Source organism: Phoenix dactylifera, chromosome 12 (assembly GCF_051530095.1).
Source record: "Phoenix dactylifera cultivar Ajwa chromosome 12, Ajwa_hap1_PhDact_Kaust_v1.1, whole genome shotgun sequence".
In the NCBI taxonomy this organism is placed as follows: Eukaryota; Viridiplantae; Streptophyta; class Magnoliopsida; order Arecales; family Arecaceae; genus Phoenix; species Phoenix dactylifera.
Window position 1 is genome coordinate 22,221,032 of NC_143201.1, and position 65,968 is coordinate 22,286,999.

The 65,968-nt window shown below is 39.5% G+C and overlaps 6 protein-coding genes across 23 annotated transcripts; 3 read left to right on the forward strand and 3 right to left on the reverse strand.

The window, feature by feature from the left end:
* Positions 1 to 5,040: 5,040 nt before the first annotated feature.
* LOC103719563 (transcription factor MYB78-like) lies at positions 5,041 to 7,534 on the reverse strand. Its single transcript, XM_017845827.5, has 3 exons — positions 6,310 to 7,534; positions 6,037 to 6,166; positions 5,041 to 5,808 (listed from the first exon to the last, which is right to left on the reverse strand). Exons 1-3 carry the CDS (start codon positions 6,449 to 6,451, stop codon positions 5,178 to 5,180), a joined length of 903 nt encoding a protein of 300 aa, XP_017701316.2. The 5' UTR covers positions 6,452 to 7,534; the 3' UTR covers positions 5,041 to 5,177.
* A 5,710-nt stretch (positions 7,535 to 13,244) lies between these two features.
* Positions 13,245 to 29,073, forward strand: LOC103719564 (uncharacterized). Of its 13 annotated transcripts, XR_016398049.1 has the most exons (9): positions 13,245 to 13,501; positions 15,517 to 15,578; positions 15,673 to 15,721; positions 21,845 to 21,886; positions 23,227 to 24,533; positions 25,013 to 25,109; positions 25,493 to 25,572; positions 27,230 to 27,368; positions 28,463 to 29,073. XR_016398049.1 is itself a non-coding variant. In XM_089926580.1 (7 exons), the coding sequence occupies exons 5-7, from the start codon at positions 25,087 to 25,089 to the stop codon at positions 28,616 to 28,618; spliced, it is 318 nt and encodes a 105-aa protein (XP_089782706.1). In that variant the 5' UTR covers positions 13,245 to 13,501; positions 15,517 to 15,578; positions 15,673 to 15,721; positions 23,227 to 24,533; positions 25,013 to 25,086; the 3' UTR covers positions 28,619 to 29,073. The 13 variants fall into 13 exon arrangements, 8 of the variants coding, with proteins under 8 accessions (XP_089782706.1, XP_088565233.2, XP_089782708.1 ...); XR_016398048.1 differs by lacking the exon at positions 21,845 to 21,886 and having other exon boundaries at positions 13,247 to 13,501; XR_015972245.2 differs by lacking the exons at positions 21,845 to 21,886; positions 23,227 to 24,533 and adding an exon at positions 24,826 to 24,911 and having other exon boundaries at positions 13,254 to 13,501.
* Positions 29,074 to 32,879: 3,806 nt separating this feature from the next.
* On the forward strand, positions 32,880 to 35,761 carry LOC103719578 (transcription factor BEE 2-like). 2 transcript variants are annotated; one of them, XR_016397947.1, is made up of 6 exons: positions 32,880 to 33,810; positions 33,931 to 34,050; positions 34,257 to 34,322; positions 34,424 to 34,492; positions 34,582 to 34,760; positions 35,523 to 35,760. XR_016397947.1 is itself a non-coding variant. In XM_008808896.5 (6 exons), the coding sequence occupies exons 1-6, from the start codon at positions 33,421 to 33,423 to the stop codon at positions 35,613 to 35,615; spliced, it is 816 nt and encodes a 271-aa protein (XP_008807118.3). In that variant the 5' UTR covers positions 32,881 to 33,420; the 3' UTR covers positions 35,616 to 35,761. The 2 variants fall into 2 exon arrangements, 1 of the variants encoding a protein (XP_008807118.3); XM_008808896.5 differs by having other exon boundaries at positions 32,881 to 33,810; positions 34,582 to 34,659; positions 35,523 to 35,761.
* Positions 35,762 to 42,009: 6,248 nt separating this feature from the next.
* Positions 42,010 to 45,025, forward strand: LOC103719579 (uncharacterized). The gene is made up of 4 exons (XM_008808897.5): positions 42,010 to 42,802; positions 42,890 to 43,163; positions 43,238 to 43,437; positions 44,378 to 45,025. The coding sequence occupies exons 1-4, from the start codon at positions 42,417 to 42,419 to the stop codon at positions 44,670 to 44,672; spliced, it is 1,155 nt and encodes a 384-aa protein (XP_008807119.4). The 5' UTR covers positions 42,010 to 42,416; the 3' UTR covers positions 44,673 to 45,025.
* Positions 45,026 to 45,034: 9 nt separating this feature from the next.
* Positions 45,035 to 52,759, reverse strand: LOC103719565 (protein MAO HUZI 4, chloroplastic-like). 2 transcript variants are annotated; one of them, XM_008808872.6, is made up of 6 exons: positions 51,796 to 52,759; positions 51,379 to 51,586; positions 45,956 to 46,056; positions 45,690 to 45,818; positions 45,523 to 45,611; positions 45,035 to 45,319 (listed from the first exon to the last, which is right to left on the reverse strand). In XM_008808872.6, the coding sequence occupies exons 1-6, from the start codon at positions 51,904 to 51,906 to the stop codon at positions 45,181 to 45,183; spliced, it is 777 nt and encodes a 258-aa protein (XP_008807094.3). In that variant the 5' UTR covers positions 51,907 to 52,759; the 3' UTR covers positions 45,035 to 45,180. The 2 variants fall into 2 exon arrangements, with proteins under 2 accessions (XP_008807094.3, XP_008807096.1); XM_008808874.6 differs by having other exon boundaries at positions 51,701 to 52,754.
* Positions 52,760 to 53,680: 921 nt separating this feature from the next.
* On the reverse strand, positions 53,681 to 61,241 carry LOC103719566 (uncharacterized). Of its 4 annotated transcripts, none has more exons than XM_088709117.1 (11): positions 60,631 to 61,241; positions 60,397 to 60,534; positions 58,066 to 58,254; positions 56,089 to 56,226; positions 55,860 to 55,981; positions 55,645 to 55,777; positions 55,430 to 55,559; positions 55,243 to 55,322; positions 54,994 to 55,128; positions 54,565 to 54,797; positions 53,681 to 53,974 (listed from the first exon to the last, which is right to left on the reverse strand). In XM_088709117.1, the coding sequence occupies exons 1-11, from the start codon at positions 61,111 to 61,113 to the stop codon at positions 53,968 to 53,970; spliced, it is 1,788 nt and encodes a 595-aa protein (XP_088565243.1). In that variant the 5' UTR covers positions 61,114 to 61,241; the 3' UTR covers positions 53,681 to 53,967. The 4 variants fall into 4 exon arrangements, with proteins under 4 accessions (XP_088565243.1, XP_088565241.1, XP_088565240.1 ...); XM_088709115.1 differs by having other exon boundaries at positions 53,681 to 54,215; XM_088709114.2 differs by lacking the exon at positions 53,681 to 53,974 and adding an exon at positions 53,986 to 54,125.
* Between the last annotated feature and the right edge of the window lie 4,727 nt (positions 61,242 to 65,968).

Sequence of the window (65,968 nt, forward strand, 5' to 3'; positions counted from 1 at the left end):
TAAATAATATTTTTTTGACTAATTTTTGTCCATAAGATTCCGAGTTGTTACGTGATCATCGCAGCTGGCCGGATATAATGATGGCTATAATAGACTTGAATTTACCATAGTTGTTACAAAATTGCCTTCAATCAAGGGCTGATGTGGATTGATTAGATCCACAATTTCGCCAACCATCAACTGAGTCACCTAGTGAAGGACTCTCTCTCTCTCTCTCTCTGTGCAACTAGAATTGCATCTCTCTCTCTCTCTCTCTCTCTCTCTCTCTCTCTCTCTCTCGGACTATGTCGTATATATGGGACCCATGAAATAGACTTGACATAACGTAGGAGGACCAGGGGGGGCTTCCCTATAATTTGATCACGTTGCTGTGTCATGCATTTCAACCGATGTAGTGACGGTCAAATTCTTTTTGTATGCTTTCCTGGAGAAAACTCTACCCAATCCTAGAGATGGTATAACCAGTCAATGCTTCGCAACTCCAAACAACTTCTGTTTGTCATGCTCTGCCCATATCATTATCCATCGCAAGAAGAAATTGTGTGTATTGCTTTCATGCATTGCATTTCTTCTATTCCATTCATTCTGTCAAATAATTTTGGTTTTCTCCATGCGCTGAATCTAATTTCCAAAGTTCTTGCGTCCAGATTTTTAGGATAGCTAGGTGCTGAACAACCACAAGATCCCTTGCTATATAACCAAAGGAATCGAAATATATGACGTGAGCTTAGAGCTATGCACTTCAATACATTAATATGTTTTCTACAAATTCTGTACCATAAATTGGCATGACATATTATTGGCAAGAAGACGGTCAAGTTTACTGCAATGGATATTTCTTACGTTTCTGTCCAGGGGAAAAAGATGTTTCAGATGACGTGGGGGGCTATTTGTTGTCAATGAGGTCCTTGACGTGGTAAAATTGCTGGTATGGATTTTTCTTTGACATAATTATTATATTTCTTTTGTTTTATTCTTGCTTTGTTGGTCGTACACATGGAATTTTTCTCATTTTCCATGTATATATCGACCTTCACGTTTGAAAATTTTCTGTACTTTATTTCTTAATATTTTCTTAGATTTCTTTGACAAAAATATGACTGAAGAAAGCGTTATCCATCTCAATTCTAGATGGCGACAACAATAATAGATTAGGCTAGGCCTATCTTCTAGATTGACCGTCATGGTATCGGATTTTTATAAATTATTTTTATCTAACCTTCAACCAAATGACAATATCGCTTGAGTTTGGAGGATTGGTGATCATCCCAGAGTTACTTATTTATATGAAAAGTAGTTTAGTATTGGTATGTACATATATTTTACATCAACGAGGGCTTCGCATATCGAGCTATCATGCCTTATTCCCTCATGTTGAGGAGCCTATTCTTCATGTTGAAGAGCTATCGAATCCACCATCTACTGGCATCAAATCCCATTCTTTTTTATAAGATTATTGGCATTTGATGAGCACATTACTTCCTATTGAGTTTTCTCATGTACAGAAGAGTTATAGTACATCTAATTGGATGACATCTTATGTGGCTAGTCGCATATCAGCACTATATTGTTTGATTTTTCAAATATTTTTTTTTGTTTAAATGTTAAATATTTTGTTAGTAAACTCCCACAGATATATTTATCCTCATGTGATTTAATTTATCCGATCTAATTAAAAAAAAATCCGACTTTCTTGACAGTATGAGGATATAACCCTCTCGCACTTAAATTAATGCTTGGGATGGTGATTCATATTAATTGGACCTCCAACCGGTCCTTTCTGCCAACTACTCTACTAGTAAGTGGCCGCCCATGGAGCTACCACTGAAATTTAAGTCGTTGCGGGCTACGATTACTTGCCGACCTGGTTTTCATTTTGAAAATAGCCGTTGGGGAACTGCATCTATTTTAGATAAATGACGTAAGAACTACGTAGGTCAAACATTCGAGGAAGTCCCTACCTAATAGTTGAAACATTTTCCAAATAAAAGACGGTTGCAGCAGTTTAGCTACACTTGCTTCCATTTTCTTCTTCTTCCTTTTTTTTTTGGAATAAACATTAATAGATTAATTAAAGCAAGTAAGAAGTGTAAGGAATAGGGGAGACCCTTAAAACTTCATGATATTCACCATGAGAAGAAATTTTATTCATAAATTTAAGAAAATACATTGTTAGATTCGTAGGTATGGCTTCCCCTATTTATAAGGATATCAAAACAACTTTAAATCAATAAAGACGCTAATGAAACACTTCCCAACCAATACTATACCATTTATGACTTCTAAATCAACCTAAAAACTATATAAAAAACTTTCCTGAAATATATACTATAAAACTTGTAGGACTCGAAGTTAGCTTTGAAACAAGTAATGTCTCCTAGACATGTGTAACTCATGTTATGACTTTGGAATGTAGCTTGTTCGCAAGACCCAAAAATTAATTGAAAACCTAATTTGGAAATAGGAATCATGATTTGCATCAGTCCCTTCTCATTGAAAATAACTCATCCTCGAGTTCTGAGTTCAAGAATTTAGCTAGACTCTCTAAAATCCAGGCTCACTAAAAATAATATATTACACTAACGAAATAAAAATTCTATGTCCTTTCATGCAACATCTTACTCCTTGCCATGATCAAAGGGATCGATGAAAGTATCTTGATGCATGTCTGACTACATACAACTTTTATTAATCATTCTTTTAAACTATCATGGGGAATACACCACCTACTCCAAGCTTTATGCTTTCATATGTGCTGCATGGCAAATTTCTTGTTGAAAGTCAAAAGTTACTTGCAATAACCAAGTATGCGAGCTTTTTGCGAGGAACATCGCAAGGGAATCTTCACAATTGTATTGCATTGCCAAAGATTTCGGTGAGATGTTTTAAATGATGGTTCTTCAACCTATGAGCTACATGATTTTTCTTCCATCATTTTTATATTTTTTTCCAACTTGAGATGCTTCAACCTGATTAAGTGCAATAGGATGGACATTGCAATTCACACGATTGTTTTCTTACATGTCGAATCTGTTGAAATTGGAGGAGTTGCCGGTGCACATTTCTTCCTCTTTTCTTTTATTCATGATAAAATATTCATCAATCTTTGATCCAAGAATTAATTCTATTCCATCTTTATAAAATACATAACATTTCCTTTGTAATATTGTTTCAAAATTGGCCTTCTTCCATATTGCCATGGTTTTCTTGATAAATAGAAAACAGGAATTCATATCCACAACAAAATACAAGATTTTCTCAAAATATTTATTGTCTTTAGAAAAAGAATCTTTGCAACAATTTATGAACTTAAACTTACGATCTTCTTTGAATACTGATGTCCTGTAAGGATTTGCATATGGCTTTACCATCAACTTTAACTTGCTGACGATATATTGCGATACAAAATTTTTGAAGTATCTTATGTTGATGATCATATTATAGGACTGATCTCTTGATGTATATGTGGTTTGAAATATCTAAAAATCATTTCTCTCCTATTCAAATGATTGCTTGTAAGGAAACTTGAGCTCATAAAGAGTACGCTAATTGCGTTCCACTAGAGTGTTACGAGGTTCTAAGAGTCCCATATTGCTCCAAACGATTAGCTAAGTTTGCAACAATAAGTTGGAGTTGCACCAACTCCTCATGACATGCAACCCAGGGCCGACCCAACCCTTAGGCGACTGAGACGGTCGCCTAAAGCCCTAGCCCAAAGAAAGCCCACTACGGGGAAGGCCTCAAAGACAAAACAGAAAGAAAAAAAAGGTCTTCCTTAGTAAGTTCGTCTTAAACCAGACCACTGCAGAAAAAACTTCAAAGATAAAATGAAAAAAAAGGCCTCTTTTAATGAGTTCGCCTTAAGCCCCCAAATGCATTGAGCCACTCCTGAATTACAACCTATGAGGCGACGTGGTGGTTTTGTCACCTCTACTTCCTCTTTCATTGGCGTTGATGGTCTCCGATAGCAAACAATACAAATAAGAAAAGTAGAGGGATAGGAGGAGACCGTACTTCTACGGAATCCATTGCGAAAAGAAATTTTGTTCCCAAATTAGAAAAAATATATTATTAAATTGGCAGGTATAGCTTTTTCATAGAAAACTATTTAAACAACTTCTAAATCAACTAGGGCACCAAGCACTTCCCAAGTGATGCTATACCTCTCAGAACTTTTAAATTAACCCAAAAACTACATCAGAACTTTTCTAAAAATAACAGAAACTCAATACTAGAAAGTTAGCATTAGCTTCGAAACAAGCGCTCTTACATTGAAAATCAACATGTGTAACTCATGTTATGTCTTGACTCAAATGTTAATAAAAATCCTAATTTTAGTAGGAATATTAATTTGTATCACGGACGTAATAACCTTAATTCAATAAAATTGGCTAGATGAGCGGAATTCGGGGATGTTTCTTTTAGTTCGGTTTGCAGTGGATCTGATATGTAGCTTAAATCATTTACCCTGCACACCAACACAAGTGGCATGCCCTGTATGACGCGTGGGATTCACGGGGAGACGCCATTACTATAGACGGCTGTCGGCAATCCCGAGGGCGAATGGAAATAAGAAGTGCGATCCATCGCACTCTTGATAAGATTGTTCGATCACAGAGCCAGCATCATCTCCCTTCCTTGGCCATCACACCTTGAGTTGTGCCATGCTGTGATGCCATGCGACTTTGTGGGGACACTTCCTGGAGAGGAAGCCCAGAGATACAGTTTGCTTGAAAGCCTTGCTTCCAAGAATCAGATAAGAGGACTTGGTGGTTTCTTTTTGAGTGCTGGAAGCTAGCTTTTGTATCCTCGAAGCCAAATGAATGGGAGACGATGGGTGGGTGGGGGTGGGGGTGGGGTTTGAAGATGGCGTAAAGACCGAAGTTGGTCCACCTCCAATTAAACCCCTCACCTCAACTCAATTCAAAGTGAAGCGACCACACTCGTGATTCCCTTGGCTGGCATGAGAGCCCAAGTCAAGGATCCCATCCATTCCTTTCTATTCCCCACAGCCTCCATCACCTTCTCAAAACCTTTCACTTGGAGAAAAGAGCTACTCTCATTCACATCCCAAAACATACACGCATACACAGTAATCCAACTTACACACGCAATGGTCTCTCTTTGTAATACCTCTACAAGAGTTATCACCACAAGGAACCTAGATTCCACCTCTCTCATGTTGCTTTCTTACATACATACCATAACTCATCCATATTCCACAAGCCATCACCAATGCTGTCGACGCAATTATTGGTAGCCATAGTGTAATCCGAGACTGAAGAGCCAAGCTGTGACGATGGCGCAGGGGCTAGATCTACAGTGTCTAAACCGTAGCCACTGTGATCAATGCAGTGGCCGCTCATGAATGGATTGAAGGTGAAGCCGTTGCAGCTGTTGGCAGGGCTGGATGACAAGTACGGGAGCTGGGGGAGAGTCATCGAGCCCGAGGAGGTGCTCGGGCTGTGATTCTCCGAGCCCGATGGCTCGTAGGAGCTGCAATTCTCGAATGGGTATTGCATGGCTGGATTCGAGAACTGCTGGGGAGGCCGGCCGTCATGTGGGGTTTGGTCGATCATACCGGCGGCGGCGGCGGTGGCGTTGGAGTCTATGAGTGATGGCATGGATTGAGATGAGCCCATCTTCTCGAGCAACCTCGGCATCCAGGAGCACCGGATTGCGTCCCGGAACATGGCGCTGTTGGCATCGATCTTGAGCTGCCTTGCTTGCTTCTGCACCCGGGTCCTCCAGTAGTTCTTTATCTCGTTGTCGGTCCTCCCTGGTAGATGTTGTGCAATCCTAGACCACCTATATCCGAGAAAACCCCACAAGTTGAAAGTTTGAATAAAGACTGCAAAAATGTTATCGATTATAGCAGAGAATCATCTCTGATACCTGCTGATGTTTTGAATGAGTACTATTCTACAACATGTGACATGAGAAACTTCGCCGGAGAAATACTAATTTACCACATGAAAGAAGACCGGAAACTGGAGAATTGTTATAAGCAAGTTGGTGAGAAAAATGAGCAGGTACCGGTTTCCCCACTTGGAATGGAGTTCAAGGATCAAGAACTGCTCCTCTGGGGAGAGGTTGCCGCGCTTTATATCTGGTTTTAAGTAATTCAGCCACCTAAGCCTGCAACTCTTACCTGTTCTCTTCAAGCCTATAGATATACAAACATAAACTATATAGATTAGTAATCAATCAGTACAACGCAACTGTGACTTTTATTAGGGGTAAGGAAAGCTTGCTAACAAGAATAAAAGAGAGAGAACTTGCTAACTATGCGTAGGTTTAGATGATTACCTGAGCACTTAGCGAGGAGATTCCACCTGCCTTCGCCATGACAAGCAATGTAGTGGATGAGGAGGGTGTCCTCCTCGAGAGTCCAAGGCCCCCTCCTCAGCTCCATCTCCTCATTTTTGTTGGAACCCCTCTTTTCAGACATTGTTGCCACCCCTCCCCGAAGGATCTCTAGGAGAAGCTACAAAGTCCCATGTTATATAGACCATTCCAAGAAGAGCCAAAGCCTACCACTAATGGGGTATGGATTTTTGAAAAAACGCAGCACCCTAAAGGTGAACTCTATAGTTTTCCTTTATTTAAAGAGTTGAAGCAATCATAAAGGAATTTTTGGAGGTGATCCACTCCTACTCATAGACTTGGGGCTTCTAGTGGGAAAAAAAAGGAAGGGAAAAGCCGAGTTTCATTGGGAATGAGTCAATCATTCAAGCTTCTCTGGAGCTTTTGGAAAGTTTTTCTGGATTCTTTTCTACATGAAACGTGTTTGACTGACCAATATATCACACAGCAGCTTATATTATTAGACTTAGAGATTTAGAGAGAGAGAGAGAGAGAGAGAAGAGGAAGTGGGAACTATCTGGTTTGCCTAATCAAGCGGCCTTTCAGCTGCTGGAATTTCGAGAACATCCTCTCTTTAGGCTTCATCTTTCAAAGGACGTCTGCCTCACAAGCAAAAAAACAAGAGCACCTTTTCTCCATGCACTCTAGTTTGCTTAAAAGCCAAATTAAGCATCCATGTAAGAGATGGTCCTGAGGTGTGAACATAAAATTTAGTCTGTTAATTATTATGATATTCCTCACCTTTTCTCCATGCACTCCAATTATTATTATTTTTTTTTTGATTGAAGGGGAGCTGAAGTCATTCAATTTACCAAGGGAAAAAAATTATGTAAGTCAGCAGTCGTGTTGAGTTATGTACAGAAGGACAAGTTAAAGAGAACAAAAAGTACAAAAAAACAAGGGAGGAGGGACGTTTGAGTACCTACTTACTTAGCTTAAATGTGGATGTAACACCGAGAGGCAGGGGAGATCAACCATGAAGACGGGAAGACTGATGTGCCACATGATGCATGGTGATCATCAGCAGAGAAAGATCTGAGGTCTAAATATATAGAACAAACCAGTCATTATACAAGGAGATTCCCGACGAAGCACCAGAAAAAAAAGGCAGAGGTAGCTCTCTTTAAGAAAATTTTGGAGTTGAGCTCCTTCTGTATGGACCAAGATATTCCCGTGGGCTGCCTCCCCCTTTTCCCCCTAATTTTAACCTCACATACAACTGCTGTTCCATTTCAATCATTTTCTCAAAAATAAATGCACAACAAGCAGAAATCCAACTTCCACTGTCTTTCCCTATTTCTTCAACTCCGGGATTTGTTTTATTATTCATGCTAATTCAATTTCCATTACAATCTCTATAACTATAAAATTTAATCATCCAACATCAATGAAAAAATTGTTGAGTGTCAGTCACTCTATTAAACAAAGAAAAATTAGTTTTTAAGCCTGTAATATCGTGAATGGAAAATAAATAAATTAAGCATTGGAGATGCCATCTATAAGTTGGAAACTTGCCTAGCAAAATATTTGGTATCACACCTGCATGGTAGCACACTATAGGCTTGAATGCTCCAAAAACTGAACAAATCTTAACATTTTGCTCCATCACCATGAAGGCACCTGCAATACATACATACATACATACATATACATACACGCATATGCATACACTCTTAAACATGATTTGGAGGTTATGGTCTTCCCCTTGAATGCATTCGAGGCACTTGTCATCATAGACCGTCCAAAAATCATGTTGATGTTGTTTTTTCATCAATGTTTAGTTTTTCATGGACCACATGCATTACATTGCTACGATCCATACAGCAAAAATATATTATGTTGAACATAGCATCCCACAAAATAATGTACCTATGTGCAACCTATAGTTATAGAATAAGATGCATGGCTCCTTTAGGTAGTACTTATCTTACTCGCCACCATGATAATCCTAGATTACAACTGCCACCATGATTAGTCCAATGGCAATCTGCCTTGTTATTAGGATTAGACCTTTTCCACGGATAGTGATGATGATCATCGATCACTGATATATCCTTTCTCATTATTGCAATAACTGGCATCATCTGAACTGAGTTCCAGGATACACAAGGCTCTTGCGACTCTTTTCTAGTCCTTTTAGATAGTCTACTTCAGCATTTCGATAAAACATTCATGCAATAAATTATCATGAATTCCTAGCCTGCACCCGTCGGTGCTGCCCATCAAAAAGTAGGCGACTAACGGAACCTCAAGCATCCTATACCACAATAATATGAACTCCAGATAAGATTGGACATTAATGTTGTCAGAAAGCAAGAAAAAATCACCAGCAAAATGAGCTCGGATTACAGAAAAAAAAAATATAAAAAAGACTCCGTTCTTCTTTTTATCGAAAACAACTATCAAATTTCTCATGAGCTGGTGGTGCTGCATCACACCATTTATATAGGATCTTTATATCAAGGTTTCTTGACTGGTAGAAAACCCTATGAGAGAATAGTGAGGACAATCACACTGAATTTTATGAGGTAATATATAGTAAGAACAATCACCTTCTCCGGGGATTCTTTAAGGATAACAGTTAACAGTCAAATACACAGTATGGTATGTGCTGCGGCCATTCGACTAGTCACAGATCATTGTCCATCCTTGGAGTGGACCCTTTGCTTGTAACATCCAAATCAACTGTAGAAGACGAAGGTACCCCCAGGTGAGGACAGTATGATCCCCTATACACAGCATCACATTCCCGACCAATAATGTGATCGAACTCTGCCATTTCTACTGCCAGATTCTCCCGGTGTAGCTAAAGTTGACATCACTTTGCTGTTTCATCCGTGGCCCTTTAATCAATAGTTGTCTTATTAAAAAGAGAACGCAATTGGGTGGGGAGTGCTTGCTTGGTAGTTGCTCAGACCAAGTTGGATGCATGCCACTCTCAAGTCTAGGGTTATGGTTGAATATTTGAGTGATGGGAGAAAGGGAAGCACGCTTCTGTGGACTTGGGACGCTGCTGAGGAGAAGAATCCCACAACAGATGAGCCATCTGCCAATTTACCAAGTCCTTTAATTAATTGGAAGCAGTGAAATAGAAGAAAGTAGGTCTTCATGTGCCAATAGGATGGTGCTGAATGGACATTAACTAAATGAATTGGAGGGGGTTTCTTTTTTTCCAAATAAAAGCTAGTCTTTTTTTTTTCTGACAAAAGACTTGAAGCACAGATTGTTCTGGTTCGATGATGCCTAATTGGATGCAGTTCTATCCAACCACCTGGTTGGCAGGTGGCGACAACACTTGGAAGTTTCCAATTTGGGGTGTCGCCTATCCAACGAATCCGGCAAAAATTATCATCGATCATCTCATGACTCCAAGGACGGAAAACGATCGCCATGATCGCTCCTTTTCTTTCCCTTCCTTTTTTTTTTTCCTTCACCGATCTTTTTTTTCACCTAGCTAGTGGACCTTATAGTCTAAACCTACTCCTAGGGTTAGCTCGATCCTAAGCGATGACATGGACAACAATGCATGCCAATGATGATGGCCATAATACTTATGACGATGCGGGTGAGGATTGCATAGCGTCATTGGTTGAACCAAGCTTGCGGGGGAGGGGGGCTTCGATGGTGGACGGACGTCACGTTGCGTTTCCTGTGCATGGTGGCCTCCCTTTACATCGCCAAGTTGTGGTTTCTGCCCACGGCTTTAGGAAATTATTGGCGACCTCTGAAAGCATTGCATGCAGGAATATTGAATCCATTCAAGGCTAAAATAAAGAGGGGACACTTTTTTTTTGGATGTAAATGGAGACTCTGGGGTCAGAAGCCTCAGAAGTCACCAGATTTATTAGAAGTAAACGAAAGAGTGCAACCAAGAGGGGATACTTAGGAGAGCTAAGCAGTACAATTTTGCTCCCTAACGGAATGATAATAGAGTATCAACTTTACTTAATGGAGACCATTAGTTTAAGTTCCACTAGTTTTACTGGATCTGTTAACTCTTTTTAAATAGACCAGCTTTTGAACTAGAAGTCTGGAAGGAACGAGAGAAAAGAAGAGAGGAGTAAATTTCTTTTCTGATACCTAGGCTAGAATCTTCGCCATAGGCTTAAGTTGGCATTCGTAACCATCTTTTTTATCCATAACATTTTAATAATCGCCAGATCTATAATTTCATATTAGTTTTAGTGGTCCTGCCATCCAATTGGTAAATGCGACCACCGCCCGTGAGAAAAAAAAATTGATTTGCTTAAGGTCATTTAGATGCTTCTTTTGATATTAAGGCTGTAATCATCAGTCAACAACACATGGGACCTTGATGCTTGTTGTATGCCATCTCCTCTATAGGGTTTAGGGGATAATGGTCCATGATACTACTTGATTATGTTGTTCCTAAGCCAATGACCCGATGTACCGAACCCAGAGTTTGCCGATCTCGAAATGCGATTACAAGAAGCATGGAAGATATGGATCTTAATTAGAACGATAATATTGCAGATTTACAACATTCGCACAAGGTGTTTGAATTGCTAAGGGAAAAAAACTAAAAAGAAAATTGGGTGCTTTAAACCAGGTTGGTGGCCGCTATACTATTAAATATTGAGAGCAACCATCGTATGTTGAAAATTAAGTTAGGCAGGAAGAATAGAGGTTTTCTCAGTATTAGCTAGCTGTTCTAATGACCTTTCTTTATTTGTTAATTCGTAATAATCAAGCAAATTGTACGCCATAAACAATTCAGAATAAGCCAATCGTATATGATAAAAGTAAATCCTACACATGGAGTAAAGAAAGAGATTTTAGTTTGCGAGAAATCATATATAATTCATCAAAGGCAATGTAATAAAGTTTCTCTAGGAAAATTATATAATATGCATCGATGAAATCACTTTGCTAAAAAATGTCGATGACATGTCGCATTTGTTATGAGGCTGCAGTGATCAGTAGATGCTGTTGTTTGATACAATTGTTTTATGAGTGAATTGATAGGTTTAGTTGTCGAAATCGATCATTAGTCCTCAGCTACCAGTGCAACCTAGGGTTGTCAAGAAATGCGTCTTGGACTGGAGATTGAGCAATCAAGAATATATATTCCATGTCGATGCCACTTTGGTCTTAAAGGATGCCACTTTGGTCTTAAAGGCACAGGCTCAAGGTTAGAGAATGAAAGGTGGACTTGATGTTCAAAATTTAGAAGATGAATGCCACATTATAATATTGGATACTTAACACGCGAACCGAGCTAGCCGGGACTGTCACTAGCAGCCTTTAATGAAGTCACTAAAAAGGGACGGTCAAGGTAGATTACGGCAAAGACTTTTTTGTCCTGCTTGACTTTAACATAACTGGGTGATGGTTTAGATCGCTTCACTCAAGACGCTAGCAATAATTATTCTAGAAGAGTAGGTGGCGGAGCATGCGGTCTCACTGAGTATTCTTTAGTTACCACTCGTAATTATTGATATTTAACCTATCATAATCTATTCAACATTGGCTTTTTCTAGAAGTATAATAGAATGCACCTTTAAAGTCATCAACTACCCTAAGCTTACGCAGACCAGTATACCCTCCTGATTTCCTTATCTTGATAATTTATTGCATACACAACCTGCCCCACCTTGTATGCAGCTGATTCTTAAATCTTATTCATCAAGCATGCATCTTGGTGCACCATTATAGAAACCAGTGGTTGTAATTGTCTGCACACATGGCCACACTGATGCATACAGTATAGGCAATAATTTCTCCATCATCTTTAGTAATTTTTTTATATTGCTTGCCCTCTGGACTCGGACCATCAGTTGATTAAATGGTAACAATGGGAATGATAGCTAATGGACGTGGACATAGCTCTTGCACCCACTTAAACGATTTACTGGCCCAAGCCAACTTTGCGATGATTTTAATTGACACAAGTATGTAACCTGAGCTCAACATTTAATTATGTAACCCTAGAAAGCAAAGAGATAAGTAACGGAATCTAAAATAAATAATTATATATTATTGCATGTGGCTTCATCTACTTGAGAATGCTATTTCCCACAAGTGCATGAAGGCTAATTTTCTATTTAACATCAAATTTGTTGTACGCATTGCTTTTGAAACATTCCTTCTTTCTTTCCATTCTCATGTTTGAGTATTAAGCATCTATAATGCCACCGAGCTAGCTGAGTCATTGGAGGGCTCGACAATCGACTCTTCGGACCGTAGAAATTGTCATATAGTCACAATGTGCCTTCAAGGTGGTGACATAGTGATCGATGCACTCAGGTGGCAACATCTTCGACATTGAACGTTTTTGAGATGATGCTGAAAAGAAAAGATCGTACTCGCACCTTCGCAACAACAAAGATAAAAAAGTTCATTTATTGGAGAGTATCTGGTTGGAGATTTTTTGATGTCTAAGTTAAATAGACTCTTAGAAAATAGTAAAGTCAACAACTTAGTTAGCTCGACATCACGATCGAATCGATTTCTAGCGGCAAGAGACAACATCAAAAAAGAAAAGAAAAGTATTAAGCATTGATGCCAAAGCATAAATAGATAAAAAAGGCTAAATATAGATACGATCCACGAGAGATTCGATCTCCACCAGGCGCATGTCCACCGCAACCGAGTCAACCCATGGTTTTATCACAGCCGCCCACTCGCCTTTTTATCCTGTGGAAGGCTGATGGTGGGGGCAGCATGCAAGTGATTTGGATGTTCCACACCCAACGGACTGGGATCCACAATAATGACAACTGTTTAGGCGAATCACGTGTCTTCCTCTAGGGTCTATGAAACTTGGGACATCGCACGTGAGGCAGGGCCGCGGTGCACTTCACTCCACCTATCCTTCCGGCTAAACAATAAAAAGACTAAAATAACCCTCTCTGCCCGTACCCGCTGAAGGAAGGGCAGTCTCGTCTTCTCCACCGGCTACCCTCGGGCCAAAGCATGGAGGTCATCTTCCAGAAGGGCCTCTCGGCGGCGGCGGCGACGGCGGAGGAAGGGCGACGCCCCCTTCCGCCTCTGGTGCTCGTCCACATGTGTTCGTCCACGGGAGGTTCCACTTGGCTTGGCGCTGGGCCGAGCACTGATTCCCCTTCTTCTCCCGCGCCGGCTTCGCGGCTACGCCCTTAACCTCTTGGGCCAGGTCTAACCCCATTCGATCCATTTTATCACTCATTTGTTTGTTTATTTGTCTTTCCGTTATGCACATATAATTTGGATACGAACATGATGCTTTTATGGATTAGTTTTTGTCCGGAAATTTGCCCGTTAAATGTTCGAGGAATTTACTGCTTCTCTGAGAAGAGAAAGTGGCGATGCTAAGTAGGCGACAATGCCGAGTGCTGGGTAGGATCAAGTGAGACAATTTTTTTTGTCGGATATATGGACTTTGTTAAGGAGGAACTTTGTGGCCAAGAAGGCTTGGTTTTCATTAGCTATGATATCAGGTTTATATACACTTTATATGAGATCAATATAGGGATTGTACAAGATTTGGTCGATGATATGATACATATAAACAAAATCTACATAAATAGGTACAATCTTGGGCTAGAAGCTTGTGATAAAATTTGATTAAGGAATGGAATGTGTCTGGTTGCATAGCTGGCCATATCAAGAAATGATTTTCATCACATGGGATTGTATAGCAGGTTATATCTAGCGAATCTGGTTGCATGATCAACCGAGAAAATCAAGGAATGATTTTCATCACATGGGATTGCATAGCTGGCCATATCTGGCAAATCTGGTTGCATGATTTTCATCATACTTGTGGTTCCTCATGTATGTCCTGTTCTGCAAGGAAAAGTTTGTTATTGATTTGGCACAGCTGATGTCTGTCTCCTAGGCATGGTGCAGAAATTGGAGGATTGATGTCGAGAAACAGGAGTCGGATCATCAAATGGTTTTGTGATTTATATTTCAGAAGTATGAAAATTATGGGAAGAGCTGGGCTAATTTTCATAATGAGTTTTGTGCTGGTTTGAGTAGAGGAGAATCGTTGCATGAATAGGTCTTGTGCATAAGGTGATTGGTGAAATGGTGTGTATGTGCGTAGCTAAACATATGAAATCATTATGAAGTCAACAGAGAATAATGAGGCATGAATACAGCTACCACTTAAGAAACCAATGTACATTTAACTTAAGGGGCGATTTACATTGTGAATTACTATTTAGATCCTGAATTTAGATGGTCTACCTTGTCTTTTACTCAGTTTTCTCAGTGGGATCTGGCCTCAAATCCAACCGGCAAATGAAAATTTACAACATGCATATGTATACACATATATTGACTTTTTCTAGAATTCCACTAAGTGGAGGATTTAAAGTGATGTTTGGTTTTTATAGTTCTTCTTTGTTCCCTTGAACCTTTTTTAAACATATAATTACTTGCATACTTTATTATCGATCTTGTTTAGTTGCAATGAGATACTGTTTTAATTACCTCCTTAGAATACTGTGCATTTGTAACCTAATATTCGAAATGATTTACCAAGCTGTTTCATTATTGTCTGGGTGGTATCGAGCATTGTCCTCTGTTTAGTGCATGTAAATCTCTAGTCTCTATTGCTAATTTACCAGCATTGCTACGTTGTTAGGATGAAAGTGATGTTCCTACAGGAGCAGCAGCAGGTACTCTCCAGATATTTTAGTGGATTGTTTATTCATAAGAGTCACTCCTACTAGGCTTTGGCTGGAAGGTGACCACATCACATTTCTGTTCAGCCTATCAAAGTCTAGAAACCTCTGCAGTAGAAGCATACAAGTGACATAGCTGATTTCATTCAAAAAAAAAAAGTCAGCCTGCCACCTGTATTGAATGGACATTCATTTGGAGGACTTATTGTTCAGTATTACATCTCTAACATGATGGATCAATATTCTCCAGTCAAACATCATCTGATGGTTGATGCACAGTTCACACCCAGCTGTATTTCTCTTGTATTGTCTTAAGTTTCATTTTCTTTTACCTAAGCTGTTCTGTTCAAATTCTTATTCTGCGAACTAAATTTAAGGAAGCTATTGATTTGATAAGTTAGACATCAACCTACTTTAATGCTTTTTTCCCCGATGTTGGTTATTAGTGTGCTTGTAGCATATTAAAAGCTCTATTTCCTGATTGTAGTGAATGATGCTTGTCACCTACTGCTTGCAGGAGCTATGCTTGTATGTGCTGTTCCTCCACCTCTAATATGTTACTGAACATGCAGAAAAAGGGTGATCATTATCTTGATTATGTAACAATTCTCTTTATTTTCCTATTCTAATGAAATGACTCACATATAACATTAGCCATATTATTTGCATGCAGTGGTCTAGTGTGGTGGCATCTCATAACCAAACTGATTGCCACTGTTAAGGTAAATACTGTGACAATTTTTCTCTACATTCTACATGATCTGGATATATATTTATTTGGAGGTAGTATATCATGCAGTGATATATACTTCATCTAGTAGATGTCTCAACTTTCTGGAGTAATTTGTCCTTGTTCCCTGCTGATGATGGCAATGGCCTTAAATGTGAAAATTGATGCATTTGCATCTTACCGTGGAATGGTTCCAAGTTTCCATTGAATCCTTAATTATAAAAAAAAGAATCACTTGGAAAGCTGAAATCATCCCAAGTGATCTTGTTTACTTAAGAAATGCTGGGGCTTGTTGTCAGCATTGTAAAATACGTTTATGTCCTAAAACCTTCATTATATCAATTGCCAACTTATTTATCTGTTTGTACAACCTCCAAATTGTTCAATTTGGCCCGGGGCCCGGGGCGCGAGCAGACGCCGCGCACCTGCAGGGCGGACCCCGCAGGCACGCAAGGCAGATACATCAGATCCAACATCAATAGCTAAATAAAGATAACTTCCAGTTTTCATATCAAATGTCCATATATACATAAGTCAAAAGAGAAAGTCAATATCCACTAGCTAAATACATCATGATCACTCCATCCCGTAATCCCCATATTCATATATCATCACCTGTAAAAATGTAAATAGTAGGAGTGAGCTAACAGCTCAGTAGGCAACATCATGCAATAAAGTCATCATATAACATGTCATGATGCATATAAAAAGCAGCTAAAACTCATGAATCCAAAAATTCACACGACAATCCGTAAACCCGATCCGAGACTCAAAATAACTCAACCGCATGACTACGGCCACATCACCCAGTGGCATGGTTACACCGAAGTGCCAATACAACTCTCTGAAGAGCCGCTCCACTGAGCCAACGCACCACTGTGCCGCACCCCCTGGTGCCAAACTCACGCTCCACTGAGCCGCTCCGAAGAGCAAAATGCACCCCTGTGCCGCCACTATTCTATCACCGGTGGTCGCGGTGTCGGAACTAGTTTCTCAGTACAAGTCGACAGGGCCAACGTATCATCCCATTGGCGGGGCCTAGACTATAGTCACGCGGATTTTAAAAATCAATAAATCAACTTTCCAACTCAAGTCATGAACAAACTCCCAATAGTACAGTACATAACAGTTTATGAAATTAAATATTAATTTCTAATTCTAACACATAATGACAATAATAATTTAATAGTTTATGAAATTAAATGCTTAATTCTAATTCTAACAATAATGCCAATAATAAATCATAACATCAACATATGCAATGTACATTTTAAAATTCTACTTTAAAGCAATAGGTCACCTACCTGGGCTCGCTTAAAAATCCCTGCCACAGATATCACGAACCCCTGATTAAATATAAATATTAATTATTTAATTAATTAAGAAACATAATTTAAACTAATTTCAACCCCCCCTTAAACTCCTAAGTTCATAGATCCAAGAATGGACCCCTAAGATCAAACATAGATCCTAAAATCAGAACCCTTTAAACCCAAGCCAATTGTGGCCCAAAACAGATTAGGCCCAATTGAACCAAACCAGATAATAGGTCCATATCAGATTTCGGGCCCAACCCAAACTAGATCTGATCAGACCAGATCAGATCAAATCTTGACGAACCAGATTATACTTACATCAGGCTAACCCAAATTCCTGACTCAGATTCAGACCCTAATCAAAACCCATTCACTCAAATCCAGATCAAACCCAATACAAGGATTAGGTGGAACCGGTTCACAGTTTAAACCCGGTTCAAGGTCTGATTCACAAGTGAGGCACGAATTTCAAAGCGAGGAAAACCCAGACCGAATAAAGAAGAAAAAGAAAGAGAAGAAGAAGAAGGAAGAGAAGAAGAAGAAGAAGAAGAAGAAGGGGGGGGGTGGCCGGTGGTTCCGGTCGGCCCTCGGCGGTCGACCGTGGCCCTCGGCGGCGGCGCTCGGCCAGCCGCCGTCGGCCATCCCACCTTCACGGGCGGCGCCGGACGGGAAGAAGAAGAGAAGGAGAAGAAGAAGAAGAAGAAGAAGAAGAAGAAGGAGGGATGGGGTGGCTGGTGGTTCCGGTCGGCCCTCGGCGGGCGACCGTGGCCCTCGGCGGCGGCGCTCGGCCAGCCGCCGTCGGCCACGCCACTGTCACAAGCGGCGCCGGACGAGAAGGAGAGAAGAAGGAGAGGGAGAAAGGAAGGAAAGAGAGGGACCGGGGCTGGGAAGCCCGGCCCCCTGTTCGCCCACCTCCGGCCGAACTCGTTTCGGCCGGATTGACCCCGGCCGGCCACCGTCGGCCGACCGGATCTCACAAAAAAAAAACTTCCCTGAAACAGGGGAAGGAAAACCCACTAACAACCCTCATTCCTTCCCCTTTAAATCCGATCTTTCTCACCTCCGGTCGTCGACGTGAGGCTTCCCGACGGCGATGGCGGCTCCGGCGGTGACGGGGCTCCGGCGACGGCAGCGGCCGCGGCTCTCAAGGAAGGGGAAAGAGGAGGAAAAGATGAGTTTTTTTTTTTTTTAGAGATTGGCTCTCAGAGAAGAGAAATAGGGAGAGAGAGAGAGAGAGAGAGAGAGGGAGAGAGGGGAAGAGGGAAGAGAGGGGGGGTGGTGCGGAGATCCCGCTGGCCGTTCGGCCGGCGTGGTCTTCGTGGGGAGACCACGAAGAGTAACCTGAAGTCGGCATCCATTGCCGACTTCAGTTCTTTGGGCCCAATAACGGGCCCAAATTCAGATCTTTACACTCTAACCAACTAAAAAAAAATTTCGTCCTCGAAATTAAAACATACCTCAATCCGAGAACAGGGCAGAAAACTTCTCTCTCATCTCCTCCTCCAGCTCCCAAGTAGCTTCTCTCTCACTGTGATTGCTCCACTGCACCTTGACATAAGGAATCGTGCGCCTCCTCAAAACTCGGTCCTTCCTATCCACTATACGGATAGGCTGCTCAATATAAGAAAGATCTGCGCGGAGCTGCAAAGGTGCCACTTCAATCACATGACTGGGATCAGCAATATACCTCCTCAACATAGAGACATGAAAAACAGAATGAACCCCCGATAAAGCAGGTGGAAGTGCTAGCTTATAAGCAACAGCTCCAATTCTCTCGAGAATCTCGAATGGTCCCACATATCTCGGGCTGAGCTTACCCCGAACTCCAAATCGCATTACCCCTTTAGAAGGGGACACTCTGAGAAAAACATGATCTCCGATTTGGAATTCCAGATCCCGCCTCCTGATATCAGCATAACTCTTCTGTCTGCTTTGAGCTGCCCGAAGTCGTTCTCTGATCAGCTGAACCTTCTCCACTGTCTGCTGAATAATCTCTGGACCCAGAATTTTTCTCTCCCCCACATCATCCCAACAGATAGGTGATCTACACTTCCTACCATACAACGCCTCATAAGGAGCCATCTGAATACTTGCCTGGTAGCTATTGTTATAAGCAAACTTTACCAACGACAAATGATGATCCCAAGAACCCTTCATATCAATAGAACAGGCTCTCAGCATATTCTCTAGAATCTGAATGGTCCTCTCGGACTGCCCATCTGTCTGTGGATGAAAAGCTGTACTGAAGCTAAGAGTGGTTCCCAAAGCTTTGTGCAAACTGCCCCAGAAATGAGCCACAAATCGGGAGTCTCTGTCAGACACTATAGACACTGGAACTCCATGCAGCCGCACGATCTGCTCAATGTACAACTCTGCAAATCTCTCTAGTGTCATCCCAGTCTTAAATGCTAGGAAATGTGCTGATTTGGTCAATCTGTCTACAATCACCCAGACTTAATCATTACCTCTGAGGGTACGAGGTAATCCTGACACAAAATCCATAGTAATATGCTCCCACTTCCACTCTGGGATCGGCAGGGGCTGAAGCATACCAGCTGGTCTCTGATGCTCAATCTTAACTTGCTGACAAGTTAAGCATTGAGATACAAACTGGGCAATCTCTCTCTTCATATTGTTCCACCAGAACACAACTTTCAGATCCCTATACATTTTTGTACTACCAGGATGCACTGTATATCCCGTACTGTGAGCCTCCTCCATAATTTCCTTCTTCAGACTAGGATCATCTGGAACACAAACTCTGCCAATGAACCTCAATGAGCCATCCTCATGTATATGAAAATCAGGCTGAGATCCAGACTCAACATCTTTCTTGATCTTCTGAAGCCGAGAGTCATCCACTTGCGCTGCCTTAATTCTGTCAATGAGTGTAGGCTGGACTCGCAAGTTTGCCAACTTCAAGGTAGCATCCTGCAGATATACCTCTATTTCTGCCCTCCTAAGATCCTCCAGGATATTTCTCTGAGTAGTAATCAAGGCTGCAACATTTCCTGAAGATTTTCTACTTAGAGCATCTGCTACCACATTTGCCTTCCCAGGGTGATAATGTATAGATAAATCATAATCCTTCAGCAATTCCAGCCACCTTCTCTGTCTCATGTTCAGCTCTTTCTGAATGAAGAGATATTTCAGACTTTTATGATCAGTGAATACCTGGCAAGTCTCTCCATAAAGATAATGTCTCCAGATCTTTAAGGCAAAAACCACAGCTGCAAGCTCAAGATCATGAGTGGGATAATTCTCTTCATAGGGCTTAAGCTGTCGGGAGGCATAAGCAATAACCTTCCCATTTTGCATTAACACAACCCAAACCCTTCTTGGAAGCATCACTGTAAATGGTAAAATCAGTACCGGTAGAGATGTCGAGTTTGCTATTGATATAAAGTGTAAAGATCTGAATTTGGGCCCGTTATTGGGCCCAAAGAACTGAAGTCGGCTATGGATGCCGACTTCAGGTTACTCTTCGTGGTCTCCCCACGAAGACCACGCCGGCCGAACGGCCAGCGGGATCTCCGCACCACCCCCCCCTCTCTTCCCTCTTCCCCTCTCTCCCTCTCTCTCTCTCTCTCTCTCTCTCCCTATTTCTCTTCTCTGAGAGCCAATCTCTATAAAAAAAAAAAAACTCATCTTTTCCTCCTCTTTCCCCTTCCTTGAGAGCCGCGGCCGCTGCCGTCGCCGGAGCCCCGTCACCGCCGGAGCCGCCATCGCCGTCGGGAAGCCTCACGTCGACGACCGGAGGTGAGAAAGATCGGATTTAAAGGGGAAGGAATGAGGGTTATTAGTGGGTTTTCCTTCCCCTGTTTCAGGGAAGTTTTTTTTTTGTGAGATCCGGTCGGCCGACGGTGGCCGGCCGGGGTCAATCCGGCCGAAACGAGTTCGGCCGGAGGTGGGCGAACAGGGGGCCGAGCTTCCCAGCCCCGGTCCCTCTCTTTCCTTCCTTTCTCCCTCTCCTTCTTCTCTCCTTCTCGTCCGGCGCCGCTTGTGACAGTGGCGTGGCCGACGGCGGCTGGCCGAGCGCCGCCGCCGAGGGCCACAGTCGACCGCCGAGGGCCGACCGGAACCACCAGCCACCCCATCCCTCCTTCTTCTTCTTCTTCTTCTTCTTCTTCTTCTTCTTCTTCCCGTCCGGCGCCGCCCGTGAAGGTGGGATGGCCGACGGCGGCTGGCCGAGCGCCGCCGCCGAGGGCCACGGTCGACCGCCGAGGGCCGACCGGAACCACCGGCCACCCCCCCTTCTTCCTTTCCCTCTTCTTCTTCTTCTTCTTCTTCTTCTTCTTCTCCTCTTCCTTCTTCTTCTTCTCTTTCTTTTTCTTCTTTATTCGGTCTGGGTTTTCCTCGCTTTGAAATTCGTGCCTCACTTGTGAACCAGACCTTGAACCGGGTTTAAACTGTGAACCGGTTCCACCTAATCCTTGTATTGGGTTTGATCTGGATTTGAGTGAATGGGTTTTGATTAGGGTCTGAATCTGAGTCAGAAATTTGGGTTAGCCTGATGTAAGTATAATCTGGTTCGTCAAGATTTGATCTGGTCTGATCAGATCTGGTTTGGGTTGGGCCCGAAATCTGATCTGGACCTATTATCTGGTTTGGTTCAATTGGGCCTAATCTGTTTTGGGCCACAATTGGCTTGGGTTTAAAGGGTTCTGATTTTAGGGTCTATGTTTGATCTTAGGGGCCCATTCTTGGATCTATGAACTTAGGAGTTTAAGGGGGGGGTTGAAATTAGTTTAAATTATGTTTCTTAATTAATTAAATAATTAATATTTATGTTTAATCAGGGGTTCGTGATATCTGTGGCAGGGATTTTTAAGCGAGCCCAGGTAGGTGACCTATTGCTTTAAAGTAGAATTTTAAAATGTACATTGCATATGTTGATGTTATGATTTATTATTGGCATTATTGTTAGAATTAGAATTAAGCATTTAATTTCATAAACTATTAAATTATTATTGTCATTATGTGTTAGAATTAGAAATTAATATTTAATTTCATAAACTGTTATGTACTGTACTATTGGGAGTTTGTTCATGACTTGAGTTGGAAAGTTGATTTATTGATTTTTAAAATCCGCGTGACTATAGTCTAGGCCCCGCCAATGGGATGATACGTTGGCCCTGTCGACTTGTACTGAGGAACTAGTTCCGACACCGCGACCACCGGTGATAGAATAGTGGCGGCACAGGGGTGCATTTTGCTCTTCGGAGCGGCTCAGTGGAGCGTGAGTTTGGCACCAGGGGGTGCGGCACAGTGGTGCGTTGGCTCAGTGGAGCGGCTCTTCGGAGAGTTGTATTGGCACTTCGGTGTAACCATGCCACTGGGTGATGTGGCCGTAGTCATGCGATTGAGTTATTTTGAGTCTCGGATCGGGTTTACGGATTGTCGTGTGAATTTTTGGATTCATGAGTTTTAGCTGCTTTTTATATGCATCATGACATGTTATATGATGACTTTATTGCATGATGTTGCCTACTGAGCTGTTAGCTCACTCCTACTATTTACATTTTTACAGGTGATGATATATGAATATGGGGATTACGGGATGGAGTGATCATGATGTATTTAGCTAGTGGATATTGACTTTCTCTTTTGACTTATGTATATATGGACATTTGATATGAAAACTGGAAGTTATCTTTATTTAGCTATTGATGTTGGATCTGATGTATCTGCCTTGCGTGCCTGCGGGGTCCGCCCTGCAGGTGCGCGGCGTCTGCTCGCGCCCCGGGCCCCGGGTTCGGGGCGTGACAGATCTATTGGTATCAGAGCATAGGTTAAAGATCACTAGGGATATTAAAACAGAATCATAATAAATATAATAATAAATAATAATAATTAATTAAAAAAAAACTTAGGAATGTAGGGACACATGTGAAGAAATGAGAGTGGGGTAGAAAATCTTATGGGTGGGTGGATCTAACACTAATGGTGTGTTATTCAAAAAAAAAAAAAACTTAGGAATATAGGGACACATGTGAAGAAATGAGAGTGGGGTAGAAAATCTTATGGGTGGGTGGATCTAACACTAATGGTGTGTTATTCAAAAAAAAAAAAAAAAAAAACTTAGGAAAATAGGGACACATGTGAAGAAATGATAGTGGGGTAGAAAATTTTACAGTGGATGGATCTAACCCTGATGTTGTGTTATTTGTGTATGTATCAGCATGCCGCCCCGCCGTGCACGTGTGGCACCTCGCCGCCTGATCGAGACTATCGGGAGTGATCCAGCCACTTCTCATCCGACTGGGAGAGTCCAGGGAGACGAGACTGATTAGACAGTACTGGATGGACCAGATCATGGCCAGGAGAGCAGGATGGGGGGATCGACCCAGGTGATGGAGCTGATCAGAGAGGTGGTTGGGTTAGTTCGACAGCAGAGGGGACCACAGCAGCTATTTCCCTCTGCTAGTTCTTCAGATCAGGGGAGGAGTATAGCAGAGTTCAGGAAGTTGGCTCCTCCGGCCTTCAAGGGAACTACCGATCCCCAAGAGGCCGAATGTTGGATAGATAAGATGGAGAAGGCCTTCAGGGCCATGGGTTGTACTGAGGAGGAAAAGATCAGATTTGCCACCTATATGCTTTAGGACCGGGCTCATCATTGGTGGGAGTCTGTAGAGAGGACCATGATGCAGGATGCAGGATCTGTGACCTGGCCGGGATTCCGCATGGCCTTCTACTCCAAGTATTTCCCTTCCAGTCGTATCAGGGAGCTGGAGAGGGAGTTTCTGAGCCTCTCTCAGGGGAGCATGACTGTGGAGGACTATGAGGCTGAGTTTGATCGGTTGTCCCGTTTTGCACCATCTCTTGTCCAAGACCCTAAATCTAGGATGAGTAGATTTGAGGAAGGACTGAGGCCTCGCCTGCGTCAGGGTTTAGCTGCTGTTCACTCGACTGATTATGATGACCTAGTTGACAGAGCTAAAAATATGGAGATCATCTGGAAGGAGACATAGGATGCTCAGAAAGGGAAGTCGAAGAGGACCAGGGACTTTGATTCTGACGGTGAGCGGCATCTGCGCCGACCTATGCAGTTCCGTCCAGGAGCAGGGCAGCGAGTTCCATATGGGAGGACTGCACCGGATCGCAGGGGGATATCAGAAGTGTGCTTCAGGTGTGGCCAGACTGGACATAGAGCTGTTGAGTGTCGTCAGACACGGCCTGGTATTGGAGCATGTTTCAGGTGTGGTCAGTAGGGCCACCGGATAGCTGAGTGCCCTCAGACTCAGACTGTTTCTGGAGTTTGTTTCGGGTGTGGTCAGCCGGGTCACAGGATTTCCAGTTGTCCTCGTACTAGACCTGCGCAGAGGCCACCGAGTTCTGTAGCTCCTCAACGACAGACTTCCTTCACTCCAGTACAGGCTACCCAGTCAGCTGTCCCCAGGCAGCAAAGGAGAGGAGGATCTCGTACCCAGGGACGAGTTTATGCGCTGACTCAGCAGGATGCTCAGGCATCCAACACTGCAGTGACAGGTACACTGTTGGTATCTTCCACTTATGCTTATGTGTTATTTGATTCTGGTGCTACGCATTCTTTTATCTCATCTTCATATGTGCATAAGTGCGATTTACACTACTCTTCCTTAGAGAGGGGAAGAGGGAAGAGAGGGGGGGGGGGGGGTGGTGCGGAGATCCCGCCGGCCGTTCGGCCGGCGTGGTCTTCGTGGGGAGACCACGAAGAGTAACCTGAAGTCGGCATCCATTGCCGACTTCAGTTCTTTGGGCCCAATAACGGGCCCAAATTCAGATCTTTACAACTGCACAGGCTCAAACACACCTTTGATGGCCATCACGAAGATTTGTGAAAGAAGATCTAACTTGAGAAAAGAAGATGGAACCATTCAATTCACAGTAGCCCAACTTTTACTCACTGTCATTGGTGCATAATATTTTATCTTTGTCATTCTGGATTTTAGATGAGTACAATAATATCCGGTTTATTCTTTTCCCAGGTGACACTCAGCTTGCTGCAAAAGTTTTTGCAAATTCACTGCCCCTTTGCAAAGAAACGATTTTCTCTTCAGTGATGGAAGATCTACTGGTCCTAAGGTATGATTGCACTATAATTTGTTAATGCACAAAATTCTTATCATATGAGCAACCTGTTTTCTTTTTGGAAAAAAAAAAAATGAACCCACCATTTTTTTATGCCTTGTCTTTTTCTTGATCAAGAATATCATTAGTGTTCTATGAGTTTACTAGCTTGAATTGGCCCAGATTTGTATTGCTAGTACCTAGAGATTTATCTTGACATGTATACATATTTCAGATGAACATTAGAAGAAGAAAAAAACTCTTGATTGGTTAATTTCTTACAAACTGCTTATCAAATGTGGGCCCATCCACAGAAATGTATAAATTAGATCTTCACTTTAATGGACAGCAAGAAACAAGCATAAAGAGCGTCTAACCATCCTTCATCACTTTTGCAGCCCATGTGATATAAAAAGGGCCACATTTGGTTTGAGACTTCAAGGAGAAAGAACTCCACTTTTACCCAATTTGAATCTTGGTAAGATGTTGTTGTATTATCACAAAGTAAATATATTGTAAGGAAGTAAATCTTGTTTGAAAAAATGTCGGTATTTACTCTTTACCTCCTCTTCCTTTATTTTTCTATTTATTTATGTTTTGGTTGGGGTAGGGAATAGGGTGTAATTGATATCAAGGCAAGGCGGAGTGATTGGAGTGGAGGGAACTGAGATCCAAACAAAGGGCAGAAGCACTGTTTTAATAGGCAGATATATAGTCTTAGCCAGGTAGTCAGCTGCCCCGTTAAGAACCCAACTGCTCAGGTAGGCACTGTAAGTGTCTTGGACACCTAGACCTAGGTAGCTCGATGTACTGGGTTTGCATTATCTCTTTTCCCCCGATAAAAAGGTTAGGCAATAGGCAGGATGTGTGGGGCATATTTGTTTTAACCTCCTGTCTATCTTGTTGGTTTCCTAGCGCCTTAAATTTCATACTTCTGATAGGTTTCACTACTTTCAGTTGGATATTTGCATTCAATTTTGTAGTGATCATTTGTAATTTGATCAAGTTGCTTTTGCATTAGCTTGATTATTGAGCACTTATTTTTCAATAGTGATTACTGATTAACAGTGTTATATATTTATAGGAAAAGATTGTCATTTCACTTACTAACATTTCATGATACTAAGATCTTCAAATAATCACGTAACTTACTTCGCTTGGTTATTTGTTTGCTAATTAATTATAATCCATCTAGTTGTTCTTATTTCATAAGTAGTAATTTTCTAATATCTTTTTTAAAGGTATCCACCTATATGACAACATTTGCCTAAACAATATGCAAGTCTCTGATCACCCCTAGGGAGTATCTCAATAAGAAAAATTGTACTAAAGTTTAATCTATCTTCTGTGCACTGTGTAAGGGGAAGCTAGGCCTCCTGCTAGAACAGAGGGCATGGAAACTATGCTGCTTTTCTGTCTGGTTGTGCTATCTTTTCTCGCTTCTGTTTTGCTCTTGTATTTACATATATTTTATCAATTTATTATGTGGCTGTCTCTTATAATAATGGGTATGGAGATATCTTGTTTGTTCCGTGGCGTGCTACATAGGGTTACAATGCTGCAAAACCATGCAATATATCTTGATTTTATGATTCTTTACTCTTTATTCATTTAGATTGAAATTTACTTCCTGATATCCATTAATACTACATATACCTCTAGAAATCCAACCTAATCCAGCTTCTAACAATTTATAATGTGATTATGATAGAAAAAAATTTGTTATACCTTCTGCTAGATAATAACAATAACGTTCAACTAGTGCGTGCAGGCATGCATATGTGTACCATCACGTGTCAATGCATGAAAGTGTTGTAAAATACAAACCCATATAGTTCGTAAAAAGACACCATTAAGGATGATGGTTAACAAATTGCATGTTAATTGTTAAATAATTAGTTATATATAAATAACATGACATAAGAGTAACACAAGTAGAAGCCTTCTCCTGTCAACTTGTGATTGGTTGTGTGTATCCTACATTCCATTGTTCCAATAATTATCTGTTACCTTGGTCCAGAAGTCATAACAGCTAGGAGTAAATAACATAAACTTTTTGGAAATTCTAATTTTCCTTTATCCTTTGTTGTAGTTTCTAACATGGGCTTGTGAATCTTGCTCTTGTTTCATTATAGGCATCAGGAGCTAAGGAAAGAACATTTGAAGCTGCCATTATTCGACCTAAAGAAGCTTAGTGCATCTTTGCATGTACCTTCAGTGTTGAAGAATTCTATACAACTCCTTATAATGGGTGCAAGTGATAACTTCATAGTTGTGAGTAATTGTATTCTCCTATCAATTCATATTTCTTTGATATTGTGTTATCATGTGAATTTATGGTAGGAAATGTTACCTTAATTTATTATGATGTTGATGGATATTTATAAAATTCACTTTCCATGTACCATGACAAATTATAGATTATGATTAATATATAGAACAGGGGAAGCATTGGATCGGGTGTAGACCTTGAGATGTGAAGCTTGAGCTGTGCAGGTTTAGGTCGGCAAGGATGACTGTAATCTTGTAACTGCCAAGGTTTAAGAATGGACCGTCTGTCAACTTTTCTGCTCTTTCATGGAAAAGTTTAAGCCAGTTGCTTTCATCCCATAGATAATTTGCTGGTAACCAATGGAAAGGGACTTAGATGAGATGAGGTTCTTATTCTGAACCGTCAATGCTCCTGATGGTAGTTTGTTTAAGCTTCAAGGGGAGAACAACTGAAGGCAAAAATCTGTAATTTATAATTTTGCATCTTTGTGTGTATTTGTGCTTGTGACTTGTGTTCACATGCACATGCAAATGTGCATGGATGCATGCAGGCACACACATATGTATACATATGTGCATGCGTAAATGTGTGTAAATAGACATTTATTATGGAACATTAAAAGACAATAGGTGCCTCTTCCATCATCTACATTTTCTTTCCTTCTCTTTTTCTGTTTCTGCAGAACATACATTGAAGGTATTATTTTATGGTACTTTATTGTTCCTTATAGAAAATAATGTCTTTTAGATTTTCTTCTTTGGGTGTCTTTGTTGTTTCTTTAAAAAGTGCTTTTGCAACTTCTAAAGCAAAAATGCACTTTCCAAAAAAAATGTTTGGTGACATTATATAAAAAGTGCTTCGACAAGAAGAAAAGTAGGATAAAAAAAAAAACTCTTTTAGGGGAAGCTAGAGAACCTAGCTCCTAGGTTCTCCTTTTCTTTCCTCTTCTGCTTTATTGCTTGCTGTAGATAACTTAAAGCCATCTTATGGACCTCTGACTTCTAGACAATAAAAGACCGTATTTGTGGCTTCTCATTCTGACATTATTATGCCTTAAAAATATCATACTCTTGATTATAAATTTATGAAATTGCAGGATGCAGAAGAGCTTTATGAAACAGCAAACTTTTGCGATTTGCAGCCAGTATGCATGGAAGGTGTTGCCCATGATGTGATGTTAGATTCTTTGCGGGAGAAAGGTGCAGAAATAATGTTGTCATGGCTGAAGAATTTACATAATGAACTTCTTTGATTAATTGACCAGATCTTCTGAAGCATCCCTTTTCCTCTGAATGTTGATTTAGGGCATAATTTTACTTGTGCATGCAAATTGTTTGAAAGTCCAGATTGACATGCACCACCAGATCTTCTGAGGCATCCCTTTTCCTCTGAATTTTGATTTAGCGGCATAATTTTACTTGTGCATGCAAATTGTTTGAAAGTCCAGATTGACATGCACCACCTGAAGGGTCACAATAGTCATGCCAATCTTATAATGGAAAAACAAGATTTTTTCTTTTTTTTTTTTCTCTTTCATGTTTCCGAACCTGTTTCAATCAGTAGCTGATGATTAACATGTTATATTACATTATTATTAAGTGGAGCCTGCATCCTTTGTTTTCCTTAACCAGATGTCATCATATGTTAAACATTCTGTTTTCCTTCTACTTGTACTTTGGAATGAACTGGTAAATTTGTACACCCCGATGTAACATTATTAATCTTGTTGTGTTTTAGTATGGTATCCTATAATGTTGGGTGGGTCTATGGGTGTTCATTGTTCTTTTATTTATAATATGAGTTTCTACATGGACCCTTTTGTAAGTATATGCACACTGTAGCTTGGTGTCATGCTGATCGAATATAAACCATTTACTTGTATATATTGGCTTTGTCTTAATGGGAAAATAGCATATATTTGAATGCTTCTTTCACCAATTTTTTTGTCGGATCTCGAATCACCTATTATGACCATTTGGAAAATCAGGACTTCCAAAAAGGAGAAATTGAAAGAAAAAGAAAAGTCTAATTATCAGTGGGAGATCCTGACTTGGATTTGACTTGCATGAAATAAGAATCATTGCTCTGCTTTTTGATAATAAAAATGTACTGAACAGTCAACAGAAGTTGGCTATTTGGAGGCCAAATTTTCAGGCATTCCAGATCCAAATTATTATCTTCAACATGATGATAGATTTGAAGGTTTCCGATCAAAACCTCAGAGATCAAATAGTTCTAGTCTGAACCTGAAGGCCATATTTTCAATATGCAGTACAATTCAATTGAAACTAGGTCCATGTTATTCAAGAATAAAATGGCAATTTTGTAATTAGAGCAGCAGGTATCTGATTTGCTAAAGAAATCTGCACACTATTTAACACAATAATTGTTCGATAAGTTGGTGATAATTTTATCTAAAAGTCAATCTGCTGGACTCTTTGGAGAGAATGCATTGCTGGGTTCTTTCTCTGAAAGAACAAGGATGATGCAGATGTTCTTAGAGATGCTCTTCATTTAATTAAATCTTGGAATGTGATTATCTCACCCTTTCAAACCCCTTCTTTTATCAAACTCGTATCCCTTATTCTCAACTTGCCTCCACTTAGCCCCTTGCTTTTGCCCTGTAAGTTCTTTATGTTCTTGGTGGAGCTGGTGGAGCTTGACTCCTCCCTTTCTAAAAGATAAAATAAATAAAAAATTTTAAAAAATGTAAAAGCCATATTTTGGTGATTATTGATGCATGGATATACTAGTCCAAGGGCTATCAGTCAGGATGCCAATATTCAAGATCTTTGTGTTAAATCAATGTGTGACTGCTCCAGATTTTTATCAGAAATTCTTAAATAATTGTAAGTCCTATTTTTGGTGGTGACTACTTGAGATAACCATGTGACACTTGTGATCAATGATTCAAAATTTCATTCAGGTCTTGTAAGATTTGTGAGGATAAAACCCTCTTGATAAGTGAGTAGAAGCTTGTCTCTCAAGGGTTTTGTTGAATAATATGGGTTTTGGAATGTTTGCTAAAAAATTGTTTTTTTTTCTCTGATTATTAATCACTAATAGATTTTAAATTGGTGAACTTGATAGGACACAGGCAACATGCTAAAGATATCCTCTTTCTGAATTTATATGACCCAATGCACTTTCCACTGGAGCAAAAGAATGCTTTTCCCCTCTCAAGTCGATAGTTTATGGAATATCTTTGTTCAATGAAGTCACCATCCTCCAATGTCTGTTTAACTTTGGCAATGAAAAACCAAAGCAGCTCTATTACATCTAACTGCCATGAATCTAGATAATTTATTGAACCTAAGGGTTGTGTGGTTGATTAAAGGAAAGAGAACCCAACTCACTATCTTCGCTCCTTGCAGTTTTCTAATTTCACCATACCAAAGTCAAGGAGACTTGATTTTGTTAGAACAGTAATAGAAAAATGTCTCAAGAAGTCTGCATCAATCCATTCCTCCAGCCTACTTAGGGTGGCAATTTTGTTTCTCCCCATTTTCTTACCATACCAAGGTAATCCCTTTGCCTTGATACTTTCGAGAAGCCTCTCTTCAATTTGGTTCGATTTTATCGATCATGTGACGTATAATGAGCTTGAGGTTGACGGCATCTCTTTTTCCCAAAGTTGGGTTTGTGTTAAAAATTTTACAAGGTGCTTAATTGAAAAGTCTAGTCTGGCTGTCAATTCGTTTGGTTCCTGTACTTGTCGAGATATTTTTTTCAACATATCAATTCATTTTGTGGTTGAAAGCTGTCGAATTCTATTGCTAGTTATGATTGAATGAGCAGAATGTGGTTGGTATGCTGAGCTTTGCATAATGCATTGATTTGTCCATGTAGCCAACTTCACTTAAGGCATATGGCATTTAATGAATGGATTTTTGCTCTAAGAGCTTTTGAGGAATAGCTTTTAGAGGAGGCGGAAAACATTTTTTTTCTCTTTATATCCTTTTCGAGATCGATTAATTATGCAGTCATGCGAGCAGTTCCATCATCTTGAAGACAGATATCATAGTAAAGGTTTGCTGCAGGACATAAAGCCCCATGGATTTTACGGCTAAATCCAAGCATCCAAAAGATCCATCAACATGTCCTGCCTTCACGAAGCCTGTCACGACACACAAAGCATCTAGAACCTTAATATCTTATTTTATTTTTTTTTGGTGTTACTTTGGATATATTGCTTTCATTCATCTGGACTTATTTGGTTTGCAGAAAGATTTTTTTTTATTAAATATTTTTACTGGAAAGAGGAAAAGTTGTCTTTATATGTTTGGTTGATCATGAGGAAGTGACATACTTCAGAGTGACTTATGTTTAAATTTGGATAAAATATCTATTATGCCGTTAATAAAGAAAAAAAAATTTACTCCATCCTGTCTAAAAACTCAAAGATATTTTTGAAAAAGAAATTTTTCAAATTTTCAGTTAGTAGAAATTGGATTTTTTTATGTCCCACAGATTTTTTTTTAATGAAATATGAAAAATTTTATTTCTAAAAAAAAGCTAATTTTTTTAAAAAAAATATAACTAAAATAAGATATATATATTTTTTTGTTGACCATATTTTTGTTCTCTTTTTTTTTTTGCGCGAACCAAAGAAATCTATATATACAAAAAAAAGGTAAGAAAACTTCATTAAAAAAGAAGAAGATAGGAAAGGTGAATCATTCTTGAGGAAAGATAGGATGCACAAGACTTCTCGTAGGTCATAGCTATTTAACGCGTCGATGGAGATGTCAAAAAGCAAACCCAACGTTTTAAATGCAGTGGGAAAACTTCTATTCATATATTTATTGCCTTTACTACTGATTTGCCTTATATTATATATACATACATACATACATATCACAATCCATGATCTCACTTTAATAAGTCTAGTTAGAATATATTATTTAGAATTTTTAGATATATATAGGTATCCAAGTTTTTTCGATAAATAACCGATATAGAACTAAACACATATGTGTATGAATCCTCATATCTCCTATTTTTAAGCTCTGAGTCCTCATCAAGCTAATTATCAAATCTGTTTAAATCTAATTACAGGTATCATAATCGGTCCATGGTCAATTTTAATGAGCCTATGTTGTAGTGTCCCTTAGTCTACATTGACTATGAGCTAGATTCATATTGATTTTATTTTGTCACAACCTAGGACCTCACTCTAAAAAAACTAATGAGAAGATATTATTTGGGTTCCTTAATCCTATATAAGTACCCAAATTTTTTTTCAAAAAATAGCCGATAAGGAACTAAATACCTGCCTGCACAGGTTGGCACATACCCCTCCTATTTATAAGCCCCAACGTCCTTATTGGGCTAAGGATCTAAATCCATTCAATTTTAATCACAAGCACCATTCAGTCTATAGTTGGTCTCAATAAGCCGGTATTGTAATATCCTTTAATCCACATGGACTATGGGTTGAATCTGCTTAAATACCATTTTATCACAACTCAGGACCTCACTCTAAAAAGACGAGCTAAAATGTATTATTTGGATTTCTTAGTCCTGTATAAGTACCCAAAATCTTTCCAATGAATTACTAATATAGGCCTAAACACATACCTATATAAATGCCCACACACACCATATTTATTCTAGGTCAAGGAAGAAACTATACAAAACCATCAATTATTATTCCCCTAAAGAAGAAGGCTACTAGGTTGATCTAAGAAAACCCTTGCTCTTCTTACCTAACAAGGATAGTGCTATTATCAGCACTTTAAACTACAGCATCCCTTGCAATCAATGTTCCCATTCTATTTAAATCTAACTACTATAGATTTTTCAGCATAAATACAATAGTCGTGGAGACTGACCCACATGGCAATGCCAACCCCAGAATTTGTAATGTGCCACGTGCCCACTCCTTTAATTTAGGGGCTGTATTAGAAACGATACCATCAGCCCGTTCCTCCATCCCTTGTCACGACCCAGAGGCACCTCTCGTTCAAAACAAACAAATTGAAGCCTTCCTCCAGGAACTCCCCTTTTCCGACTCTTCTTAGGACTCCTTTGGAGGATTCAAGATTTCAATCCATGGCAGAGTTTTCGGAGAATATCAACTGTCTTAAGCCCTCTCTCCCTTTCATGGAAATGGACCCAAGCTTGGAGCTGATGGGCCAGTTTCCGGAGCTTAATGGCACTGCCGTGGAGTGCTGTTATTCCAGCATGGGACTCATGGGCTTCCCCAGTGAGAATTATTACCAGCCTGAGTTCTCGATGCCGCTCGCTGATAGCTTGTCAAGCTTCTTGCCCCTGGAGTGCGCGAAACCAAATACCGCGAGTCGGCCTGTGACTGCCGACAGGGAGCGGGGTCCTGGAGACAGGAAAAGGAAGGCGAAGGCAGCACCAGAGACCAGCTCAACGAACTCCTCGGAACCACCTACAGAGAGTCTTTTAAGAGATGACAAGTCTAAGAAGAAGAATGTATGTCTACATCTGCCCTTGCCATTCAAATCTTTGTTCGTTCTATTCATTCTTTGCAGCCGAGAATGGTACTAAAAGTATGCTGTTGTCTTCTTCTGTACTGAATATTTTGCCTTTCAGGTTTCAGGGAATGTGAAGAGAGGAAGGAAGAATTCAGAGGAAGTGGAGAAGCCAAAGGAGGTGGTTCATGTGAGGGCAAGAAGAGGCCAAGCTACTGACAGCCACAGTCTAGCTGAGAGGGTAAGATGGCAATTCCACAAACTCCAACCATCCGAAATTTTCTTTTTCTTCTTTTTTTTTTTTAATTTCTTTGGGGTGCCCCCACTTACTGGAATATGGAGTGGGCCATGTTTGATTTCAGTTGCTGCATGCAATGTATCTAACAACTCTGTTATGTCTAATTCTGCCACCTTCTAATATTAACAAATTTCTATTTTGCTGTACAGGTAAGAAGGGAGAGGATAAATGAAAGAATGAGATGCTTACAGGACCTTGTTCCGGGATGTTATAAGGTACCCTCTGAAGATAAACCTTCGCCCTATATGATTTAGTGTCTGCTATAATGCTGTATTCTTTTAAATGATCTAAAGATTGCCCCATGTATAATTTGTAGGCCATGGGCATGGCGGGAATGCTCGATGAAATAATTAACTATGTGCAGTCGCTACAGAACCAAGTTGAGGTGAGCCATTTCTTGCTCATTGTTTTTAAAACATATATAAGTTTCTTATGCTACAGTTTCCTAATCTCTCTTCCTTTGTCTGTGAACAGTTTCTTTCAATGAAACTTTCGGCTGCAAGCTCTTTCTATGACTACAACTTGGACTTGGAAGCCACAGCAACACCACAGGTGCACTTTGTACTCAGCCACAACCGGTTCATGTGCAATAAATAGGGAGAGGCAGATAAGCAGGGACCACACCTTGCTCTGATGCTGCCTGAACAATAAGAGTATGGTTTAAAAGACTGTTCTATTCTACTAAATGATAAGAAAAATAAAAATCTTGCTTGGAAGGTTGAAGAGGACAAGGTTCTAACACTCTTGTCAGCTTTTCAACTGTATCTACCTCCCCATGTCAAAGAGGTTTCACAACCCTAGTAATTAACGTGACCAATGCTTGGGGGCTTGAAATTATTAAAGTTTAGCAATGAGATATTTTTGCCAAGCGTCAAGCTCGAGCAAGCGAAATCATGCATACTTGATAATTAGAACTAGATATTTATCTTAACATGTGGACTGTGTGATCAGACAGTTTTCGATCGCATCAAATGTGAACACTTGAACCCTATGTTTGACTCATCTCGATCAGAAAAAGCAATTTTTGATTGATAAAAGCATTTCAAATTGTAAAGAAAATAGCCATACAAATTTCTAGATTTAAAGCCAATAGGATGTTGAACCGTTAATTAGCACTTATCTTCTCATTAACACTGGTACTAGAAAGAGATTGCAAAAAACTTTTCCCTGATAAGAGTTCTAAAAAAGTTGACCTGATTCAGAGCATGACTTAAATAGGACGCCTTCAATCTATAATTATACATACACGGTAAGGAATCTTGCAGTGCTAGTCCTTGCCAAACAGCTTGCACTTGTTTTTAACTTTATTTCTTATACTCACAAAATACTTTAAGCATGTATTTAACTACACACCCATGCTTAATTATGTGCTTGTGCCGTGGGGTTAATAATGAAAGGGCTTTGTCTGTTTGCAGGTGGTTAATGCGTATGAGGCCCACGATGTGGATAGGGTACTGAGGGAAAGATATGGGTGTTGCACCACCTTCCACTCGACAATGCCCCTTTGACTCCAGTTTTGGCTCTTGGCTCTGCCATCTCTTCAACCACATACGTTTGCACTTCCTCCTCCCAGCCCATTTCAAGCAGCCTACGTCCCTGATACCTCGCATTTCAAACATGCACAGGAACCATGCATGTACTTCCCCACACGTGTAGGGCAACACATGACATATACCTTGTCATGTATTCTTCCCGTCTGTTTATCTACTCTGAAAAAAGAAAAATAATAATCTTGTCATTTGGTGTCTTTTTATTGTGCCTTGACCTTGCTTTTCAGATGAATGAGGTGTCGGTCCTAGTTGATTATAAACAGCATGGAATTAGTTTTTCGAGTAATGTTTCATATCTCAAGAGCCTACTAATCATTCATCTTGTATTTTGATTAAAATTTTTGGATCATATTTTCTAATATTATATTATAATATATTATATATATAATACATAGAAAATGTGAATATATAGTCGGATATCTATTAGACAAATATAAAAATAAATAAATAATTTAATATTGATGGAGTAACCTTATCTAGTTAGTTGTAAGATTGATATTTGGTTAGACCATATCCACCACTGGATTAGTGGACCAGTCTAACCGCAAAACAACATCTATAAATGCATGTGTATTGCACTCTTTCCATCTCTGTGCGTGATGCTTTATGGTTGGACTACTCCATCATCTTAGCTTAGCTTAGCATAGCAGTGAATTTGGTCCGACCAAAAATTATGCCATATGTAGAGTTATCATATCTTTTTCCATATTATTCAACCAAATAGCTGTAAAATGTATCTATAATTGTCACTCATAATACGCAATCTAACTGAGGTAATATTTGCATCTGCAATTTTTGTTACAGCAATTCCAATTACAACTACAATTTCTATTATAACAATTAAAACTAGAGGCAGCGAAAGGATTCCTAAATTTACCCAATATCTACCTTCTAAAGAAAAACCTAACAGGGCCTAAAGACACATTAAGTACGAGCCAGTAATGAAAACACACTAATTTGAGCCGGTGGCGCTAATTACGAGCTGACCTGATTACTTAAACACACTGGCTTTACCTAAAAACGTTTGCCCTTGAAAGTTTGAAAGTCATTTCACGGTTATATCTCTCTCTTTATCAATGGTCTCATCATTCAACAACTCTTATCCTTCATGAAGAAGAATTCTATTCCCACGTAACGGTAGCCGCATACAGAACGAGAAATATTACATCTACACAAAAACCATGTAGACGACGAGAGCTACATGGGCTTGAAAGCAGCACATATCTCTATTCAATCAGAATATATCACCTTATACTACTAGCTTCCATGAAAAGGTAGCCCCACTACAGAACGAGAAATATTACGTCTACACAAAAACCATGTAGACGGCGAGAGCTACATGGGCTTGAAAGCAGCACACATCTCTATTCAATCAGAATATATCACCTTATACTACTAGCTTCCACTCAGTGAGCCTCAAAATTAAACCTGAATACGTGTCACGAACCATGTAGATTATGACTAGAATCTATATACCCATGCAAATCCTACTGATTCTGGCAAAAACCTAATTACATGTATATCTCTCATAAACTATAGTATGTACAATTATATATATATTGATTCAAACTTCTTCATGCCTTTCGTAGCCCATGCCAAAAATCATCATGGTTTGCTCCTTCCCCATCTGTTCCCTCCGGGCGAACCAAGGAGGGGTGCTAACAACTGCGAGAAGGACATATATTAATGGCTGACGCTGGATATTAGATGCTACATATCCCCTGAAAAGCTCTACTCAGAGGGTGAATGATTGCAAGCGAGGAAGTTTCCTAGGGGAGATCGGGGAGTAGATCTCATCCTCTTTTTTTTTTTTTTTTTTGGTGTTGTTATTGGGTGAAAAAGTGGTGTGATAAAATATTATAATTATAAAAAATATTTTTTATATTATAAAAATATGCATAAGTTTCTAAAAATATTATATTAATAAAATATTAAAATATACTGATAATAATTATAATATAATTTATACTTTTATTATTGTATTATACTATAAATATAATATTATATTACATTATATCATAATACATTGATATGTTATGTTATATAATATCAAATTATGTTATATTATTATGGTATAGTATACAATATTATGTTACTATATTATAATAATATTATATTACATTACAGTAATATTATACTATATCATATATTTATGTATTAATACATATTATATTTTATTATATCCTGTTGTATAATACTATACAATGTTTTTTATGGTCATTTTGTCATACCAAAAATATTTTTTCAATTTGTTTACTAAATTTCACAACACTTTAGAAATATAGTTATCAAACAACAAATAGTTTTTTTTTATAAAAGCTCTACTTTCGAAAGCTCTACTGCCAACAGCTTTGCCAAATGGGGCCTAAATCTTTTGTAGTGTGATATCGCACATGCAATTGATTTTAGTGGATCCCAGCTAAGCAGCTTCATGGGTGAATAAAATATAACCTATAATGAGAGTCGGAGTGGGTCGCACTACATATGTTCGATCACCCTCTGCTCCTTAGTGCGAACAATCCAAATTGATAGCCAGCATGAAAGCATCAACTGCGAAGAATCTTCTGAACTCCATGTGAGCGATATGTCTTCTTCGTCATGGCCAGGTATATATCCTGCTAAGCTAGTGCTGGACTAAAGCAAACGAGACCCCACGAGTAGGTTGTTTGAATAGAGAAAAAATCTAGGGGCATCATCACCTCACTTGCAAATTGGACCTCTGACCACACCCCTGTCGAGGTGCACTTCGTAGGCAGGTCAGCTCTTTTGGAGGCCTCTGACTCGATCCAAGAAGGCATCTTTCGTGAGTCATGGAGGCCTAGAAACGTCCCGCGAGCCCAAGACCATCGAGCTTGCCTGCAATTTGTCGCCTGTGAAGCGGCACAAATGGCAAAAAAACGAGGGAGCTATTCATTAGGTGTTCATATGAGTTCAGTTGGTAGTAATCACCGTCAAGCTTTCTTTTGCTTGGCTCCATGAAGCTTGAATACTTATTACTCATATGTGGGGGTGCGAACAAGCTGAGCCGAGCTGAGTACATGAAAGGAGGTACTTGAATTAAAGCCGAACTCAAGCTGAGTTTGACGACGCCTATCAAATTTAATTAGGCTCCATGCATTACAAATGGAGATGTCAAATCTGTTTTGAGCATGGCTCTTTTCCTAGCCGAGATGGCTTAATTTCAATCTAAGACGAAGCTATTCATGAACAAATTGATTCATTCGTGAACCTGCAGACGCACATAAGCCATTAAGATCCGACAACTAAATAAAACTCCCAGGAAAACACGACCGTTTCAATAGCTCAACTTAATAAATGGCCGACCAAACTTCGGCCCGGTGGGTCGCACCACTCTCTTCGGTGTCTGTGCCAGGGATAGATTCTGGGTTCAAAATCTGGAGAGAAGTACCCCCCCCCCCCCCCCCCCTAATCAAGACTGAAAAAAGGAAAAAGAACTTCAATTTTTGGATCCCCCTGATCGGTGATGGAGGTCGGGATGGAGGTTTGCCAAGGAAATGGTGCGAGAATAGATTTGGCGACTCAGGCATGCAGTCACGTAGACTGGGCCTTCTTGCGTCCAGCCCGAAGACTTAGGGATCCACCAAAGGGCTTGAAATATAGTTTAACAGACCAGCCCATTAGCACCCATAGATTACCAGAACCTGAACCTTCTCCCAAAACATTGGGAGTTCCAGCCCGAATGGTTTGGGATACACCAAGGGGCTTGAAATATAATTTAACAAGGTCCGCCCATTAGCACCCCATGGAACGAATCGAGAAGCGGTTTCTCTATACGAGGTCGGGGTTATATCTTTCTCGCGAAAGGAGAATTCACCTTCCTTCGCGCCAATCCACCGTTGGATTATCCAATGGTCGCTTTGAGATATGTGAAGCCGGATGAATGACGAAGTTTGGAGCGCTTCGAGATCTGCAAGGTGGGTAATCCAACGGCAGATGATTCGCTCACCTTCTTTTGCGCGAAAGATGCAACCGCGTCCAACGATGCCTCGATAGAAGAGCCGAACTTTAGGAAACCGTTTAATATGGGCCGAGACGGGGAGCCTTTTGCTTAGGTGGGTACGGAAGCAGGCCCTCAACCACGCCGCCGACCCCCTCGCGGCCTCCTCTTCGCCGTCCGGCCTCTCAACACCCTCGGCTGCATCCCCGCCGCCGCAGGCTAGCCGTGCCCCCTGGTAATGCTCGCCGGCAGCTCCTCTGTCTTCCTGCCAATTCGATCAATATGTCACTTGGTATTTTTTAATACATGCCACACGACCATTGGAATTTTCTGGGCAGTTTCTATAAATCAGCTTCCATTGTGGAGGTTGGTTGCTCGTTCTAGTCTCCCAAAGTGAAAATTTTTGGATTGATTCTTCACTTCATCACCATGATAATTAATGGCATAGATGATTTTTAGAAGCTTTGTGCATAGAAATGACTATGATGCTATAAACTGCAGTTCCTGGGTTAAATAAGGAATGTAAGGCTGCATTAGCTCTCTTAGAAAGTACTGAGGAACTTTGTGCTAAGAAAGGGGCAGGAGAGCAAGCTTCTGCTTCTTCGGAAAATTTTGATCCTGAATTTTCGTAATTAGTTATAAAGATGTACGCTTGTTACTCTCATCTGCTTCCGATGTATTTGATGATAATGCTTGGTCATTTGATGAACTTATAATTTCCTTAATGCTATGCTTAACTTGTAGGATTTCTTCAACTTTTAGTCTATTGATATTTATAGTGAAAACTTAAAATCGAGCATACAATCGTTTATTGATGAGTTTTATGTGATAAATTGCAAATGCCATTTGAAGGCGCATAATTTGTTAAAATTTATTTCTCCGAAGATTTTTTTTTTCTTCCGTATAAATGTTATTTCTGTAGTGGTTTGTGGCTTGATGATAGTGTAAAGTTACGATGATTAAAATGATGTTTGTTAGAAACAACATGCATATGCATCGAGAGACAGAATTTACAATAGTTAATGTGCTCATAAGAATTAGATATGCATATCAAAAGTTCATTGCCTATCTATCATTCTCTACGCTTAACTACTAGTACCATTTTTTTTTCTACAATAGAATCATATAGTACTAGTACGTATACATCCAAAAAGTAAAAAAATAGCAAATCTCGCAACGCTCTAAGCAATTCTCTCTCTTCAACCCATATGATCTTCAGAATGATCGGTCACATAATATGAGGCCGCCCAATCCGCGGCTCCGTTAGGATTTTGTAATGTATCTTGTGGAAGGTTGAAACATTCCTTATATGTGTAGGATGGGTTGATCATCATATTCACTTTTCTAGTTAAGAACAAATTGATCATTGAACTTATGAGGCTGTTCCATTTTTTACAAACAACCCATGTTCTTTCAGCGGAGGTGGAAAGTTGGGTTTGGGATTTTGGAGGGCCTCTAGCGAGGTTGGGAAACTTAGCAAATCAACTCGTGATTCAGCCAAATTGATTCGAAAACTAAAAGCTACTGAGTCAAAAGTCAAGATAACTCGGAAAGTATTGGAAAAAAAAAAAGAGTAATACCCGGCCAAGTCTTGCTGAGCCTTTCATAACTCACTTGAACTGGTGAGTCAAAACAAAAAGAGTACCATCAGGCGCCCAATTCTTATTGTCATTTGTTTTCCTTAGCCATCTCTTAGCAAGGATTTTTGTCTTCTCATTTCATGTAGTAAAGAAATGTTGGGTGGCTATCCTCCCTGTAAGGTTTACCTGAAAATGGTTGGCATGATCTTTTACAATTTTCGATTCTATACCATCTCATATATCTAAGTTACTCGTAACAAAATGGTATATGCGTTTGCTTTAAAAAGATAAAAGAGACAAGAACTAGACTTCGTGCAAGGCCAGTGGGTTTTTAGCATTTCATAGGACGGTATTTCTTTTGGAATGATGATCTTAATTCAAATCAGAAAAAAAAGGGTGGTGAGGGGTAGAGAAGACCAAAAAAAACGCTATGTATATATTGATATTGTACAATTTTGTATAAATACATGGATGGGGGGGGGGTGTAGGATGGATATATTTTTGTACATTTGTTGTATAAATACATTGATGTGAGGATGAAAAACTCTACCAAACGCTATGTGCTGCTATTATATTTCTCCCTTGCCAATCAAATTAAATACATCCCATACCAATTGCCGAATCCGGAATACTTATTGTTTTTCCTTTTCTATGTATAACATGTTTCTAGTTTTTTTAATCTTTTTTCCTTTTTTTTTTTGGGTGACAACTGACAACCTTTTTCTCTACTTGAGCCGTTTAAAGGCTGACCGTCCTATCCACCAGCCACCACCACATTTATGATCATGTATTGATGATGGGTCTATCTCAATCATAAAAGCACGTCTATATATGTGATGTTTGTCGCCATCACTGAATCAAAACAGAGCACGATAATAAACCGGAAGGCCCTGACTTCCTCCCCTTGGCCCATTCATATTATCGGCCTTTGTCTCCACCATCCTTCTTTAACAATTGATCCAAAGGCACCCGAAGAGACGCAGAGTTCCACATGATCCATGCCGCAAGAACTATTGTCTGAAGGATCCGAGAGAGAGAGAGAGATGATTCAATAATGAGGTCTGGCTGGAAATTGTAAGAGACTCTCCAATCATAAATAAATTCACCTCGAAACATAATAGTTCTCATGGCCTGAGGCTTAAGAGCCCAAAGTTCCATACAAAGAGAGGAGAGAGAGATAGAGAGGTGAGAAGAAAAGGAAGGGGAGGGGGTGTGGAGAGAATGGGAAGCATGGTTTTGTTATCCATCCACTCTTCTCCCCTCACTTCTCCTCCCACTCAAACCAGCCCAAATGGCTCTCTGAGAGCAAAAAGTCCCTCTCTCTCTTTCCCCCACCACCAACTCCTCCTTCCCTCAAACACCACCAGCACCCTAGCCATCAAGGAGGAGCTCACCTTCAACTCTTCCTTCCCTCCTCCCTATTTCCATTGTAAGCCACCACCTTTCATGGTGCTTGACGATGACGAACGACAGGAGCAATCGCTCATTGAGCAATGCGTCCTTCAAAACCAAAAGCATCTCAAGGAGCTCAGCAGCTGGGGCATCGGCGGCCCTTGCAGCTACTTCCTCCATGTCTCCCGGCCCTCTCAGCTCATCGCCGCCATTCGGTTTGTGCTCAAACACCATACTAAAAAAAAAAGGTTGGATTTCAGAGTCATATATAACTGAGGCTTCTCCAATGCCGTACGGTGCAGCTATTGCCGGGCGAGGTCCATTCCGTTCTTGATCATCGGGAAGGGATCCAATTGCCTCTTCGACGACCGTGGGTTCGACGGCCTCGTAATGCTCAACCGGCTCGACCAATTTGAGGCAATCGTCCCCGGCGTTTACCGGGTCGGGAGTGGATACCCATTCAACCGCCTCGGAGTGCGGTGCTCCGTCGAGGGGTTCTCGGGCCTCGAGTTCGCCGGTGGCATCCCGGGGACGGTCGGCGGGGCCGTGTTCATGAACGCCGGAGCCGACGGGCAGGTGAATAAATTTGCCGTTGGTTTTTATCGCGTCTCGGCTTTCTTTTATAGTTTTATTTGGGTGGCCACGTGTAGGAGACCGGACATGTGATTGATAGCGTGGAGATGGTCACCATGGATGGAGAGGTTCGGGTGCTGCGGAGGAGTGACCTGGCCTTTGGCTATCGGCGGTCAACGTTCCAACAAATGGAGGACTTGGCCGCCATTGTAGCGGTGACGTTTCGGTTGGTGCCGGCCGAAACGGCGAGGGAGCGGCAAAGGGCCCTCTTGGAAAGGTGAAGTTCAAATCTTTATGTGGATCCATACGTTGTTTCCGGTTAGCGCACCCTTGAGCTTGCTTTGAGCAGGGCAATAGATGATTTTGGGTCAATATTGAATTGGTGGACCTCCATATTATTTGTTGCAAGTCTAATTATTGGGTTTGTTTGGTTCTGGATCTATGCCCAGGTAAACGAATCTAACCCGGATCGAGCCCGTCCTTGTGTTAGCACTCACTGTGTGTAAAAAGTAGGTTAGAGCCCAATAATAAGTCTATCTTGTTTATGAACAAATTATATATATGCGCCCTATTTTATCGACTGCTTTGCTTGTTCTTACTAATTTTTGTGATTTTTTTTTTGTGTGTGAGTCTCTCTTGGGTGACTTGAGAACCGAAGCAAACCAACCTCATCTTGGTTTGGGTTGATTCAGTTCGGTTCTAATGCTAATTGGTTTGATTCTGGTTCCATGCAGAAACTACCAATTAATTAATATTTTGCTTATTCATATTGTGGTCGCCACGCAGCACGCACCCCAAATCAGTAAATGATTTTTATTTATAGAATTAAGTAAAATCTTCTTTCTTGAGAAGAATCAGATAAAATAATCTTGAAGTCAAATAGTTTATGTATTCACTAATGATTCAGTGATCATGAAACAATATTGTCATTGTTCTCATGGTGCATCTCCTATGATTGTGATTGTTCTTGCACGCACTCATATATCGATATTTTCATAAATCAATTATTCGACTAGTTTTTCTGATTTATTTGCAACTCGAATTCTTTGCTTACCAACACTATTTTGTGTAGGTGCCACCTAAGTATCATAACTCTTCCTTTTCTCTTTGGGTGGAAACTGGGTACTTTGCGGGCATGTTTACAATTGCTACAAGACTATTCTTAGGCAGAATTCTGAGTTTGATAACTTAATCCTAGGCTGTATAAAAATGCGCAGACGGAGGAAGACCCAGCCAATTGGGGAACGCAGTGCCGGGTCGGTGTTTCGGAATCCCTCGGGAATAGGAGTATCGGCAGGAGAGCTAATTGAGATGGCTGGACTAAAAGGGCTTGAGATGGGTGGTGCCAAGGTTTCCAAGGTTCATGCCAATTTCTTCATCAATTTCAATGGATCCACTTCGACAGATATGCTAGGACTGATGAACCATGTCAAAGAGAGAGTCGATCAAATGTTTGGGTTGGAACTCAAAGAGGAAATCAGATATATTCCTTACAGAACTCAAACTGTTTAAGTGTTTTTTCTTTTTTTGAAATTATTTTTGGACATAATTAATGTCCCCCAGATTATATATATATATATATATATATATATATATATATATATATCGATCTATCTTATGTTGGTGTAATTTTTGCCTATGCCTGCAGTTCTGATTAAATGTGATGAAAACATTACTTGATTTTTCAACTGCGATATTACTATTAGAATTTTTCTTTAAAAAAGAATCTGTAATATCTATAGTTGATTAGCTTCTTTCTAGATATCTGCATCCAAGCTTTGCTTCCATAAATATTTCCAAATCATAATCACTAGATTGGATTGCAGCAAATTGGTGCACTCCTACAAGGAACTGAAAAGCAAGCACTATTGAAGTTTGCCGATTCAAGTAGAAATTTATTAAAAAAATCTGGCATTACAAGCTTAAGTATGATGTCCACCATGGTATGAAATGGCATAATTTCAGATGTCCATTATTCTTCTGAATTGATAAAAAAACAATGTGCAGTTAAATTTAAGCATCAGTGTGACTGATTTGACATCTTGGTCAGTACCTTAGTGATGGCATGAGCAGCAATTCCAATCGGACAGAAAAGAAGGCACAAAGAAACCGAATGCCGAGTCTCCACCTTGTTCTTTAGACCATCATGAAATACCTGCCTGGATGACAAAACACAGTGTGCCTTAAGAACTTCTATATGGAAAAAAGAATGTGCTACTACATACTTAAACAGAGAAAATAGGAGATGATGATGCATCTTTCACTTTGTTTGGTGTAGAAACTGTACAGAAATTGAGAATGAAGGGAACAGTGGAAGTAGCACAAACGGAGAAGGGGATGTGAGTAGTAGCAAGATTCAGACCTTGCTGCGAAAAGGTCTACAGCCAGTAAGTGAATCCATGCAGAAGCCAGAGTCATTTCATTTGTGAACATTTTTGCTATGCTAGGTAACTGCAGATGCATAGATATGTGCCAGGTCAATAATATATTGAAAAACTCAACCCAGTACAGCATAAGCTGGATACGAACCTCTGGCAGCCAGTATTTACTGGCAAACATCAAGCGTAATGTATCAGGAGTCCATGACAGAGCGAGGAGGTATGCATACAGAACTCCAAGAATAATGTAAGGGGCACTGCTCTCCATCATTCTTCTAGTCTGAGTTTTGGCCATTAACAAATCCGATCAATATATAAGCAGTTCAGTTAGATATACAAGCATATCTTTATTTAGATGCTCACTCATTAGTTAGTTTGAAATCATATTCACTTCAAAAATCTACATATTATACTTACAAGTCTGGCATCAGGAGCCAGAACCATCAGAGCATAGAACGGAAGGACAGCAACTGTGCCCCAAGTGAAAGCACTGTTCGCAATTTGTGAACTCGTAATCCCTGTCATGGTAACCATCTTCACTCTCCAGAAAAGAAGTTATAGGTGCTCAGCAACATGATCTCTAAAAGCAGCAACCCTAGCATAGAGCTGGCCATCTAGTAATATTAACCTAACTTACATAAGCTGAACTAAAAGTGACCGAGCAAATTCTTACTTCAGGAAAATTTATTCAAGATGACCACTACACGATCACAGAAATTTTTTCTTAATAAGACTAAATGTAAAAGAAAATATAAGCAAGATAAAAGAAAATATGGGCAAGATACAAATGATGATGATATTATGAAAGTAATAGAGAAGAATCTCCTTAGAATACTGCCTTGCCATCATGTTTTTTAAAACTGCAGAAACCACGAAGATTTGTATGTGTCATGCAGCGAGCAGCAAAATTCATGGTATAAAGGTCTCATGTAGGCATGGACTTAAAAACCAGCATCTGAACCACGTGTTTATTGAACAGATTGCTTTCCATAGTTTCACAAAAGATGAGGCAGAAAAAATCAGTATGTTTGACAGTCAAAAAGATCCATTTGTTAATGAGCATATGGAATGATAACCATCAAAATCAATACATCACCTATTTTATTGCTTTTGCCCAAAAAGCATATATCATTTTCACTGTTTTATTATATAGCTCAGCCTCCTGCATACTAGACCCATATCATGGGTTAAAAGTGTAAGTTATTATGAAATTGCCAATGCTTGGTTGTATCGCGAGAGATTACAAAAACTCTGGCAATTGTTCCTCAAGTTTCACAGTGGTGCAAGTGCAGGATATCATGGGACTCTCATGAAAGCTTCAAAGAAGCACCATGGTGCAGAATTTCTGACTCATTCATGATCGTGTATTGTTGAACTAAATTTAGATGATGAAGGTTCCAGCTTACCAAGCTGCCAAAGTTTCTTCGTAGAGATCATTGTTCAAATCCCACCTTCACCATGGTTTGGAGGGGTTAGGCGTATTTGGGGGAGGGCTGCCCCCCATGGTGTAACCCATTGCCTACAGTCCTCTTCTAAACCATCACTCTGCCCCCTTTCCCAACACCCACCTGCAGACCACATGCACATGAACACAAACCCTGGGAAAAGAGAAAAACGGGGTGGGGGTGGTGGTAGAGCCTGAATTGACATTATGCCATCCTCTCATCTTCATGACGAATTTGGCTGTTTCCATGAAACCTTTGCCAGAACCTACTTATCATCTTGCTGACAATATCATCAAAAACATTCCAGACTAGAGAACTTTGATTAAGTCAATGTCAAGCATAAACATGGCATCAGATCTTAAATCAACAGTTAGAGCCACTCCTTATTGTCTGATTCTGTATAGCGCCAGAAATCACATTTCTGATATTATTCCATCATTCATTGACTATTGCTGTCATCAAAAGTCTTCGAGTTTGTTCTATCACTCCATTTCATTTAAAACATAAGAACTTAGATCAAAATTTCTAAGGGTAGTCTCATCTTTACTCACCAGTTGACACCTAAATGTCATTAAATAACTATGTTTCCAGATGTACTTCTTTCCAGGATGTCATTTTGGAATATTTTGTACCCAGTGGGAGCCTTAGTGCAGCAATAAGGTTGCTCCATCATGACCTACGTATCATGGGTTCGAAACCCGGAAATAGCCTCACTGCATACAGGGACAAGACTGCATACATCTAACCCTCTCCGAACCTCGCAGTGGTAGGAGCTTCGTGCACTGAAATGTCCTTTTTCTCTATTCAGTGGTTCATCCCTATTTACTATCTTGAAGCTTCTATTTTACTTTTGGGATTTATAAGTATGGACCAATTGTTGACTAGATCATTTAGTTTCAATAAAGCTGAACTGCTGCACCCGCCATCAGCCAGCAAATACCCACAAAAACCTCCTTAGGGATTTTATATTCTAATTGGCCCTTTTGGTTTTGTTTCCTCCCCTACTTCAATTGAGGAGATTTTGGGCATTACAAGCACCATGTCTTCATATTCCAAGCCTCTCGATAGACATATTTATCTTTACAAATTTCTCTTCTAAAAGCCAAGTTACTTTGACTCGTGTATAAGCTTGACCAAAGTTGCTGCCAATTTCATCCTTGAAGAGTTTTGTGTATCCTTTTTCTATTTTATGGCTGCCAAGTTAGGAGTTGAGCAAGTTAATTCTTGTCAAAGCATTCTTCTCTCACAAAAACTACTTTCTTAGTTAGTTGATATCTTTATATCAACTCTAGCACATAGTAGGACCTACGGTTAATTTAGGATAGCCCAGCACATCTTTAGATGGGTCATTTCCCTTAACCATATTTGTCCAGCACTAGACTATTTTATATGTTCCAGCTTTTCCTACCAATCTTTGACTCTTTCTTTGCCATCTCATCACCTTCTCTGATAAATGGATCTTGATCTAGGAGCCACGGTAGTAGCCAGAACTGGTCCACCGTATGGGGGATTAACCATATTTATTTTGACTTAGATCATATTGCCTCCTTATTAGCATGTCAATATTATGGGTCCTGCAACAAGCTCCATGTAGTACAGCTCTCCTATGAACCTGCCTCCTCACCAATATCCTACCTTTGCAGCCTCAAATCACCATCATCTTTGGTATTTCATCCTTAACAGCCTCCAAATAGAATAGACATCAGCCTTAGATCTCCGTAACAAAAGTATTAAAAGCTTCATATGCAATGTCACTTTCATAAAGGTTTAAAATCCAAGACCACAAACCCAATTGCTCAAACTAGGTATTAATATATGATCATTTAACAGGGAAGAACATATCTTATCCTATCTAATGCAAGTTTCAGTTGAAAGTTTTGGATCCTTTGCTTCTTTTTGCCTTCTCTGTCTCTTACAACCTCTCCTTCCTTCTCCACTTCTAACTCCCCCCATCCAAACCACCTCAATTATTATATGAGGGCAATTCACTGCAGACCTGTACCCTGGATCTAGAGATATCCACAACAATATTCCCATTACAAATGCAATGTCAATGCATTACATAGTATATTCTTGAATCGTCTTCAAATTTTTCTCTCTTCCCTTTCTATCCTCCAGTAATTATTTTGAGAGGTGCAAGAGAACTAGGAGCCGCATACTACTTGTTTAGGATTAGGTGGATCTTTTAGTCAGCGAGGATTCCTTAGGGATTGTGCAGTTTATAGTCAGGGCTAACATAATTGACTTCATTTATTCTTCAAACTGAAAAGGACTAGGACTTGGTTTCCACTAGTCTCAATCAATGTCAAGCTCAACCAAAATAAAGGACCCTAGTGCATTAATTCAGGTGAACTACAGCAGACAAGGGTCCATCCAAAACCTTCTAATCATCAATAGTAGTGCATGACCAAAATCCAAAGAGGCAAAGATTATCAGACCACTTAATATCCAATGATAAGGTTGTTATTTCATGCATCACTATTTTAAAAACTCATCTGAGATATGGAATGTTTAATATGTCCTCAATGAAAATTTTGTTCAATGTTAAACTGGTGGGAAAGTTCTTTGATCACTCTTTTCTAACCTACTACTACCCATTAAAGAAAAAGATGATGTAGAAACGTCAGTCATACTAGATGATATTCCAGCAATTATAAAAGCAAACCTCTAAAGGGCATAAGTTCAGCAAATCAAACATTTTAAGGCAGCAAACAACAGTCCAATTTGCCCACAATGACTGTGAAAATTTTTAATTTGAGCTTTTAAAGAAATATACATATAGAAACTGGCATTTTGCATGAGTTATAGCAAATTCAGGACTACCATACCATGTCTAGAACTGTTTATATTCACATTTGCTCTCTTGTAGTAGAATCAATTGGGTGAGTCAGGTTATATAAGTAACCGTGCATAACAGTATCAATTGTCAAGGGATAAGTCAGTTCATAAAAGTTTCGGCAATAAAAATACTAATGCTAAATCATGAAGATCAAACAAAATGTACCTTGAAAAGGAGTGTAAAAGAGAAAATAAAAGTGAAGACTCATGTCTTGCAATGAGAAGAGGCAGGTCATAATATAACCACAAAGTCTGAAGGGTGAAAAAAAAAAAACAAGAACTGCATAAGCAGGACCACAGAAGAAAAGCTTGTGCTAGATGAACTGATAAAATGATACGGAAGACAGAAGCAGGTAAAAAAGCATTTAACAGTAGTGAAGTAGGGAAGGGATTCATTAAAGTGCTACCACTTAAGCAAAGTCCATCTCCTTAAAATAAATAAATAAAAAAAATCCTCACAGTTCTAGAAACTTGAAGTATATAATGCCTTATATATTGACACTGAAAATAATAACAGATATCTTTACAGGGCTCATACACATTACTAAACATATTTTTCCAAAGTTCATAAAATCATGACAAATTAATTGAACCACCACGCATATGAATTTTTGTACAGACCCCTAAAAACAACTCATATACCATTTTTTATTTAGATGCATAGACCCCGAAAAAAATGTCATAGGCAACTACCGTGCATATAATATTTAATTTTTAATGACTCGCATCAGCCCATAAAAGCAATGCCATATATACAACAACCATGCATATAACATTTTCAATTCAGTTGCATAAACCCCTAAAAACAATGTCATGTACAGCTTATATAAGCAAACATTGAACCTGACTTACAACAATGATAAATGAACAAAAAACAAGGTGATCATCGGTGAAGCCGTGCGTGATGGCAGAAATAAAAGATGAAAACTTGCTCTGACCTAGTAACCAAGATGGATGGAAGCTATAGATATAAGGATCTATAGTCAGCAGAAGACATATATAGAGCAAAGTAAAGCCAATGTTTCTTCCTCTAAGTGATGAGACACTTGAGTCTAAAGTTCGAAGTTGAAGGTTCCTTGCACAAAGAAGTCTCAACTCTCGAGTCTTCAATATTGAAGAACTCAATCTGGAGCTTCATCTAGTGAAAATGAGCTTGCATCATAATATTGTAGGTTGCCCTCGATAGAAAATAATGGCAAACAAGGATTCGGAAAAGCAACCACAATCATCAGGGACAAACGCTTATTGATTAAGGTTACAAATATGTCTAAGAATTATCATCAAGATAGAGTTAAGTGGTCGGTTTAATATCAATTATCCAAAATCTTTTAACACAGCAACTAGAATCAACTGGGCTTCCAACTTGATCTATCAAAGAGTTGAATCAGCTCAGCAGAAATTAAGATGCTACATAAGCAGCATATCAGGCAGCGAAGATTCTCGTAGCAACAGTAACAGCCAAATGATCTCCGCTGGATAACAACAAACATAAGCAGCTTTCAAAAAGCAAAGAAAGATGGTCTGGATGGAAAAAATTATAGTTGGTTTTCGGATTACACAAAGCTGATGGACTAAATCCTGTTCTATGGTAGATGATTCTTGAAACTTTCGGCCGAAGCACCAATCTTGATCCATGAATGAAACTCCACTGGGTTCCAAGCTTACTTCTCAAGTCCAAAAACTCCCATCGGGCGACGTGTCCATTGCTAGCATAATTAAAGCCAGCAACTGATAAATGCGACATAGCTTTCGGTGGCAGACTAGCCTGGAAAAAGGAAAGTACCGATATAGATTAACCAAGAAGAAAGGGAATTCCAGTTAGAATCGGATACATAAAAAGAACTTTATGCAGCACAATCAGTAAGAGTCTGCTGATAACCTTATTCAGACAAAAAAACTAAAGATCCCGGAGATCCAAGAGAAAACCCCAAGGAGGAATCGAGAAGTAACGAGGAAAGGCGAGGAGGTGAGCACCTGAGGAGAGAAGGGGGCCTTGCAGGAGTAATAGAAGAAGAGAGACATTTGGGACTGGGGAACAGCGGAGAGTCCACAAGAGGCCGTCGCCAGAATGATAGGTCTCCCCATCTCATATGGGCCTGCCTCTTTTTCTTTTTAGTTTTTAATAAATAAAACAAAGACGCGCAAGAAGTAGGAGAGAGAGAAGGTGGGACATGGGAGAGGAGAGATGTTGGGGCAGGCAAAGGAGGGGGAAATAGTTGTAGGCTTGTAGCTCCACAGCTGCTTGACGCATTTAGGAGGAGGCGGTGGTGGGGTGCGCATTGAGAGAGCCCGACAAGGCGACAACGCCACCCCTTTCTTCACGCTTGTCTGCGACTTGGAAGGCCACCGGATTTGCTGAAAGGCCAGTGGGATTGGATATCGGCTGCTGGGCACCAGCTATGATGAGAACCCCCAGTCACCAGTTAACATGTAGTCAGGCTCTCTCAACCTTAACACCTTGCCACGTAGTAAACTACTAGATGACGACGTGTTTGGAACAGAGAGGGCGCGGCTCAGCTGTTTTTGCTGGAAAAGAAGCTGGGCCGACCGATCGGAGAGGGCGTTGGGGATGGTGGCGGCGCCCAGCTTTGGGCCTCGTGGAGGGAGGGAGGAAAGGGAGGTGGAAGACCGTGGGTAGCACCGTCCATGGCAGGGGGCGGAGCGGGGTGGTCCGACGGCGGTGATGTCCCATGGAGGGAGGATGGTTGGGGACGGTCGAGACTCACGGTGGTGGGTTGCGAGAGAAGGGAAGGTGGGGAGAAGGAATAAGATGGGCCCAGCGGGCAAAGACAACGTCAGGAATAGGCGAATAGCAGAGGGAGGGAAAGGAGAGTAGCGGTAGCAGTAGCAAGTGCAATAGTCGCAAGAGTAACGGTAAAAGCAAGTAATAGTAGTCACAGCTGTAGTAGTAGCAACAGTAACAGTAATTGTAGCAGTAATAATAATAATAATAGTAGTAGTAACAGTGGCAAGAGCAAAAATAATGGCAGCAAGATTGTAGTTACAGCCATAGCCAGCAGTAGTGATTATAAAAGTAATAGTAACCGTACCTAGCCAACTTCTCGCCTTGGATTTGGAACCAATCGTCGGGAGATGGCTCAACCGAGCATGGATCCCTCAATCGACTTTTGTGAACCAACACAAATAAATTAAATATGATTAAGCATAAGTCAGGCGAAACCTAAAAAAAAAAAAAAGCGCAACGCGGACGGCGTGTTTAATTGCATTTATGGATCAGTTCGCCCACACCAGCCGCTTGGATGCGAGACCAAGGTGACGTCAATTTCAGCTGCCCAACAGTCGCCCACTAATGCTTAACTACGGAAAATAGGCGACTCAAATTAGGTTCTCATCTGGCCAGATCTTGACCAGACCCCGATTAGCTCCGACTCTGATAAATAGACCGACCCAATCCATTGACCCAAAGGTACAGGAAAAAAAGTTGGTGTAGCGTGGATGGCCAGCTCCCTCCAAGCTCACAACATCGCCACAATACTGCTCAATACTTCAGGAAGGCCCAAGCTCGATGATGGTTCAGAGCCTCCACAGCAGCTACAGCGAAACTTAAAGCCCAACCATCACGCAAACATGAAGGAAAATTGAAGGCACCAAAATTACCTGAAATGGTGCCCTGGCTGGAGATCCAGCAGACATGCAGAGCACTGATCACAAACAATTACCCAAAGAAAAATTCTATACCAGCAAAACCGATTTTGCAAGGAAACCTGATAAAATCACAGCCCCCTCGTTTGTTTTTGTTACCTTCGATTCTACTTGGCTGCTGATTAGATTAACAAAAAAAACTGCAGATGACAAAATTTTCCTCCAGAACAGGCTCTAGCAGTTTGCAGGCAGCTCATTTTCAGCACAATACCTGTTTTGATAAGGTCTCATGAAATAAACAATATTAGCTCAAGACATAAACAATCCATGCTTGAGACGCATCATATTACACGTTTGGTTCAGTAAAGCCTGGAGGATAAATAAGTGGTGTCTTGTGTAATAGAGAGCCAAATTAAACATTCTGCTGAATCTTAGTAGTGCTGCATGGCCCCACCCAAAAAAAGCATTCTGCTGAGTGGCCTATTCCCTTGTTATATGCCCCGCGATTCCCACCAGCGGCAGAAGAACTGGGTGCCGATGTCACTATCGCCTGCAAAGGATGCACATTGTCAAGTTTTCATGAACCCCTGCGACCTCTCAGTTACCATGTCCCTGAAGCAGAATAGGCATGCCCTATAGTCCAATCAAACGGTATTCCAACTGATAGCGTCGGCAAATTTGATATGCATGCATGCTCGCTCCTGGAATTCATCCCGGTGTAATTAAGCAGTAAGCATGATCAGTGCTAGTCCGTATAATTAAGCAGTAATCATGATCCGTGCTTGGGAACACTGGAAAAGGCAATAGAGAATAATCGTACCACTACATCAGGTAACAAAAGGCACAAATCTAGACATGCATCAAAGGATTCATGAATCCAGCAGCAGCAATTAAAATCAAAACAAAACTATGCTTCATTCTTCACTGCAAAAAGAAACATAAAAAAATTACTCTTAAAAGAAATACCTAAACCTCCATTAAGTCTCTCAACAACTTATCATTTCTAACAGGTATTCCTTGGAACACTTTTCCAAGAATGAAAAAGTAAAGCAAATGAACACTGCTGATTTAGGATCCAATTTCCTGAACTGTTTCTCTGACTGGTGGTCGAATCAGGTTAATTAGGCATTATTTTATTACCAGAAAGATTGAAGGGAACCAAATGTTGCATGGATCTTATTCCAGTTCCAGGAGTCCATGTTTGGGGAGACAGCAAAACTAATTGCAACTCCAAGCAAGAGCACACAAAGACCACCCTTTAAGCAGCTAGAGCCACGTGTTAACCTTCCCAAGATCACCTTGCAATATTTGTCTGCATCTTTGATTGTTGCTTGCTTGGTGGAATCCACATCACCAGATAGGGCTTCCTCATTCTGTATGGCAAAAAACACATGTACCTCTAAGAAAATGAGATAGCATTGAAACATTTGACGCTGAACGACTGCATACTAATTTCAAAGTCGCAATATATTTGCAATGCCATGGTGCAAAAAATTAAAAAAAACAAAGAAAAAAGTTTAACAAAAACGAAAATCTAGCATTTGACTGCCCATCCATCAAGTTGCTTACCTTTGCCCTTAGGTGCTTCAGTGTCTCCCGCAGAGCATCACCAGGAGAGAGTTTTGTTGAATAATCCTTCCACTCGTTAGACAATTTTCGAAGAATAGCAACACTTGCATCCATGTTCTCCGAGTGAAGTTTTTCCTGAAATTATTATTTAGATAACATGGACACCAGATTAAGCAATAATCATAAGGGTTACTTAGAACAATTTAATATTATTGAAAGAAAGTTCAAAGTTGGAATAGAATCACTCACCCACTGCTTGTAACAGTCAGCATTTTGAGCCAAACACCAGATAAAAATATCAGTAGCTTCTCTTGTTAGTTCCGGATTGTCTGCAAAGAATGTACAATTTAAGCTATCATCACTACAAATCAGAGAAATAAGATATAAAACATGAAAAAAAGAACATATCTATAATGCAATACAGTAATTTCCATACTTTCTTGCATTGCTTTGACAGCAGTAGGCAAAAGCTGTTGTGCTGCTTGTTTTGTACTTTTAGTCCCAGGAGAACCTGCAAGAGCCAGCTCCTTAAGAGCAGGATACACCACCTCAAACCTCTCTGTGGCCTGCACAAGGTATGTGTTTATCAAAAATGCTTGACTCCAGCTCTGTGGAACCAAGAAGGCAAAGCTTTGTCCTAGAAAAACATACCTTGACTCGAGCATTTGGAGAAGGAAATGCAGCTCGCATCAGCAAATCAAGCGCAGCGGGTGGTATTAGACGTTCCCCCTTTCTGACAGCACCATTCAATAGGATAGGTCGAGCTTTTGGCCCTGATAAAATTCTGCACAGAAAATGCAAATGAGGATAGTAGGCCAAGAACGTGAAGATGGCAGATATGTCACTACATTTTTCCTGAGGCCAACCTTTCAACCAACTGCAGAACCAAGTCCCTAGATTGTGGATTCCCGCTTAATTTTCCGCAAATCAGAGGCAACAGGTAATGTGCCCATAAATACATCCCTATGGCAGAATCTCCCTGAGATGCCTGTTTACAAAATTAAAAAAAAAATATTATCAGTTTATATGACAGCAGATGATGATGACAACTTGTTTCCTTCAGACAAACAAGGGAAAAGACAATAAACAAGTTACCTGAGCAATTGCCCAAACTATAACTGGGAGTTTCTCTTGTCCCTGATATTTGGGGTTCTCTCTTAGTCTTGGTAAAAGGTTTATCAGTATGTCAGGCTTCCGTCTTAACGTCATTGCTAGAACAACAAATATTGCGACCTGCAGTTGGTAGTGTTGTATACAGAATGATGTGAATGATAACTACTACTAGTTATTTATCAGCAATTTTTCCACAAAAAATAAGTTGAGTTCAATTTTTTACTAGATTTTGAAAATCTAAAATGTTTTATATCATAGGTGTATGAAGGAAAATTTGAGGAAATTCATGGCATAAGTTAAATTCAAAAACTCCACCACTGTAATTGCAGATTAAATTTCTGTTGTCAAAAAGTATCTAATGTATATGTTCTCTCTAATATGTACAACCATGCACCTAAGAGCTTGCTGAACTGTTAACAGTATGAACAAAACCACAACCAAAAATTCAAATAAAAAGGCAGTCTTCAGACATGCCGCTACCTTTCCAAACATCCACCTAAGTTATAGCTGAGCTAATAAACTCCAAGGCAAAAAGAGTTATATATAATTTGACTAACATGAGAACTTTGCTTACCATACTCTAGGAATCAGGCCATGTCCCAATTACTTGGTACAGAAGGTAAAAAACAGTGTTATGGTAATAATAAAGTACACAGCGTGCCCTGTGGTCTACCTTATCCATAAGATTTTTTTAAATAAAATTTATATTTATAATAACTTTATATGGATGACAATTTGAAAGCATACTGAATGCTAAATTGGACTTCATACCCAAAAAAAAAACAAATGAAAATGAGCTACACCTTGCCAGTTAAGTTTTATGGTATGATTAAAAAAAATGTTTAGAATAGCTTTATGTGGATGGCAATTTTAGTATACCGAGCACTAAGCTGAACTTGCTTTCATAGCCTCTTTCTGTAAATCAATTACATACCGCATACAAGCAGCGATGGGAAATGAGGATGATTTCCATGATGCTCCTTAAGCAAACCTCAGATGGTTGCTAGATGTGCCCAGAAAATAAAGGATTCGTGGCGAAAGAATGGGAGGTTCTGACCCACAGCCAAGGAAATATATGCAAAAGAAAAATCCAGAAACAAACAAGCCCCTCTCATTTCTCAGAAGACACGAAAAGAAGAAAGAACCTATTGGTTCATAAAGAAAACTTTAATAAAAGGAGAAGAATCAAAGAATTTTTAGATGAAACAAAGAAAAGATCAAAATAGAGAGAGAGGAGAAAACAGGCAAGAAAGAAAAGGAATATGGGAAAATAGAAAATTTGGTTGCAGGATCATATTATGCAACTCTATATTAAATATATGTTCTGAAGAGGACAGAAAAACTAGAAGGATGATTATTGGTCAGTGTCCACTTTTGGGATGCTACATCTAGCACTCTGTTTCTATTTTTAATTAAAGTGATTAATGTCTTAGCATTTAGACCTCTAAATTTTAATGCATAACATTTATTTACTTTCTTTTGGCCAACTTATCACTTCAACTAACAGTAAACTCCCATGTCTGTTTCACACAGATTACATGCATCAGATAAAACTTTTTTCAATCTTATTAATAAGATGGCCGCAGGTGCCCAAAAGTTGTTCCTTGTAGCAAAATATAGGGAAACAAAAGAGCCACAAGAAATGGAAAAGTTTTGAAGCAAGATATCAAGAGTGGAAGTTAGGAAACTTTGACATAAAAAAAGAGTGGAAAATTTGTGAATAAGCCATTTTGCATATTTGACAAATTGAAATCAATTTTCACCTTCTCAGCTTGTTATATTCATCTCACTTATTGTTTTCCATCATCAACAAAAGAACTTCTTGATATATAGTTTAAGATGCTTACTATCTTTACATCATTTTTAATTTTACTAAACCTCATTTAGCTCTTCTAGCCATGATACCAGCACATTCCATAAATGACATGCAGAATCTGGAAACTGTGGTTAAATGTTCACCTGAGCCTTTGCTGGAGACTGTTGAGCAGATTTTTTTGACCCTTTAGCAGCTGCTTGATGACTTGTCAGATCAGCAAGGATGGCATCCAGACACCACAAAACAAAATCGCCAAGAGCATCAGCGGATTTCTGGGAAATCCAATCAACTGATGTTTTATAAACAGATTCAGATATGTGGCACAGAGGAATCTGTTCCAGATAAATGAAAGTGATTAGATTTCTGGTTTCAAACTGAATAAGAAGCTAACAAGCTCCTTCATACAGATAATATAGTTTTGGAATCTTGTTAACTATAACCTAAAAAAGTGAATAATAACAACAAAGTGAAAGAGTTATCAAGAGCATGTTAACATAGTTCAGACAGCTACATGCAATTAGAAACAAAAGAACATATTGTTGATGAAGATATAAACATGGTAAAAGAGAAGGCACATAACTGAATATGAAGAGAGAGAGAGACATGACAATTGAGAAGATAATAAATAAATATAGGAAATTAGAGAAGATTATAAATAAAGTAGAACAAGTATATCTCTTTCTGATAAAGTCCCTTGGGCAGCCTTTGATAAAACTCCCACACTTAATATCACCTTACGTCAATGTCAATTGGATTTTTTGTCCTGTATTAATTATCATTGTCTTGCATGCAAAAAAGCCATAATAGAATCTTGACTCATCCCTTTAGCCATTAGAAGCATTAGTTGGCCTAGAATACTTCCATATGCAAATTCATGCTTAGTTAGAATCAACAAATGTCAAAGCTAAACAGAGCTGGTCAACCATGCCCAATCAAAGAGACATTTATGCTGCAAGCACATAAGTCAAGAAAAACTATAGTGTGACTTCCATAACTTGGTCAACCTTACCTTAAATTGGTCAGAGTTCAACAACCATGGGATCAAGGTCATAAACAATTCATATATGGTATCCATGACCAATTGTCTGATTACAATCAGAGATGATAAGTTATTTTCACTTTGGTAGTTGCGACTCTAGTAAACATGTGTGACGAACAAAAGACAAACAAGAAGAGGAAAATAAGCATTTAGAGAAGCTCCAGAGATTACTTTGTCCATTCAACAAACATTATAGTCAAACCAGGCCAACCATCATCAACAACATTCGACCTCCTGAACATGGTTGTAAATGGTCCACTAAGACTGGATTTAGTTATCATTTGCACCAGATGCCACCACATCTAGCTTGGGCAACAACTAGATTATTTTACTTGAGCACAGTGTTATACAATCAAAGATAAATATTTCACTTCACATTAACAATGTGTATCAATAAATTAAGCAACATAATGTTGTCTGGCTCCTAAAACTGGTGTAAGAATCTCACAACCCAAGCTCATATTTTAGCATGTGACACATCAGATCATTAAAAGTAGCCTGCCACCAATCCATAAGCAACAACTGAAACAATTGCAAGTTTCTTCTGAGTTCAGCCTATACAAGGCTCTCTTCTCAGTGAGATCAAACTGCATGCAGCCATTTAGCCCCCAAACAAATAAAAGTACTTATCTTCGTGTCCTTGAGAAAAAAATAAACATTAAGCAGGCATTTAAATTTCCAAACAAGGTGAACTTAAAATACACGAAAATATGCAGATCAAATATGTCTGCCAATGATCTAGTTGACAGTTGGGAGCAAGATCCCAATGTATGCACCAAATAGATGCATAAAAATTTCCCAATAAAGCCATGTTACTTTTCTCTTAAAGAAAGGCACTTGAATATTTCTTGCTCAGTTGCTCCATGTGGGCATTAAGTTCAATCATTTTGAACAGATCCATCAACCCCTGTCTCAAAGAGAAAGCTAACTACAATGACTTGGATCACAACAAATGTATGTAATGTGATATACAGTCACACAATAATTCATATACTTAGCTAGAGATCTCCCCAGATGTGTGGTAATTCACGAACCACAAATCCAAAACTGAGATCAGAATGATTCCACTTCATCAAAGGTATATGCATGTTGAATAATAATTCCAGCATATTTGAGAAATATAAAGATCAATTACGTCAATTATATAAAACCATTCACAAGAAATCTAGCACAAATGAAATCTCAGTTTCTCAGGAATTCAAAGATCAATTATGTCAATATGTTTCCTATTTCAAATCGACTATTCATGATGCATGTCATTTTTAAGTAATCATCAAACAAAAGCAAGCACGGTATTTTATAGACAAAGTGAAATATTTTACACCATAATCTTCTTAAGAATATAATAATAATAACAATAATAATTAGTATTAATATTATTATTATTACTATTATTAATCAAAAATTCATGCCACAAGAAGCAGAGTGAACTCACATCAACGATCTTGGAAACAGGGGACTCCTTGAACATCTTGGACCATGGGAATTGCGATCCGCTGACAGGGGCAAATGATCGCGCGAAGTAATCGGCGAACCGCATGAGCTGAATATCCTGTTGCGATTCATAGGAAGCCTGAAAAGGGGAAAAAAAGATTAAATTCATTCCAAAGTTTTCATATTCACAGCAATAGACGGAGAATTCGGTCCCAAAACCTAATCAGATTCTCACCAACACTTCCACCAGAAACGCGCCAAGATCTCCGGCGTCGATCTTGGAGGCCGCGTCCTGGACCGTGACCTTCGGTTTCTTGGGCTTCTTCTGCTTGAGCTTCTTGGCCGCCTCCCCGTTCTCCTGTCCCCCGCGGGGGGCCTCCGCGCCGCTATCATCGTCCTCGTCGTCGGACGCTGCAGCGGCGGGCCTCGATCTAGGGGCGGCGGCTACGGCCTCGGCCGCGGCGGCGGCGTTTGCAGACTCGAGGGCGCGGCGCCTCTCCAGCGCCTTCTGCTCGACGGAGGCGAAGACGTGGGAACGATCGCCAGCGTGGGGGATGCCGTTGAGGCGGTGGAGGTTGGGATCAACGGCGTTCTGCGAGCGCCTCTGGCGCTTGGCGTAGGTGACCTTCTGCCAGCCGTGGTCGGGGTCCTTCGCCGGAGCGGCGGCAGTGGCGGATGAGGACTCTTCCACGAGGGACGGATCGAACATTTCCTCCATGGGTTCGGGCTGGCTGTTCTTGATTGGGGTTTGACGAAGAAGAGGGAGGAAGAGGGGAGGGGAAGAAAATGGAGGTCGATGGGGTTGCTTATATACGAGCAGGCGCAGAGAGGAAGCGAAGGCCCCCTCTTCGGACGGGTGTTCCGATGCGGGTTGTCTTCTAAAACGGCCGGTGTTTGAGTTGAAATTACATTTAAGCCATTCAGGACGTTTGCAAATTTTCTTCTTATTTTATATATTTTGCTTTTCAGTATTTTATTTGATCGTAAGCAACAGCAGCACAAACTAATTTTTTTTCCTGCAAGCTACATGGATCAACTGAAAAGTACACTGTCTTTACGATAATTCACAAAAAAAAAAAAATCTGAAATGAATGTTAAACACTGACAACCTAACAATAATATCTTGTAAATAATTTGATTCATAAATGCTTTACTATACTAGTTCAACTATGATTATTAGTCAATTATGATAATCGCATGACAATGTATGAAATGCATCGCAATATATTTAGTTTGTATGAAATGCATCACCGTATATTTAGTTATCTTTTCTTTATCATGATTTTGATTCTTTTTGAAAATGCTGAAATTCAACTTGATTTTCTAGATGCAAATATAATATATCCAAATATCATGACCGTAATATTAGTAAATGAAATATTGATAATAAAAATTTTAGTTTAAAAAATTAAGCAAGTATTTAATTTCCATTCTTTTTGTGGGAGCAAAAACTTTGTATATTTTGTTGTGCTTTTTATTTAGCCTTGAGATACAAAATTTTAGATGGATATCGACATAATGATAGAATTATATGTGAATATCCTAACTGATTAATGTTAAGATCATCATAAAAAAAGAAAAACTAATATATATATATAATTGAAAATATTTTTTAATTAATTTAAGTTAATTATTTAGGTATTAAAAGCATAATATAAATTACCAAGAAGTATTTTGGTATCTATCACCAAAATTAACATTTTAATTCCATTCCCAATTTGCTAATAATTTATTTGATGATTGCTGTGAGATTCAATTTCTAGAGTCGTAACCGGACATTCTTCATGTACAATCACTTTAATGTTCAAAGTAATACTATATATAAATGAAAAACTCTTTATAAAATATTGGTTATGACAAGAACTAACTCGGATGCAACACTTAGCCCAACCATTTAACATGTTTAATGCATGCTGGACTTGGAATATGCATGCGATATATCTTATATATGGGATATGTAAAACAATTGGGTAACAAAAGGTAGTTTGGGATAAATCTATTTCATTTTTGAATATTTTGTTGCTAGATGAAAAAAACAATGCAATACTAATATCAAATTCAATTCTTTAGTGAGTTACATGTATCCTATATTTTTATAGCACCATATGCTCAAGATTTTTTTCAGTAGATCTTTATTTTTGTTTAGCTTTGCTTCTAATCATCTCTCCCACACAGGAAACAAGTTATTCTATACCTTTTTGCTCTTCGGAACATTTTTAATAATAGTTGTATTATATTTCCATTCTACTATATTGTTAATCAAATCATGCTATTCCCAATTCTTGAAATACTCTTGTAATTAATAATAAAAAATGGAAAGAACCGTTAATATATGAGAAAAAAAAGGTGATTGTAAACTAGTCCATCAAGTAGATGTAAATAAAACTTCAAAAATAGAATGAATAATCCATAATATGGATGAGTATAAATGTTCCTCGAAGTTATTATATTTGCATGTGTTGAATTCAATTTAGACCTACAAACTTTAGGCATATATATTGGTCCATGATACATGTATTTGTTTTATAACTATTATTTTGTGTAATCCTATATTTTGTCTATCTAAGTGCTATCCCATTTCTTTTTTTTTATTACATGAAGCTCTACTTGATCCCCTATAGTATCTCATAGAACCATTTATTTTATTATTATTTTACTTCAATTTAATAAGGAATGGCAAGAATGGATAACTACATTTTTTTATTGTGAAAATGCATTTTGATTGCATAAGTGCAGAAAAGGAAAGTTAATTTCTAACTCTTTTGGTACGTCATTTTCTTAAGAAATCAAGAAAAATACAATCTAGATGCCTTCAATCTTGTCACTAGGATGAATCCAAGACCTCCATTGGCCATACGTGGTAAAAATGTTCAAATGTGCCGTGGTGCCATTTTAGTAATTTGGCAGATCGATGAGGTTGTTTTCATGCGAGGGGCAGAGCGCGCACGTGAGTCAGGTTGCATCTCATTCGCCGTTTACCGAGATCCAATGCACACGAGGAGCCTCGAATCTTATTTTTATTCCATTTATTTGCTCCAGAAGATCAAATCCGCATCCGCCGGGCGGTATTTTCGGTCCCCTCCGGCGATAAATCCTCTCTCCCCCTCTTATCACCAAGTCAAAAAAATCTCAGCCGTCCACCTCATGACCCTAATCTTTTTACCCGAGTCAAAAAATCTTCGACGACCGAGAGGTGATTCGCGGGTTCATTTGAAATGGACGACAGCTAGCTAGGTATAGCTTCCGGGCACTCATTAAATAGTGGAAAGTAATGATATTCTAAAAGAAATAATAAAAAAAAGAAAGACCCAGGAAGCAAGACCACATAAACACTTTGTATGCAAAAGGTCGACCGGAATTGTTTATTTTATCCGTCTGATTTATCCTGGAATGATAGTTTAGATTTTTTTTCATGCAGGCAACTTGTCCATCTTTGGGCCAACCAGCTTATTAATTAATTGATTCACTTTTCTTCCGTAACAAGCCTAGAGATAAGGTCAGGAAAAGAACACGAATCACGGCTATATTTTTCAAATTTTCAATTTCTTATAATAACATTAAATTAGTTTCTTAAATCGTGTTAAACTTCTATTAGAAAAAAATATTCTAGCATTGTTGGAATGGTAATAGTTCGATGAATTAAAATTAATAATAAATTATTGATTAATAATAATTTGTTGGTTAATTTTGATGCGTCATGTCCAAGGATCCATGCAGGCGTGTGTTTAGTCCTACATTGATTATTTATTGGGTAGATCTCAAGTATCTATATAGGATCAAGAAACCCATATAATACTTTCTGGCTAGCTATTTTGGGTGAGGTTCTGGATTGTTCAAATGATATCAGAGCAGATCCGACCCATAACTTATGTGGACTAGAGGACACTGCAGCACAGATTCATTGGAGCTGATCACGGGCCAATCGTGGTGTTTGTGAATAGATTTGAATAGATTTAAACCCTTAGCCTGACAAAGACGTTAGGATTTTAACAAAAAAGTATGTAAGGATCCATAAAGGCGTGTGTTTAGTCTCACATCGATTATTTGCTGGATAGATTTTAGATACTTATACCGGATCGGGAACCCATATAATACATTTTGGCTAACCATTTTAGTTGAGGTCATGGATTGTTATATCATGGAAGGACGGTAAAAATTGTTGGAGGTTTCATCAGATGTGTCATTTATGCTGGTGCTGGAAGAGCCTGGCAACTGGGAGCAGCTTGGGGGAGATTTTACATCAACGTTGCACCCTCTTCTTTCATATATCTTTCGATGTGCTGAATTACTAGACTTTTTTCAGAGCCTCCCATGTGTTTAGAGAAGCAAACTAACCTGCAGAGAAAACTGGCAGAGGCCTTCAAGATGATTTTGATTTCCATGTCATTTATGCTCGAAGACCTAAAAGCTATAGTTGATGTTGATGTTGCCGGAATAAGTTTTTTTGGAACTTAGCTCTCTTTTTGTTTTTATTTGAGGTCTTTGGACCCAGATGTATTAAAAAAAAAAAAAAAAAACTTATTGCATGAGAAAGTTTGGTATCTGCTATATATACCCTGCGTGCCTCGCATATTTTTTTTTGAGAGAGATTATGCCATAGTCAATCATATGGTCGGTTTCATATCTCCATATATCGGTATAGTATAGAATTGCATGTATATGATTGCTAACCTACATTTTTATGGGAAAGTGAATAGTGAAGAGGATTGGGTGACGACGAACTTCCATTTCTATGGCTCTTGCTCGGCTTTCGAATATTTTAGAAAAGCATAGAATCTCATTGATGTAATAATTCAAAGATAGTATAATATATCCGGCGCAAAAAATACTTATTTAGATTAAGATGTAATGTAGCAAATAAATCTTATGAAATATTATAGAGGACCAATTAGCACCTAATACATGTTTAAATCTTATATAACTTTTGAAAGAAAAAAATCTTTAAATTTAGCCTACGTCCGGAATTCTTTGACAGCCATGGGCATTTAACGTGCATTATAACTAGTAGGACAAAGCGTGGAGACGTCGGGTAGCAGTGTTTTTTTCCCAGTAGAGGCTTTTCTGGGCTCATTGATTGAGTTGGCTGAGGCTTTAAGATAAATACCTACCCAAGGTCCAGCTGCTCCTTGCCAAGTTCAATCTTAACCACTGGCTATTTAAATATTTAAGATTAATCTTTTTTACTTGTCGTCCCTCCCTCACCCTATGTCGTCAAGTTTCCTCCTACGCTAGTTCTCAGAGAAAAATTTCAACCATCAACATTTTTTCAACTGATGTTTTGGAATAATTGGCTTTTAAGAGTTAGATTTAACTATTCTATAGTCACAGCCGTGCAATGCTAACACAAATAAGGATCCAGACAGATGAAAACTGTGAACTTAAGCAATTAGCAGCCGTCTTTGTTGACAGGAAGTCATGGTTTGAATGTTCTCGAGGTCTGAAGCCAATGGTTTGGAGGTTGATGAAGTTCTCTATATCGGATTTTCTCTTTCCAACCATCCCCGGTTCCAAATAACTAATTTATTAGCTTATATTTAGCTCTAAGAGCGATTAAAGTGAAGACCAACATAAGA

Coding starts and splice junctions, on each gene's coding strand:
- LOC103719578 (XM_008808896.5), top strand. CDS start 33,421: ATGGCAGAGTTTTCGGAGAATATCAACTGTCTTAAGCCCTCTCTCCCT. Junction 34,051..34,256: donor GCCACAGTCTAGCTGAGAGG/GTAAGATGGCAA, acceptor TTTGCTGTACAG/GTAAGAAGGGAGAGGATAAA. Junction 34,493..34,581: donor CGCTACAGAACCAAGTTGAG/GTGAGCCATTTC, acceptor GTCTGTGAACAG/TTTCTTTCAATGAAACTTTC.
- LOC103719579 (XM_008808897.5), top strand. CDS start 42,417: ATGGGAAGCATGGTTTTGTTATCCATCCACTCTTCTCCCCTCACTTCT. Junction 42,803..42,889: donor CAGCTCATCGCCGCCATTCG/GTTTGTGCTCAA, acceptor CGTACGGTGCAG/CTATTGCCGGGCGAGGTCCA. Junction 43,164..43,237: donor ACGCCGGAGCCGACGGGCAG/GTGAATAAATTT, acceptor GGCCACGTGTAG/GAGACCGGACATGTGATTGA.
- LOC103719563 (XM_017845827.5), bottom strand. CDS start 6,451: ATGTCTGAAAAGAGGGGTTCCAACAAAAATGAGGAGATGGAGCTGAGG. Junction 6,167..6,309: donor TCTCCTCGCTAAGTGCTCAG/GTAATCATCTAA, acceptor GTATATCTATAG/GCTTGAAGAGAACAGGTAAG. Junction 5,809..6,036: donor CATTCCAAGTGGGGAAACCG/GTACCTGCTCAT, acceptor TCTCGGATATAG/GTGGTCTAGGATTGCACAAC.
- LOC103719565 (XM_008808872.6), bottom strand. CDS start 51,906: ATGGGGAGACCTATCATTCTGGCGACGGCCTCTTGTGGACTCTCCGCT. Junction 51,587..51,795: donor AGGCCCCCTTCTCTCCTCAG/GTGCTCACCTCC, acceptor TCCTTTTTCCAG/GCTAGTCTGCCACCGAAAGC. Junction 45,320..45,522: donor GTAGACCTTTTCGCAGCAAG/GTCTGAATCTTG, acceptor TTTGTCATCCAG/GCAGGTATTTCATGATGGTC.
- LOC103719564 (XM_008808869.6), top strand. CDS start 24,843: ATGGCCATCACGAAGATTTGTGAAAGAAGATCTAACTTGAGAAAAGAA. Junction 24,940..25,012: donor ACTTTTACTCACTGTCATTG/GTGCATAATATT, acceptor TTCTTTTCCCAG/GTGACACTCAGCTTGCTGCA. Junction 25,110..27,229: donor GAAGATCTACTGGTCCTAAG/GTATGATTGCAC, acceptor GTTTCATTATAG/GCATCAGGAGCTAAGGAAAG.
- LOC103719566 (XM_088709114.2), bottom strand. CDS start 61,113: ATGGAGGAAATGTTCGATCCGTCCCTCGTGGAAGAGTCCTCATCCGCC. Junction 55,323..55,429: donor TGTCAAAGCAATGCAAGAAA/GTATGGAAATTA, acceptor CATTCTTTGCAG/ACAATCCGGAACTAACAAGA. Junction 55,129..55,242: donor CTGACTGTTACAAGCAGTGG/GTGAGTGATTCT, acceptor TAATAATTTCAG/GAAAAACTTCACTCGGAGAA.